The sequence below is a fragment of the Chenopodium album genome, chromosome 22 (genome assembly GCF_948465745.1).
Source record: "Chenopodium album chromosome 22, dcCheAlbu1.1, whole genome shotgun sequence".
NCBI classification, from domain to species: domain Eukaryota; kingdom Viridiplantae; phylum Streptophyta; class Magnoliopsida; order Caryophyllales; family Amaranthaceae; genus Chenopodium; species Chenopodium album.
Genome location: NC_137855.1, coordinates 29,138,638 through 29,210,291, shown reverse-complemented (window position 1 = coordinate 29,210,291; position 71,654 = coordinate 29,138,638). Strand labels below are relative to the sequence as shown.

At 37.1% G+C, this 71,654-nt stretch overlaps 7 protein-coding genes, 1 long non-coding RNA gene and 1 pseudogene across 8 annotated transcripts in view; 6 read left to right on the top strand and 3 right to left on the bottom strand.

Moving 5' to 3' along the window:
* Positions 1–14,658: 14,658 nt before the first annotated feature.
* LOC145604143 (secreted RxLR effector protein 161 pseudogene) lies at positions 14,659–14,994 on the bottom strand (annotated as a pseudogene).
* Positions 14,995–19,871: 4,877 nt separating this feature from the next.
* Positions 19,872–20,768, bottom strand: LOC145604142 (uncharacterized). The gene has a single exon (XM_081660093.1). It carries the CDS (start codon positions 20,766–20,768, stop codon positions 19,872–19,874), a length of 897 nt encoding a protein of 298 aa, XP_081516219.1.
* Positions 20,769–30,249: 9,481 nt separating this feature from the next.
* On the top strand, positions 30,250–31,363 carry LOC145606072 (uncharacterized). The gene is made up of 3 exons (XR_014105207.1): positions 30,250–30,589; positions 30,811–31,213; positions 31,296–31,363. It is a non-coding gene; the product is annotated as an uncharacterized LOC145606072 (long non-coding RNA).
* On the top strand, positions 31,361–32,492 carry LOC145606071 (uncharacterized). The gene is made up of 2 exons (XM_081662131.1): positions 31,361–31,450; positions 31,537–32,492. The coding sequence occupies exons 1-2, from the start codon at positions 31,361–31,363 to the stop codon at positions 32,290–32,292; spliced, it is 846 nt and encodes a 281-aa protein (XP_081518257.1). The 3' UTR covers positions 32,293–32,492.
* A 10,061-nt stretch (positions 32,493–42,553) lies between these two features.
* On the top strand, positions 42,554–59,816 carry LOC145604809 (ubiquitin carboxyl-terminal hydrolase 25-like). The gene is made up of 8 exons (XM_081660769.1): positions 42,554–43,091; positions 43,659–44,148; positions 44,230–44,305; positions 44,397–44,489; positions 48,913–48,999; positions 49,101–49,969; positions 50,741–50,866; positions 59,063–59,816. Exons 1-8 carry the CDS (start codon positions 42,914–42,916, stop codon positions 59,166–59,168), a joined length of 2,025 nt encoding a protein of 674 aa, XP_081516895.1. The 5' UTR covers positions 42,554–42,913; the 3' UTR covers positions 59,169–59,816.
* Positions 59,817–60,469: 653 nt separating this feature from the next.
* Positions 60,470–61,802, top strand: LOC145604910 (putative glutathione S-transferase parC). The gene is made up of 2 exons (XM_081660896.1): positions 60,470–60,956; positions 61,226–61,802. The coding sequence occupies exons 1-2, from the start codon at positions 60,642–60,644 to the stop codon at positions 61,577–61,579; spliced, it is 669 nt and encodes a 222-aa protein (XP_081517022.1). The 5' UTR covers positions 60,470–60,641; the 3' UTR covers positions 61,580–61,802.
* A 118-nt stretch (positions 61,803–61,920) lies between these two features.
* On the bottom strand, positions 61,921–64,000 carry LOC145604908 (putative glutathione S-transferase parC). Its single transcript, XM_081660894.1, has 2 exons — positions 63,621–64,000; positions 61,921–62,415 (listed from the first exon to the last, which is right to left on the bottom strand). The coding sequence occupies exons 1-2, from the start codon at positions 63,993–63,995 to the stop codon at positions 62,065–62,067; spliced, it is 726 nt and encodes a 241-aa protein (XP_081517020.1). The 5' UTR covers positions 63,996–64,000; the 3' UTR covers positions 61,921–62,064.
* Positions 64,001–65,771: 1,771 nt separating this feature from the next.
* LOC145604909 (putative glutathione S-transferase) lies at positions 65,772–67,447 on the top strand. The gene is made up of 2 exons (XM_081660895.1): positions 65,772–66,143; positions 67,072–67,447. The coding sequence occupies exons 1-2, from the start codon at positions 65,820–65,822 to the stop codon at positions 67,414–67,416; spliced, it is 669 nt and encodes a 222-aa protein (XP_081517021.1). The 5' UTR covers positions 65,772–65,819; the 3' UTR covers positions 67,417–67,447.
* A 3,912-nt stretch (positions 67,448–71,359) lies between these two features.
* Positions 71,360–71,654, top strand: part of LOC145604141 (putative glutathione S-transferase parC) — a 1,742-nt gene continuing 1,447 nt past the window's right edge. The window contains exon 1 of the mRNA XM_081660091.1: positions 71,360–71,654. This exon is cut by the window's right edge and continues 29 nt beyond it. Within this exon, the coding sequence (XP_081516217.1) occupies positions 71,360–71,654 (295 nt within the window).

The following is a 71,654-nucleotide window of genomic DNA, read 5'->3' as shown; positions in this document are numbered from 1 at the left end:
ATAATAGTAATCTAATTTCTGAGGGTGTTTATCTTATTCCTGACTAATAGTTTCTTATTGCTGACAAGTAGAACATAATTTCTGATGAAAAGAATTTAAATCCTGACAAACATATACTATAATCAAAATAAAATAATAGAATTAAGGATAATATTAGATAATGCTAATTTTTGATAGAAAGTATATAAAACCTGATAATATGATAGTAAATCATGACAATAATAATGTATTATCAAATTACAGCAATGTAAATAAATCAACAATAACCTTAATATATTAATTTCATTTCCTGACTAACATTTTCTTATTGCTGATAATAGTATTCTAATTTCTAACTGACAATATTAATGTTGATTATGATAAAAGCAAATTATACAAAATCTAAAAATATTATAAAAAGATGGAATTTTAAAATTACATCGATATCCATATTATCAATCTCAGCATCAGTAGGAAACTCTTTAGGATTCTTGTACATTACATATCTAGCTTTATCATCTATATCCTTCAATTCAAAGCTAGTAGATTGTACAACCTAATCTTCCTTCTTTTTTTCCTTCTTTTTTTCCTTCTTTTCAACTTGCCTTTCATCCAAATATTCATCTTCATCACTGTCTTCAATCTTAAATTCAATACTGTCCAACCTTAAAGTTTTTAGAAGAGCCTGTTCAGTTTTGCCAGCATATTGTTTTGGTATGGCAGCAGGGTACAGTTTCACAGTACCATAATCCATATTTTCTGCAACAAACTTAATCCTCTCATTCAAACTCTCACAACTCCAGTTCAAAATAAACGACTTGTCTTGTAAAGTTGTCCTAAACTCAAACTTTTTAAAAAATGCAATTACAAAGCAATTAGATAGCCATTTACTTGTTTAGATTTTGTTTTCAAGTCCTTTCCTTCCTTTTTTTTCAAAACAAAGGCTTGAAAATCTGCTATTAACCCACATAAGAAGTCCATAACATAACCAGCCCAGTTGAAGGACTTAATGAAACACACATCTTCTAAAGACTTGATGATAATAAAATTAGGAGACTTATCTCCAATTGGAGTTAGGAATGTAAACACAGCAAACATAACAAACAACTTTATAAATTCAGGACCACCATGTCTATATTTCTCAAACAACATCTTATAAGTAAGAATGTTGACATATATCTTCTTCTTCTTCCTACCCTAAACAACTTTTTCTTCTGTTTTCCCCTTCTTTTGCTTCTGTGCTTCAGCTTCATTTCCCTGTTCAGAGTCATCTTCTATATCCAAACCCAACAATCTCCTCCACTCTATCTTCAAATATTAATCAGGATTGATTGATTTTTTGTTTTCAGAAATCTCTTTCACAGGTATATCGGTAAAAAGAATACCCAACACATCAAAAATATCAGAACTATCAATACGAATTGCATGTTCCTTTTTACCAACAATAAGATTTCTAGCATGTTACTATATAGTTGTACAACTGATGACTGATATTTTCCTGCAAATTCATATGAAGCAATCCACCAAAACCAATCTCTATAACATCCTTCCACTAGGCGAAAAAACTAGTTGGCTACCAGTTCAAAACCCCCCTATGCCACCGGTTTTGAACCGGTGCTCAGTTGGGGGTGGCAAATCCTAGAACAAAAGGCCACCGGTTCAAAACCGGTGGCATTAATTGTTTTGGCCACCGGTTAACCGGTGGCAATATTAATTGGCGCTTTTTTTTTGGGTATGTATTAGTTTTTCCGCCGGTTAACCGGTGGCAATATGATGTATATTTTTTTTTTCACTTGAAAAATAGTCAGAGTTATGAGTTCATATTTTTGGTTTGCTTATTTCACTTGAAATATGAGTAACTCAACATCAAAATCAACTAAGCCTGTAAATGAAATATATAATAGGAAATAAATTTATCATTAAATTGTTATTGTACAATACCCAAAAAAAATTTACAACATCAATATAAAAAAAAAATTACAACGTCAATATCTTCTTGATTCTTCTATGTGGAGTCATAAACTAGTACCTGCATAATTAAAACACCAAAATTAATTAAACTTACAATATAGATGCGAAAAGAAGAAAAAAAAAACAGAAAACATGAACTTCAAAATAAAAAAAGAAAACCCAGAAAAATTAATAAAATCCCAAAGTAAATTATAATTCCAAAGTAAATTATAATTCTGAAACCCAAAAATATTATAGAACAAAAACAAACATGCTTCTTAACAGTCTTATTTAATTCTTAAAACTCAAAAAAAAACATCGAATTCCTCCAAAAAAAAAATCCGAAATCTAAAATCAATAAAAACAGTATAAACCGAAATACATAATTAATATTGATATTTGTTAAAAAAAACAATAATTAATTTTGATATTTAATTCTCAAAACTCAAAAACAGAAGAAAAAAAAAACCCAAATTAGATGTACAAGACATGCAACAATTTCGAGTTACAGATCTAATTTGTAACAACCCACCAGCAACCAGATTAAACCACAACCACCAACAACCAAATCAACCCACAAATTCCACCAAAAACAACAAAAAAACAAAATAAAAGTAAGAAAAGAGAGAAATTACCTCGAATTTCACCAAAACCCCCGAAATTATGTTGAATTTCGGTTATAAAGGTCAAAATCGACCATGAAAACTCTAGATCTAGAGCTTTCATGGTCGATTTTGACCAAAAAACCGTTGGAGGCAATAGTAGGTGTCGGCGGCGGCGGCGGCGGTCGAAAAAGGTGAAGAGGAGGGAGGGGGCAAGCGAGATAAGAGAGGGAGATCTTGCATGTCTTCGTGCATGTCTTCGTTGTTGTTGTTGCGGTGTTAAGGAGATCGAGAAGGAAATCGAGAAGGAGATCGAACAGGAAAGAGAAGGAAATCGAGATGGAGATCGAACAGGAAAGAGAAGGAGAGGAGAGGAGAGGAGAGGAGTGCATGAGAGAGAACGAGAAGGAAGGAGGAGGAGGAGAGAGAAAGGAGGAGAGGAGAAACGGTTGAGGGGCTAGGGTTTGGGAAAAGGGGGTGGGTTTTATAAGAAAAGGCCGTGTGTTTTTTTTTTTTGTTTTTTTAAATAGAAAAACCACCGGTTTGAACCGGTGGGATTAATATTTTTCCCACCGGTTCGAACCGAACCGGTGGCAATACTAATCCCTCAAAATCCCGCCCATTTTTTCCCCTATTTTTGCCATCGGTTTCCATTGAGCGATGCCTTTTTGCTTTTTTCGACTAGTGTTCTTTTGCTCATCACTAAAATCTTCCATAATTATACAAAGATAACTAGGACCAGATTTAGTACCAATTTCAAGGTCTGAAATATCATCTTCAGTAAGAGCACTGAAAAATAAAAAAGATGAATAAGACAAACTTATTCCTGATAATAATTATGTTATCCCTGATGATAGTAAACTTATTTCTTAGCATAATTATCTTTTTCCTGACAGGCATAATGTTAAACCTGATGAAAGCAATATGAAATGTAATGACACATATCTTAGGTCTAATTTTAATAATCTTATTTCTGAGCAGAATTATATTTTTTCTGACAATAATATCTTCATTTATGAATAAAATAATATTAATCCTGATAAAAGATAGAACTTAATTATTGCCGACAATAATATGTTATCCCTGATAAAAGCAATCTTATTTATGAGACTACTTATCTTTTTCCTGACAAAATTAACTTAAATTCTGACCAAAATAAGCTTAATACTGATTGAAGATACATTATTCATGAATGAAGTAATAAAATACTGACAACAAGAAGTTAATGTCTGATGGAAATCATCTAAATCCTGACTAACATAAACTATTATCAAAAATGACATAAATTATTCATTAATGAAGTAATTTCAATACAGACAACAAGAACTTAATTTCTGATGAAAATCATCTAAATCCTGAAAAACATATACTATTATCAAAATAAAATAATACAATTAAAGATGATGTGTGTCATAAATGGCACACATTTGACGAGCATTTAGGTCATTTCTATTCTCTTTTCATATCTTTCATGCTTAATAAGTGATTAGTTTTATGTTTTGTTGCTTAGTTTTACCTTTCTTCTCTTATTTTGTAGCTTTTGTGCATTTCGTTAGTTTTCTAGCCTTTTCTTCTTTATTTGCTCTATTTTCGTGGTTATAGGTATTGGACGAGGTTCGGGTCTTGATTTTGGTGATCCACTATGGTGGAAGAAGCTTTTGGATCAAGTTCATGGAATTTGGGAAGCTCAAGATGCAAAGAAGTGGAAGTTCCAAGTCTTGACTCTTCTCTTGTGCTCCCTTCAAAGGAAGTGTGTGCCCTCAATATTAAGCCTTAGCTATTGCCACTCCTAGTGCCCATCACCATCATAAATCATGTGTGCACCCCTTGAGCTTCAAGAGTTGAAGATTCGAAGAAACCCAACTGAGTGCGGCCGCACGCGCAGAAGGTGCGGGCGCACACGAAGGATGTGCGGCCGCACACCATGGTGGTGCGGGCGCACATCATGGTGGTGCGGGCGCACATCCTCTGTTGTGCGGCCGCACCGACGTGAGTCTTTTCCGATCGGATTTCGACGATTTTCTCTCTCTTCTTATACCTATTTGAACCCAATTTTTGTAAGAAGTTTCATAATAAAATTAGATCATATTCTAGCTTAGTTGAGAGCTTCTCTCTCTAGATTTAGGGGTTAGTTTTAGGAGTAGATTTTAGAGAGAGAAAGTGAAGAATTTCAATGGTGATTGAGAGATTGAAGATCCAATGGTGACAATTGTATTGGAGATCTACTCTATTATCAATGAGCATTTCTAAACTCTATCTCATATATTGTTTTGTTTAGTATTCATGTTTGGATTGTTGGATTTTGATTGGACTTTGATGATTTGATGATTGATGTTTGATTAGAGTAATTGTTCTTCTTTGATTGTTTATTCTTTGATTGTTGATTGTTGATTTCTTTGGTTATTAGTTGAATTGATGATGTTGCTAGAGTAGTTGTTTGGTTAGGGATTTGGTGAAGCTTGTATTATGTAATGGATTGATGTAGATTGGGGATTTTGATGGAGTTGATGATGTGATTAAATTGGTTAATTGATTATGTGCATGTGTGTGTTTGATTTAGGCTTGATCACCCTAGTTATTCACACTAGATTGCATTGTAAGTTCACATTGATACTGACCATTGATTTGTGGCTTGCATTTACACGATTGAGGTGTCTTGTGATGTTTCCTAGCTAGAGTTTATCGTAGTTGACACTAGTTAGACCTCTAGGAGAATAGCTTGTTATGCTCTTTTGGTTGCATAATTAATCTTCCCTCACATTGCTTGACTTAGTCAACTTCCTAAACCAATTTGCATTCTTCATTGCTACTATAAGTGAATCCTAATCCCTAGCATTTTATTTGTTTGATTTCTTTTTCTTAGTAGTTGTTAGTGTCCTCTTTTACCCTTTGTCTTCGACCTAGCTTAGGCACATAATTGGAAGCACTTAGACATTACCGTTCTTTTGGGTTCGACCCTTGACTTACCTCTATACTTGTATTTAGGTTTGTTGAGTGTTTATAAATTTTGTTTGGCTTAGGAGGATTAGTCCAACGACCTAATTTTCCCACGTCAAAAGATAATATCATAAAATGCTTATTTCTGATATAAAAAATATAATTCCTGACTATATAATAGTCAATCCTCAAAATAATCAAAATTACAACAAATGTAATTACATCAAAATTAATATAATCCTACACAAGAATATTCAAAGTAAAAACAACAATTTACATTTCATCGAACACCTGGTGTGCATCTGAATATACAAACCATATTTTTCTGAATTTAAAAGAATTTATTTCGAATATCACACCTCACAGATCGTCTTCGTTTAGAACCTTGTTTAGGACCACGCTTCTTCGGATGCTGTGAATCATCCCTACAAAACAAGAACAAGAACAAAAAAATAAATGACTGACAATTTTTTTTTAAAAAAGAATAACCTAAAAATAACTAAGAAATTTATTAACCTTTCAGCCATTTCAACTATCTTCGGAGGCTGTTTTGATGATCGTTTAGTTCGTTTCACATAAACTTTTAAAGGAGAAGAATCATCAACAGGGGGAAGGTCAGCCATTAATGTAGTTGAGGAAGACGAAAATTAGGGTTTATGTAAAAAATAAAATAAAAATTAAGTACATGCAAGTAAAGCATAAGCTAGAAAATGAAGGAGTGATGCGAAATTTTAGGGAAAATGTAGGTAAGTTGATAGTAATGGAGTGTAACTGTAGAAAACGTAGGGAAGAAGAAGAAGGAGAAAGGCGGAACGTTGGAAGAATTTTTTTTTTTTAAAAAAAATCAGTGATATTTATTAGTCGGGCCGCGCGAGGGCCGAACTATTAAAAAACGGGCCGCGCAAGGGCCGAACTATTAAAAAACGGGCCGCGCGCGGGCTTGTTAGTAAAACGGACTCACACAATATTTTTCACAAAGACATACATGACAATTAAATCAATTATAAACAACTCTTTCAGCAAAGCTACGATCATTGTTGCAAATCAAACATTCTTTATACCCTCTTCCATATCACTGTGATTTACAGCCTTCTTCGACGAGGGGGTCTATTGATCTGTTGTAGACGTGAAGAAGCCCTAATTCCCGACACCTCAGCCCCTACTCCCTCACGCACCAAGTCCGTAACATCAGCCAGCAATCGGGCAGTTTCCCATAACCGCCACACTGATGAACAACCAACCACCATCACACCAACCTGCAACCAGCATCGCCACACCGCCTCATGTAACACCCTAGAAATTCCTTTCCTTTAAAAATACCTATTTTACTTTTTTAAATACGATTTAGGAATATCTAAGACGTTACCGCCACCGTGAGAACGGCTAAGGCAATTATCAAAGACACACAGCGGAAGACTTAACTCAAAACCATTCAAAACGAGTCAACTTAAAAGTCAACGAAACGAAAGTAAAGTTAAAACCAAAGTAAAACGAAGTCAAATAAGATCAATCAACCTACAACTTGAAACCCTTGTAGGCCCTTATCAAAACCAATTAAAATACGAAAACCTTTGCGTTAGTCTCATAAGCATAACATAATATAATATTTGAAAGCAATAAACCACATCTCAACTAATAGAAACTAGCATGATTCGCTCTTCACTCATGCCCCGTCATGAATATGCTTCAACACCTGAAAAGATTATCTCCACTTGTCCCCACTACTCTCCATTAAAAATGGGTCATCATAGGGCCAAGATAAAGACATGGCCAAACACACAAACACACACAATCAGCAAAGTTGAGTACATAAGCGTAATTAAACACACTAACATGCTTTCACCTATCAACACACACTTACCTCGATGCACCTGTTTACAAGCACACACAACAATCAACAAGACACTTTAACTAGACACTAAATAATTCATTTAGCGTTGATTACGCATCGAACAGGTTTCCAACTATACCTCCCCCAAATAAATTGAGGTTAACTAACACGGGAGCTAACTGTGCCAGCGACAAACCTGTGCCACACATAGGTGGCGAAATTCCAGCGCATAATAATAATAATAAAAAGGAATATACAGCGTCCTGTACTCCGTTAGAAGTTAATATCAAATATAAAGTCACATAACTCCCCCCATATGTTCATACTCAAGGTATATACGTTCCAAGAGTTTTGGTGTAATTTCTTTCACTTTACGTTATTTACATATTATTAGACTTGGTGATGACCCTCAAAGCATAACAATTCAATCATCAATAATAATTCAATCACTCAAACATACCAATTTAATTCTTGAATATTTAGTGACCACATAATGTTTAATGTTGAACCCTTTTTAATTCTACCTCAGTGTCAAAGACACCTTAAACGCATAAAGCGCCAAAAATCCTATCCCTCGGTATTAAAAACACCTTAAGTGCACAAAGGCACCAACATACAATTTATTCCTTGTGTACATAGACACTTATATAGCTCCTTCCTCATGCTTAAAGCATCAATAAAAATTATATGAACCATAATAAAAATCCTTTTCAATATTTCAAACATAATTGAACAATTAGTTTGATTAAACATGCTCTATCAAGCCATAAATAAACATGTGGTTCATAAATAATATTCCAAACTATAAATTTCCATTCAATAACTCATCACAAGTAAATCATGCTCTCAATTCAATCACAAATAACATCCAAATCACAAATTTCCATTCCAAACCTAGCATGATACTATTTTTAATTAATCAAACACATTTAGCATGCTACTACATCAACATAACTATGCTAAGTACGCGAACGTACCTCAATAAAGCCCTTAAAGTGGCCGAAAGCACTACAACAATTCCCGAATCAAGTCTCCTACATAAAGGGACAATAATACTAAATTAATTACCCTTGTATACACAATTTCCAGCAACTTAAACTCACTTTAAACCATTTAAAATAATCTGAAAATTATTTAAAAACCCCTAATTAAACTATTTTTTAATAAGTAATCACACCCTTTTATAAAAATCACAATTATACTACTTTAAATAAAATTCCAGCATTTTAAACTAATCAAAAACCACTTCAAAACTTCATCAAAATACATCTTTATACTTAAATTATCCATAGAAATATTAAATTATCTATTACCCTTTAAACTCAAGGATAAATTTTTTTAAAAAAACTTTGTTAAAAACCAAAAACTGCCCGAAAATCATATTTAGAGGTTGAATTTGGCCACAAAAGGTTAAAACATTGTTTCTACATGGAAAACACTACTTTTTTTATCAAAATCGAATGAGTTTAGAACCTGGTCGGGATTAAAACGGGATTAATATTAACGAACAAAAATGTAAAAAATTTAAACACGAATTTACGTGTTCAAAATAATCTGGAATTAAGTTAAACTAATTAGTAGTTATAATCACCAAAATTTCAAAATATCATTACTATAAAAGCCCTAATTCAATTGTTCATAAAAACCCTAAAAATCAAGTCTTTAATAATTTTAAAACCCTAACTTATAATTTTATGAAATCTGAAAATAAAACACTTTATTATTTAAAATTTACAATCTTAAATCATCAAAACATAATTATGATACTAATCAAACATACTTTGAATAATTAAAACCAATACCCATAAATAAAATCATCAAAATAGGTAGAATGAAAAGAGGAGAGAAAAGGGAAGAAAATAAGACTAACCTTTTTGTGTGGGAAATTTTTGGGGATAAATGGAGTATTTATAGTGTAGAGTAGGTTAGGGTAGGTTTGGGCTTCATAAAAATAATGGACTTTAAATGATGAAATAGGTGGCCCAAAAGTAAAAATAGGATGATTGGGTTCATAAGAAAGACGGGCTACATTTGGATTAAATACTTGTTGACCCAAATATAAATACTTGCTTTATCTATAATCCAATAATTAAAATGGTTTGACCCAAAATATATTTTATAATTATATAAATTTATAAAATACATTAAAAATACGGGGTATTACACCTCACTACCGAGCAGCGCCGCTAGCCCATAATTTATAGTCGCACGCTTCAATTTTAGCCCAAATCAATTGATTCAATTAAGCCAACGACCAAGTTTTCTATTTATCTTGTTGATGATAATGCTAACTGATGGTGATGGTCAGTGAGGACAATTGATGATGGTTGATTGGTGAAGATAGTGAGCACTTGAGCAGCCAAATTAAAGAAAGGAAAGAAGAATGACTTTGGTTTTGGGGATTTAAATTTCATAGAAAATTAGAAAGAGGGAAAGTGTATTGGTGGTTGTGGTGGATTAGAAGGGCGACTGAGGGTTGGGGAAGGTTAGCCGGAGTAAGTAGGAGGGGCAGCCGGAGCAGCTCCGCCGAAAGCCCGAAAGTAGAGGGGGGAGAGGGGACTACGAGAGGGAAGTGGCTGGGCTTAGTGATTGGGTGGAGGAGGGATGTATTATAATTAAAATTATTTTTTATTTTTTATGAAACAAAAAAATATGAATTAAATATAATTCAGTTAAATTTAACACCCACTTGACAGTTTATAGTAATTAAGGTTACGGAAGTGAAAACGTTAAAACTATGAGGCTACCAAAGATAATTCATATTCGAAGTGGCTACCATTGAAAATACACAAAAGTACGAGGCTACCAATGAGAATTTCCCTTTTCTTTTTAAGTCTTTCTTTGGATTTAAAATTACAATACTTTTGTTTCATTCTATTTCTATATACTTTAAGCTATCTTAAGTATCTTTGCTTGTTCTGATTCTAATGTGTAATGACTTATGAATTAGGACTTAGGCCCTGTTTGATTCACCTTAGAAAAATAATATTAAGTAAAAATAATTTCAGTTCAGTAAAATTAATTTCAGTTCAGTAAAAATAATTTCAGTTCAGTTAAAATAAGTTCAGTTCAGTAAAATTCTGTTTTCTTAAAGAAGAATTATAATAGAAAATCAGTAAAAAATAATTTCAGTTCAGTAAAAATAATTTCAGTTCAGTAAAAATAAGTTCAGTTCAGTAAAAATAATTTCAGTTCAGCAAAATTAAGGTGAATCAAACAGGGCCTTAGCTCTTTATTATGTTTACTTTCTTACATAAAATTATACTTAATTTTCCACGGAGTATTTTTTTTTTTACTTCTATTATATCTTCTCTATGAATCAAATTACCAAAGTTTTTAGATACAACTTGCTCTAAATTTTTTTATGATAATGTCTTTTGCTATATTTTTGAATATTTATTCGAGACAATTGGCCTTGAAATTACTCGTGAAAATGTTATGGACTTATGGTTTTATTTCTGGTAATTTAATATTTACGAAGTATTATTACTGAAATCTCCTTTTGAATTATAAAAAAGGCGCCCGAAATTCTTTGGCCCACCCCTGCTCTGACTCTTTGAGGTCATATGAAGTCATATCACTTCATACCCTTTATAGAGCCCGTTATCAACAATCACCTGCATCACAAATTCAATTATTATAAGAAGTCATAAGGTAGACGGATAGAGTAGTACAAAGATCATGCCTACATTAATAAAGACCAAATATGATGTATATATATATATATATATATATATGTGTGTGTGTGTGTGTGTGTGTGTGTGTGTGTGTGTGTGTGTGTGTGTGTGTGTGTGTGTGTGTGTGTGTGTGTGTGTGTGTGTGTGTGTGTGTGTGTGTGTGTGTGTGTGTGTGTGTGGAAAAATTGCCCGCAATAATCCCACCTTTGGCCCGTCCGCTGAAAATAATCCCACCTTTCGATTATTTTTTAATAATCCCACCTTTATCCCCCGATCTTTTTTAATGGTCCCAACCGGTCACTTAACTTGCTGCAGCAAGTTATTTGACACGTGTTGGCACCCGATTAGTCTAAATAATAAAATAAATTTTTTTTTTTAAAAAAAAGTTAAAAAAAAACAATTAATTAAAATTAAAGCCACCACCAGCCAAAACCACCTCCCCAACCACCGATTCCGGAGCGGCGACCTCCCTAACGACCAACCCCGACCACCCAGCAACCCATCCCGGCACGACCACCCAGCAACCCATCCCGGCACGACAACCTCCCTAACGACCAACCCCGACCACCTCCTTCCCTGACCACCTAAATCCGCTCCTTCCCCGACCACCCAACACACCTAAACCACCTCCTTCCCCGACCACCCAACCCACCTATACTAGTAAACCACCTCCTTCCCCGACCAAAACGACACCCTATCTCCAGATCCACCGTCGAAATCGGCAAACCCCAAACCTCCATCACCTATACCGCCTCGCAACCACCCCCATCCCCCATTAAAAACCACAAACCCCCATTAAATCCTTGCCCCGATTCCCGAATTCCAGCCAACCCAATCCGTCGGGTTTGGTTTGGTGGGTTTTGTGGTCTTGAATTAAAGGGTTATTGGGGGTCTGTGGTAAGGTTGGCTGGGTGGGGTCGTCAGTGCGGCGGCTTCTAGGTGGCGGTGGTTTCAGGCATGGGTGGGATGGTGGTTCTAGGCTTTGAGTTTGGGTGGTGGTGGGAACGGTGGTGGCTGAATAGGGGTGACTGGTGGTTTTTGCTTTTGTTGTGTTGTGTTTTTTTTTTTTTTTTTTACTTTTTTTCTTTTAATTTTTGGCCAATCAAGTCATAACACGTTTAAATTAAACTTTAAAAAAAAAAAAAAACCTACTCAACCGGTTCCAGGTAAAATGGGACAATTAAAAAAGATCGGGGGGTAAAGGTGGGATTATTAAAAAATAATCGAAAGGTGGGATTATTTTCAACGGACGGGCAAAAGGTGGGATTATTCCGGGCAATTTTTCCTATTTTTTTTTTAAATATTGCATAACTGTTAAAAATTTATCGATAGAAAGTTTTATTTCAGAGAAATAAAGGAGTAAGAGAAGATAGAGAAACTGATTGATAAGTCTATTTTATATATATATTTACTCCCTGTCCCACGGTCATATTTGTGCTTATTTGAGCTCTACGGAGCTATTTTTATTACTAATATACGTTTTCTAGTGTTTTTGTAGAGTTGGTTTTATTTTGTAGGAATTTGCAGATTTATGATAATTCCCGAGCTTATGGAGCCACTACAAAGATATTGGAGTCGGATCGTATTTTATGACCGTATATTTTAAGCCCAAGATCGAGTTAATTAAATTTGGTTCGATGATTAAGGGCTCGATATATGAAGAGGTCCAAGATTTTACAAGTTATTATTACGGACCAAACAAGTGAAGAAACTTGGGCTAGTGAATTCTAAAAGACAAAGTCCAAGCATTGAAGCCCATCTCGCAACTCCAGTTGACCGGGCCCGATCGGGCGAGGCCTGGCCCGGTCAGATGGACATCTTCAGCGTTAAGATTGTTGAGTTGTTGGTTGCTTTTGGGCCTGCAAATTCCGAACTCCAACTTCCCGCAACTTTTATTGTTAGCTTTGTTAGGCTTTGTTTTATTAGTTTGAGTGGGGTTGGAATTCCTTTTTGTTTTTCTTTATATAAATAGGATAGTAGTATTACGTGAGGGAGGAGGTTAGTAGCTAGATTTAAGCTTTGTTAATTTCTTTAGATTTCCGTAACTTAATTTGTTTCAGTTAGGATTTTCACAGTCTTTGTTCGTTCGTCAATTTTGTTTTCATGCAAGTGTTAGTTGACTTCTTTTATTTCTGATTATATTATTATTTTCTTTAAGTTTTGTTATCATAATTTTCTTAATTTCATATTATTCTTTTTAATTACGCTTTGCTTTTATTTTGTTAGTTGAGTATTCATACGTAATTCTTGTTTACATCATTATTATTTTATTGTTATGATTTGTTTAATTGCTTTGATTAGTTTAGTTTTAATTATGCACGAATAGTTTTCTTTCTAGGGTTTGTGGGGATCCATAAATAATATGAAGGGGTAATTTATTATTGTTGATTGTCAATGCTTGATTAATTTCCTATTGATTGGTTTAATACTATGCAATTAGATTAGCGCTGGTTTAATTGTATGAGCTACGCAATATTGATTCGAGATTCGAGAGATGAGAATTAATATAAAGGCCTAGTTTCAATAGGCAGTTTAATTTATAAATGGTTAAGTCAAGATTCGAGAGATGAGATTTAATACCGGTAAATTAACTCTGTGATTGTAATACGTAGCGAAAGCCCTTTATGATCTAATTAATTGATACATTGATGATTGATTAATATGTTTTACCCTGGAGTATTATTTATTGGTGAACCTATGCCCTAGGCCTTTTAATATTTGTTTTCTCCCCTACTTTATTTTCCTCACTCATATTCTTCGTAGTATAATTCCTTTAAATAACAACAACATTCGTTACCTTGATAATTTAGATTAAAATAATTAATTAGGAGTAGAAAGACTTGTTTCCCTGTGGATTCGACCCTACTTCCCTATCTACTTTATTTAGAGGACTTAGGTAATTCTTTTGATTAGGGGATACGACTTTACCCTGTCACTGATAAGTATTGCTCCGTAAATTTTCTCTTGTATGACACTCTTTATATAGCATGAGTGTTCAACTAGGAGTACAATAATTTCATACATATAGACAATATGAGTTCACAAGGGTTGGACTCATATGTGCATTGCAACATCAAATCAATTATTGGCATTCACATTGCCTTCTAACACTCCCCCTTGAATGCCTATACTTATACATAAAAGGTATTTGTTGCCTCATTAAAAACCTTGCTAGGTAAAACCCTTATAGGGTAAAAACCATAGCTAGGGAAAAAGAGTACGTACAACGATATAGTATTATATGCTTTGGTATACTGCCTCGTTAAAAACCTTGTCAGGAAAAACCTAGTGGGATAAAAACCTGATCAAAGGGAAAAAGAGTGCAGTACATATAATACTCCCCCTGATCTCAGCATAGTTCACGAAGATGTCGCATTTCGATTTTGTGAACTAACTGCTCAAATTTCTTCGAAGGAAGTGATTTGGTGAAAAGGTCGGCAAGATTTTCACAAGACTGAATTTGCTAGATATTTATTTCCTCATCCTTTTGCAGATCATGTGTGAAGAACAGTTTGGGGCAATATGTTTCGTTTTATCTCCCTTAATATATCTATCCTTCAGTTACTTAAGCGATACATGATGTATTGTCTTCAAAGATGATGGTTGGGTCTTCTGTTATTGCGTTCATAACACTCTCCTTTTGGATATTACTGATCATCGACCTCAGCCACACACATTCCCGTCATGCTTCATAGAGGGCTATCAACTCTGCATGATTTGATGATGTCGCGGTCAATGTCTGCTTTGTTGATTTCGAAGATATTGCAGTGCCGCCATAAGTAAACACATATCCATTTTGTGACTTTGCATTTTGAGGATCTGATAAGTATCCAGCGTCTGCAATGAGAGCAGCATCTTGTTTTGGTTGGTAATATAAACCAAGGTCTTGTGTCCCTCGTAGGTACCGGAGTAAGTGTCGAACTCCCTTCCAATGCCTATATGTTGGTGCATTGATGTGCCTGGCTAACAAATTCACAGAGAAAGCTATGTCAGGTCTAGTATTATTAGCTAAGTACATTAAGGCTCCAATTGCACTTAAGTATGGTACTTCTAGACCCAGAATCTCTTCATTTTCTTCTCGGGGTCTAAATGGATCATTTTTCATATTCAAAGAACGAACAACCATTGGGAAGTTGGTTGGGGTTGCTTTGTCCATGAAGAAATGTTTCAAAACTCTTTCTGTATTGTTTGATTGATGTACAAAAATACCATGACTCAAGTGCTCAATTTGCAGCCCAAGGCAAAATTTAGTTTTCCCAAGGTCTTTCATCTCAAATTCTTTCATCAAGTATTTTGCAGTTTTCTCGAGTTCATTCGGGGTTCCGATGATATTTAAATCATCAACATAAACTGCAATGATAGCGAATCCTGATTGTGATCGCTTTATGAAAACACAGGGACTAACTTGGTTGTTTTTGAATCCTTCTCTCATAAGGTATTCACTCAGACGGTTGTACCACATCCTTCCAGATTGTTTCAATCTATAAAGTGACCTTTTTAGTTTTATGGAAAGCAATTGTCTAGGCTTGTGGTTTTCTGGTAGTTTTAGTCCTTCGGGGACTTTCATGTAAATGTCCGTATCGAGTGACCCATACAAATACGCAGTAACTACATCCATTAATCGCATTTGCAGTCCTTTTGTGACAGTCAAACTTACCAGAAATCTTAATGTAGTTGCATCAACCACTGGAGAATATGTTTCTTCATAATCAATCCCTGGAATTTGAGAAAATCCTTGGGCTACAAGTCTTGCCTTGTATCTAACTATCTTATTTTTCTCATTACGTTTTCTCACAAATACCCATTTGTATCCAACGGGTTTTACACCTACTGGTGTGATAAGTCTATTATATATATATATATATATATATATATATATATATATATATATATATATATATATATATATATATATATATATATATATATATTTACTCCCTGTCCCACGGTCATATTTGTGCTTATTTGGGCTCTGCGGAGCTATTTTTATTACTAATATACGTTTTCTAGTGTTTTTGTAGAGTTGGCATTATTTTGTAGGAATTTGCAGGATTATAATAATTCCCGAGCTTATTAAACCACTACGAAGATATTGGAATTTGATCGTATTTCAGGACCGTATATTTGAAGCCCAAGACTGAATTAAAGGAATTTATTTGGTGATTAAGGGCTCGATTAATGAGAAGTTCAAATACATATTACGAACCAACCAAGAGTATGATTGGGCCAAAGGTTGAAAGGGGCCCAGCTTGTAGTTTCAAGCAGAGAAGAGCTGAGCGTAATTTGTGGACCAGCTCGATTAATGAAGAAAGGAATGGGCTTATATTCCTTGGGCCTAACTCTTATTATTTTGCTGAAGTCGGTTTCGTGACGAGGGAATCTTGGGTTTATAAATACCCAAGATTCACGCAGCTTGAGGGGGATTATTAGGTAGGCTTTTCTTTAATTTTAGCTCTAGTGGAATTTGAGAGTTTATGTTAAGGAGTTGACTTTAGTTTTTTTTAGTTTCCAGTATTTACGCAACTTTTGGTATTTGTTTTTTATTTTTTATTTTTTTTTTTTGTGGAGATGAGGGGCAAGCCCCTAAAACAAAGACAAAGCTAAAACTAGAAAGCAAAAGCAACAACCGAAAGAAAAAACAAAACAAAAACAAAAAAAAAAAATAAAACTAAGCATCCGATTGCACTCTCCTAGGAAAGGCCACTCCCCTTAGGTCCTCCAATAAAACAGCACGAAGATCCTCCGGGATCGCCTCAAAAAAGACCATTTTCTGCTCCATTGAAACTCCAAAGTTCGCAAGCCAATCCGCGACCCTATTCGCTTCTCTGTAGCAGTGACCGATAGTGACCTTCCAACCCTGTCTCTCTAACAAGGCCTTGCACTTTCGGATGATATGAATATAAGGAGAGTTAGTAGGAGTAGGATCTACTAACATACGAACAACTACTTCCAAATCCACCTTGAGTTGGACCTTACGGTGCCCTCCATTCCACGCCACAGCCAAACCACGCATCACAGCCAGAAGTTCTGCCTTAGTACACGAGCAAGTCCCACAATTAAGAGCAAAAACCTCCCTGGAAACTCCTAGATGATCACGAACAACCCCACCAGCCCCAGCCGCACCTGGGTTTCCCTTAGATGCTCCATCAGTTTGTAAACAAACCCAGCCCATAGGAGGAGCCTCCCAAGTCACAAAGATTTCCTCCCTCTTGCGCTTTCCTCTTCTCGCATCAGCAACTCTATCATATGCCCTTTGAATATCACCAACACGAGCCATAATGAAACAAGCTTGGTCAATAGGGATATCAACATTTCTATCAAAACTACGCGTATTTCTCCAACGCCACAACCACCAACAAGCTACTGTGAAAATCAAATTCCAATCCTCCTTATCATAAAAACCTCGAACTCGCAAATTCTTCATAATCCATTCTCGAAAAGGGATGTTAAAATCAGGACTATCAACATTAACATCAAGCTTACGCCACACTGCCTTAGCTGAATGACAACCTCTCAGAATGTGCTCCGCATTTTCCTCTATAAAACCACAAACTAGGCATCGAGGGTCCGCGGTCATGTGTCGAATGAACCTAGCAGCATTTGTCATCAGTTTATCCTTATAAGCAAGCCAAAAGAAGAAGCGCATCCTTTGAGGTGCTTTTATCTTCCAGATAAGATGCCAAGGAGTGTCATCTTGTCCTACATTATTGCTTCCCCGAATAATCTCCATTGCAGACTTAAGAGAGAAATCTCCTGAAGGTGAACCATTCCAAAAATAGTATCAATCGCATCCTCATCTTCCACAAGTTCGAAAGATTGGATAATCTTTAAGATATCACCAGGGAGATAATCAGCAAACAACTCAAATTTCCAACCCCTTTGATTATCCCACATGTCCCACACCTTGAAACCAAGAGATTCAGCAGGAAGGTCATGGATTACCTTCTCGATTAATGGGCCTTTGATAGCCCAATTATGATGCCAAAAGTCAGTCCCTTTGTCATTTCCTACTGCCGATCTTAACCCCTTCTTCAAAACATCAATGTTTTCAACAATTCCCTTCCATGCATTCGAAGAGTCAGCTTTATACTTGAACATCTCAACGTCACATCTACCACCACAATACTTGTGTCTAATAACTCTTGACCACAAAGAATCCTTCTCTGCCAATATCCTCCATCCCAGTTTTGAAAGAAAGGCCGCATTGGATTGACGCATTGATCGGAATCCTAACCCACCTTCACTCTTTGGTTTAATCACCGTATCTCAAGCTACCAAGTGAGGTTTCTTATGCTCCTCATTGCTGCCCCACAAAAAAGCCCTTGTCTTCTTATCGATAGCATCACAAATACCTTTTGGGACACGGGCTGATTGCATTGTGTAGCCTGGAATTGACGAGAGAGAAGCTTGAGCTAATGTAGCCTTGCCAGCCATCGATAACACCTTAGATTGCCAACCACCTAGCTTCGCATTGACTTTATCAACAAGGAACTGATAAGTGCTTTTGGTGACTCTACCATTAATGGTAGGTACCCCTAAGTACTTTCCAAAATCATCCGTGCTCTCCATGTTCAACTCATAACAGATCTCATCACGAACATTCAAGTTGGTATTTAGCGAAAAATATATTCGAGATTTGTCGAGACTCACCTTACTACCTGACACTAGGCAAAACGAATCAAGGCAGCCTTTCATCACTTGAGCTTGCTCTTTGCTAGCCTCGGCAAACAATATCAAGTCATCAGCGAACGCTAAGTTGGTAATTGGAGGACCTCCCTGACTTGCATAAGCCGGTTTCCAACAGCCAAAATTCACCTCCCTATCAATTACGTGGGTCAAACGCTCCATACATATGACATATAGATACGGAGAAAGCGGGTCGCCTTGTCTTATCCCTCTCGATGGAGAAAAATAAGGAGTAGGTTCACCATTCCAAAGAACACTTAACTTAGCCGACGAAATACACATCATCACAATGTCAACCATTTGTTGCGGGAGTCTCAACTCTAGCAGTGAATCTCTAATAAAAGACCATCGTAGGCGATCATACGCCTTCTCAAAATCAATTTTAACCGCCATGTACCCAACCCTTCCTTGTTTCTTTCTCATCGAGTGGAGCATTTCCTGAACTATCACCACATTATCAGTGATTTGACGATTAGGCACAAAAGAACATTGGGTCGGAGAGATCAAACTAGGGAGTACGGGTTTAAGCCGATTCACCACAATTTTGGTCACAAGTTTATCTGTAATATTGCATAGACCAATTGGACGAAAGTGTTTGGCTGTCTCAGGGGTGTCTATCTTTGGAATAAGCACCAAAAAAGCATCGTTAATCCCTTCAGGGAAGCATCTACCTTCAAGGATATCAAACACCACTTTAATCAAATTCGGCTTCACCACCTCCCAAAAATGTTGATAAAACAAGGGTTGGAAACCGTCGGGACCAGGTGGCTTATAAGGATGCATACTACGAAGAGCTTTATAAATCTCACACACCGCAAAAGGTCTAGTCAAAATCTCCCAGTCATCCGCACCTATACGAGGGAAATAGTCTCGAAGAAGCTCAAGATTCGAATTACACTGCCCCCCTTCTCTAAACAATCCTTTCCAATAACCTCAAACTTCTTCTTGAACTTGGTCTGGATCAGTCAGCCACACTCCCTGAGCATTTCTCAAAGTCTCAATGCGATTCCTCTTTCGTCTAATTATAGTCGAAAGATGAAAATACTTAGTGTTCCTGTCTCTGTCACAAATAGCATCCGCCCTTGACTTTTGAAACCAAAGGGTCTCCTCTTGATCTAAGACTTGAATCATCTCTCGTCTCAATTTTTCCTCTAACTTTAACAAGTATCGAGGGCCACCATTAGAAAGAGATCGCTGAATCCCTTCAAGTCAAGCCATTAATTCGGCCTTCTTCCTAAAAATATTATGGAAAATTTCCTTATTCCACTCCGACAATTTGTCCGCAAAAACCTTTAGATAAGGCACCAGATCTTCTCTGTTATTCCAATTCGCACATACAAACTCTTCAAATTTATCATGCTGCAACCAAGCCGCTTGGAATCTGAAAGGCTTAAGAGACGAAGGAATTGGTGTAAACCCTGTAGTACTTATTAAAATAGGACAATGATCGGAGGTAAATTTAGGCAAATTTCGCACAGCACCCTCCGGAAACATCAACCTCCAATCCTCATTAGCCAAACCACGATCCAACCTTGCTGATTTGAAAGTGGCAGGTGACAAACCTCTAAACCACGTATGAGCAGGCCCCGAGCATCCCAAATCGATCAAACCCATTGAATTCACCCACTCACAAAATTCACGGCATCTTCTTTGCATTTCCAAGCCACCAACACCTGATCTCTCAGACAAGAACATAGTGTCATTAAAGTCCCCAGCAGCTAGCCAAGGACCTCGATAGTTATTCTTGATATTCTCAAGCTGACTCCACAGCTCCTTTCTCAAAGCATTCTCAGGACTTGCATATATGGCAGAGAACAGCCACGGTTCTTCCCCTCTCTTTTCAATCTCCACCGTAACATGTTGAGAACTATTATCAATCACAGTAGCAGAAACTTCATCATCCTTCCAAAACACCCAAATACCCTCACTAAAGCCCTGCGCCTCCACCCTAGTTTGGCCCGAAAAACCAATCCTATCACACACTTTCTGAGCTTGCTCCCCACTCAAATGCGTCTCAACCAAAGCCAACACAGTAGGATTATTTACTCTAATTAACTCCCTAATGGCAGCTAATTTATTACCTGCCCCTTGAACGTTCCAAATCATGATTTTAATCAGCATATTAAACTCTTGGAAAACAGGGTGGCGATCAACAATGTTCAAAGGAACATTAGCAAGAAGTCCTAGGTACGCTTCCGACAGCGCATCCATAGGACCCCTGGTTCTCAGTGGAATTTCCACCGTAAACAGCATCTCCGTTGGGTTGTGGCGAGGTGGGAGAAACGTGTTCCATTGTAGCGAAGCCTTGTTCGAAGTCGGGTGAACTTTGACCATAGTAGGTCCCTCCATTGGATAGTCTGCGAAGGCCGTGTAAGTCGGAGGAACACATACTTTGAGGGTAATCGGGATCCGGGGGCTTGTTCTTGTTTCCCACTGCTCCATCATAATTCTGAGAATCTATGTCCAGAGGTGCAGTAGAAAAATTGTTCGATTGAGAATTGTTATTGATTTTACTCTGATTAGCAATCTTTTCACTCTCAATATTCGGATCTAGATTTTCCTTTTGTAAAGGGAATCTTTTTTGAGATAAAATATTTCCTTCAATCCTATTATTTCCACAGATATCTTTTTCCTTAAAATTTAAACTTTGATTATCTTTTCCAGCATTCGAAAATTCATCTAAGTCAATAGTTGATCCACCTTCCAAATCTATTTCCATCCCAATATGCGATTTTTCCAAATTTCTCAAACTACTCCGAATAGCTCCACTATTCTCTCCTAGATTTGCAACTTCTTCCATATCCTTATCAGTTTCCAAGGAACCACTTTCCTTATTTCCTTCCTGGATTCTCAGTTTCCTTATCTTGAGCATTAACCAATTCTGTCATATCCAAATCTTGATCCTGATCCAATATAGAAAACCTGGATCCTTTATTCCGACCCGCATTAGAAATCGGGTTATCCACCTTCTTCCAGAATTGATTCTTGTCCTGTTTTGCTCTGTTCTCTTCTCTGTTTTCAGCATTGCCAGTAGTCTGGACTACTTGTTTCACATTAATACCTTGTTTATCACCAGCACCCTACTTCATTGTAGATTGACCTTTAGGCTTAATCACACTCTTCCTATTAGTCCTTTGGACTAACATCCAAGAACCGAACTAGTCATGCTCCTCTGGTCTTGATTTCGGAGCGTGGTCCTTGACTGAATCGGTCTTTCTCCTAACAATCCTGTTTCCATTATCATCCTGGACTACTTCAAATTCACAGCCAATCTCCTTATGCCCCAATTTTCCACATCTAAAGAAAATCTGCTTTAAGCCCTCATACTGAACCCTCCAAACTTTCCCATTAAGTCTGAATTTGGATAACAGAGGTTTGGATAAATCCACCTCGATGCTGAATCGAATGTACTGCCCCCTGCTCATGGATTCAGTATTTCTATCAATACTTACAACCTTCCCAATCTTGGAACCAATCGAATGTAAGAATTGATTATCAAAGTATTCAAGAGATAACTGAGGAATTCTCACCCAAGCAGTGAGGAATTTGATAGGAGCTTCATCAGCTACGAAATTAGGAACCCACTTACGGATTGTCAAATAGCTGTCTCCAATTAGCCAAGGCCCTTGAGTTAATACAAAATGGTAATCCTCCATATTGGTAAATCTCACCACATAATAGGCAAAACCAACATCTGTGAGGTAAATGTCACCTTTAAGGCTCCATTTAATCCTTAATCTCTTAATTAAGACTTCATAGCTTAATTTCTTATCAAATAACTTGATAATCAACGCATTTTGCCATGGCTTCCTTAATCTTCTCTTCTCCTCTTTAGAAAGGAGAATATTAGGGCACATTTCATCGTCAGAATCACAATCCAAAGGTTGGTCATCCTTAGTTTCAAATCCATCATCATCAAAACCCATATTGCCAGAACCAAACTGCTCATTTGTATGCCCTTTCGTCATACTACTGTATGAAACCCTCGATTGAGATTGTGGAGTATTCTCCACATAGGTTTCCATGACCACATCGTTATCCAGATGAGTCCTCTCAGGGTTACCAACCGGAGAATTCTCCGGTGTATATTTGAATTTTTTATTAGATCTTTGTAGCAGATCTTCCTCTTCACTCGATTTCTCTTTCGCTTTCGCTTTCACGCTTTCGCTCTCCATACTTTGTTTTTTATAGTTTAGCTTATTTTAGTTTCCTCCCGTTTTCTTCCAGTTTTATTGCTTTTCGTGACGATTGTTTTCATTATTTGTATTTTTGATTTTTGCTTCTTTGTTTTTATTATAGTTTAACTTGTTTGCTTTCATGTTAGTTTTTATATTATTATTTTCTTTAATCTCTTGTTCTTGCTTTTAATCATGCTTTCTTTACTTGCTTTGATTAGTTTAGATTTAATTATGCGTGAGTAGTTTTCTTTCTAGGGTTTATGGGGATCCATAAATAATATGAAAGGGTAATTTATTATTGTTAATTGTCAATGTTTAATTAATTTCCTATTGATTGATTTAATATTATGCAATTAGATTACCGCTGATTTAATTATATGAGTTACGCAATATTGATTCGAGATTCGAGAGATGAGAATTAATATTAAGGCCTAGTTTCAATAGCCAGTTTAATTTATAAATGGTTAAGTCGAGATTCGAGAGATGAGATTTAATACCGGTAAATTAACCCTGTGATTGTAATACGTAGCGAAAGCCCTTTATTATCTGATTAATTGATACATTGATGATTGATTTATATGTTTTACCCTGGAGTATTATTTATTGGTGAACCTATGCCCTAGGTCCTTTATTCATTGATTTTCCCCTACTTTTATTTATCCCTACTCATATTCTTCGTAGTATAATTCCTTTAATCACAACAACATTGGTTACCTGATAATTTAGATTATAATAATTAATTAGGAGTAGAAAGACTTGTTTCCGTGTGGACTCGACCTGCTTCCCTATCTGCATTAGTTAGAGGACTTAGGTAATTCTTTTGATTTGGGGATACGACTTTACCCTGTCATGGTGTAAGGGTTATTTTTCCAAAAATTTCTCGTTTTTCAAGTGACTTTAACTCAGCCAGCATTGCCTCCTTCCACTTTGGCCAATCACTCCTACGTCGACATCCTTCTACAGGTCTTGGTTCAACATCATTTTCATCAGACACAATGTCGATTGCGATGGAATTTGCAAATATTTCATCCACAATAACATCTTTCCTATTCCACTGAGTCTTTGTAGAGACGTAATTAATTGAAATTTCATTGTTATCGATGTTTTGAACATCTTGTTCATTCCCCGTAGGGTTGTCTTCTTGTTCGTGCCCTTTTAGATTATCATCATTTTCTTTACTTTCATCAACATTTGTTCTTTCTTGACCTTTTGACGGGGGAACATCATTAGTCTCATTTTCTATTCCATCCAATCTTTTCAATTTCCTTGGCTTAGAATCTTTTGAACTAAGTGGTCTTCCACGCTTTCTGCGTGCCTGAGATTCATTTTCTATGGCCTTATTACCAGTTGGGATTTCAATACGTGCAGGGGGATTTGCTGCTGGTATATGTGATTTTGTCACCTTCTTTGTGTCCACAAATGCATCAGGCAATTGATTTGCAACACTTTGTAAATGAACAATTTTCTTAACTTCTTGTTCACACATATTTGTTCGTGGGTCTAACATCAACAGTTGTGTTGCATTCCAAATGAGTTTAATTTCTTTCTTACGTGGGTCCACTTTCTCTCCCCCGGCCCTAAGGCTGGGAATATTGTTTCATTAAAGTGACAGTTCGCAAATCTAGCCGTAAATAAGTCACCAGTCAATGGTTCAAGATATTTAATTATAGAGGGGGATTCAAACCCGACATAAATTCCCAGCCTTCTTTGTGGACCCATTTTTGTTCGTTGGGGTGGAGCAATGGGAAGATATACAGCACAACCAAAGATTTTTAGATGTGAGATACTTGGTTCTCGACCACAAACAAGTTGTAGTGGTGAGAATTTATGATAAGTTGTAGGTCTCAATCTAATTAGCGCTGCTGCATGTATTATAGCATGTCCCCAAGCAGATGATGGCAATTTTGACCTCATTAATAATGGTCTTGCAATCAATTCTAATCTCTTAATTAGTGATTCAGCTAGACCATTTTTTGTATGAACATGAGCTACTTGGTGTTCAACATCAATTCCAATTGACATACAATAATCATTAAATGTTTGGGATGTAAATTCCCGCATTGTCAAGTCTCATTTTCTTTATTATATGATATGGGAATTGTGCTCTTAATTTGATGATTTGGGCAAGTAATTTTGCAAAGGCAACATTTCTACTTGAAAGTAAACTAACATGTGACCATCGTGTAGAAGCATCAATTAAAACCATGAAATATCCAAATGGTCCACATGTTGGATTAATTGGCCTACACATATCTCCCTGAATTCTTTCCAAGAATTTTGGAGATTCAGTAGCAATTTTGTTCATAGATGGCCTTATTATTAATTTGCCAAGTGAGCATGCAGAGCATGTTAATTCATTTGATCGGGGAATTTTGACATATCTTATTGTATGTCCAACTGAATGTGCTATTATTCTATGCATCATCCCAGTTGCTGGATGTCCCAAAACGATCATGCCATAAAATAATCAAATGTTTGTCATCTAACTTCTGGTTAGATACCATATTGATTTTCACGGGTCGTATGTTTATACGATATAACCCCGTAGAGTATGCTGGCAATTTCTCATATATATGTTTCTTGGCATGTTTTTCTGCCGTGAGGCATATATACTCTTTTTGATATGTTGTCATTGTTTCTAGATGATAGCCATTTTGGCGTACATCTTTAAAGCTTATGAGATTTCTTCGAGATTTACTTGAATATAAAGCATTATTGATTCTTAATTTTGTTCCATTTGGAAGCATTATACAAGCCTTTCCAGATCCTTCAATTAATTTAGCTGACCCGGAAATAGTGTTCACATTTGCTTGAAACAACTTTAGTTGTGAAAAATAATTTTTATCCTTTAAGATAGTGTGCGTTGTTCTACTGTCCAAAAGGCATTGATATTTGGAACTAACTTCAGGTAGATCCATATCTTTATAAAATAAGTTTGAGATTAGTTTAGAATAATATTATACAAACTTTTATTGATGATAAAGATTAAAAGTACATGACTAGAAATTTAAAATACAGAATATAAAGAAAATACATTAAAACATAGCATACGTTACATTAGTAGATGAAAAACCTAAGCATTGTTGTTTTCTCCAAGAATGAAATCATTTCCAATTTCAGCATTATCCATGAAATAATCAGATACATCAAGGCTGGGACAAGGAGCATTTTCCTCATTAACATAATTTGCTTCTGCATTTTTCTCTTTGCCTTTTACAGAAGCCTGGTAAAGATCTACCAAATGTTTTGCCGTACGACAAGTACGTCCCCAATGTCCTGTCATGCCACATCTGTAACATGTGTCTTTTCCTTTCGAAGGAGTTTGTTTGTGGCTTCCAGATGACTGCCCCTTCTGTTTTTCAAAATTTTTGAAATTACTGTTTCTTTGAAAATTGTTTCTACCACGACCACGGCCACGTGCGCGATAATTTCCACGGCCTCTTCCACGGCCATTGTAATTTCCACGTCCACCTCTTTGTGTAGCATTTGACTCGAGTGGATAAGAATTTATTGCATTTGCCTCATGATGAGTGGCCAAAGACCCAGTTGGTCTCAAGTTATGATTTTTCAACAAAAGTTCACTATTTTGTTCCGCAACAAGCAATACACTCATTAATTCATTGAACTTTTTAAAACCTCTTTCACGATACTGCTCTTGCAACAGTATGTTGCTTGCATGAAAGGTAGTGAGTGTTTTTTCAATCATCTGTTAATCCGTAACTGGATGATCACAATATCTCAATATAGACACTATCTCATGTATGGTTGAATTATAATCAATTACAGATTTGAAATCCTGGAACCGTAAATTTGTCCAGTCAAATAATGCCTTAGGAAGGAGCACCCTTTTGTGGTGTCCAAATCTTTCATTAAGGCAATCCCATAATTCTTTGGGATCTTCAACCATCATGTACTCAGTTTTAAGACCTTCATGTAAATGATGCCTTAACAACACTAAGACTTTTGCCTTATCTTGTTCAGTAATAGGTTTTACAACAGTCATTGCAGAAGTGGTAGTATCAGTTGTTTGACCAGAGGGACTTTTATTTTCTTTAATAGTGTGCTCCAAGCTGTTTCGGGGTTTTTTGTGATTCCCTCGGATACTGGTCGCGCTCTGCAAACAAAGACTCGGACACCTGCAAAATAACGAATATTCCGGTGATCGGAATATTCGCCTCCGACGCTCAAGTTAGTGAACGGAAACGGAAAAGGGTAGAGAGAGAAAGTAGAGAGAATTTGGAGCATTTTAGTGCTCTTGTATTAATGTCACATCAAAATCCACCCTTCCCATCATAAATGATTGGGGTATATATAGGGGTGGGAGCATGTGCCCCCTAGGGTTTATGCCATAAAATCTCGTGACATGATTGGCTGCGCAATCAGAGGTCGCCACGTGTCGTGGGGGGCGCCGTTTTACGGCTTTCAAGGCTTTCTCGGGATTTGGGCCTGAGGTCATCAGAGCCCTTTTCTCTTTTTGATTGTAGCTTTAGGGTATTTAGATATGGCTGACAGGTGTCACCATAACAGGGGGACACGTGTCTCGCTCTCATAGGGCCACGTGTTGCCTCTTTATTGGGCCACGTACCTGGGGTATTTTTACCCTAAACATTTGCCCCTCAGAGGGCGTGGCTCGTACACTTACTGGTCGCCTCCTCTGATCTTGCATTCTGGACGTCCTGGTACTCTGGGTTGGGTTTGCTTCCCATCTGCCCTGGACGTCCATACACTTTTGATTCAAGGCTCTTTTTGCTACGTGGACGTCCATATATTTTGCCCTGGACGTTCTCGTAGTCTGGAATGAGCTTGGATTTTTGCTTATCTGGACGTCCATACTTTGTACTGGACGCTCTCGTACTTTGAGAGAGGCTTAACCTCTGAATTCATGTGGTCGTCCACTTATTTCAGGCTGGACGCCCTCATACTCTAGGAGGAGTTGATCTTCTAACTACCCAGAACGGCCATAGAAATGAGACTGGACGTTCTGATACTCTGGGAGGAGCTTATCTCCTAACTACCCAAAACGGCCATAGAAATGAGACTGGACGTTCTGATACTCTGGGAGGAGCTTATCTCCTAACTACCCAGAACGGCCATAGAAATGAGACTGGACGTTCTGATACTCTGGGAGGAGCTTATCTCCTAACTACCCAGAACGGCCATAGAAATGAGACTGGACGTTCTGATACTCTGGGAGGAGCTTATCTCCTAACTACCCAGAACGGCCATAGAAATGAGACTGGACGTTCTGATACTCTGGGAGGAGCTTATCTCCTAACTACCCAGAACGACCACCTATTTTCTTTGGGGTAATCTGGGCTTCCATGATTTCAGACGTACTTCCTGGCTTTCTAATCATGCTTCGTACGTCTGAATTCCTGTTTTAGACTAAACGTCTGAGAACTGGGCGGACGTTTTTCCTCTTAGATTTTCTCAAGTTTTGGAGACTAAGTGTTGAAGGTGTAAAATTCTTGAATTTTCCACTTAACTCATTTCAACTCACTTTAACGTGCCGTTAATTGTTCGTCTGGTCTTTTTCACAAGTTAACAGAACCCTAACGTCGTCCTGGCCCTTTCTTCGAGTAATTTCTCAAGAAATTACCGTTTGAATGTTTAGGCGAAAAAATGATTTTACCATTTTGCCACCATGAATTCACACTATAAATATGGGGAGTGAATTCTCATTTTCACACTTTACCCAATTGTGAATTCTAGAGAGAAGGCAGAGCATTCTAGTGAGAGAAAGTTACTTTTCCCTTAATCTTCAAGAGCGCCGCCGTGAGTTTGAGTTTTCTGTTGAGTTTTTCGGGCATATTTGAGTTTTCCGGTCAACCTTCAAGAGCTTCACCACCACCTTCAAAGTTTTCAGAACGTACAGAGGTAGGCCGTCTACATTTCCTCTTTTATTTTTTCCTTGTTTTATTTTTCTTTAACTTCAATTCTGGATCCATACTCGGCTTCGTCCGACTCTTCTCATGAGGCCGGCCGTTCGCCTGGGACTGAGGAATCTAGAGTGGACGGAGAAGAGTTGTCTCCTCCTTGGAGTGAGTCTATGTCTAATGTGTACATACTCACCCCCACTTATTCTTCTCTGTCCCAACAGGCAATGGCAAGAACCATGCGAACGCGTGAGCGTCATGCGGCCAGGAACCTAGACGGCAGTCTGGTTCATCCTAGGGTCCCCTATGACCCTAGTAACCCAAGCACTATGGTGGAGACTAACTCCACCACTCAGACAACGACCACCTCCACTGGCTCCCATCATTTGGCCGTGGAGGTCACTTCTTCTTTCGAGGAACGCCTTCAAGCTGAAGGCACCTCGTCCGCTCCTGCCCCGGAACTTAGGTTCCCTCATTTCGCCAGCTCAGTCATGGATGGGGCCGAGCTGGTAACTTGCAAAGACAACCCTTCCAATCCTGGGGCGGACGCTTCTGGTTCGTCCGTCCCCACTTCTTCTCAACCTCGACCTCAACTGGGCGGGGCGGACAGACCCTTAACCGGAATCTCAATCCGAGAACCGTCCGACCTGCCTATTCGCAACGCCCCTCCTTCGGGAAATGAGGCGGTCGCTGCCAAGGATAAAGGCAAGCGTCCGATGGTCGAGGAGGACGTTCCTTCTTCAATGGGCGTTCCAAGCTCAAGGGGCCGAAGCTCGGCCGAAGCAGCAGATTTGGACAGAGTGTTGTCTTCAGAATTTGGGAGTGCCCCTTCTCACCAAGTGGAAGAAGAAGAAGTTGAGAAAGAGGCCGTGGGTGAGACGGCCGAAGGCGAGGCGGCGGCCGAAGAAACTGTCGCCAACATAGATAACTTCAGGGACCCGTACGCCTGTACAGTTGGGGAGACAGCCCTGAAGTTTTTAAGGAAGGATTTTGAGAAGTACAAGGAGTCCCTCCATTTGGGAGAGGGATTCGAAATTCAAGTCCCCAGGAAGGCCATTGCTGTGGCTACCTGGGATGAGGAGAAGCCGCGCAAACGAGCGTTTTGCGTCTACAGGGCCGCCTTGGATGTGGGGCTCCGCTTCCCTCTTCAACCATTCATCCGGAATGTCCTGGACGAGTACGACATCGGCCTCTTCCAACTGACGCCAAACAGTTGGTTGAACATTTTTGGGTACTTAGTGACGTGCATCGCTAAGAAATTTACGCCAGACTTTGCGGTCTTTTGTGAGATGCACTCACTCACTCGGCTGGAAAAGGATGTGGATGGTTGGCTCATCTTGAGCGCAACCAGGGATTACATGGTCGTGGTCGACCGTGTCAGTAAGTGGAGGGACTGGAAGCACCACTTCTACCGTGTCAAAACTCAGGACGCGGAGTTAAACCTCCGCATGAACAGGTGCCGTCCAGAGCCTATTCAACTCGGACGCGGAGACCACAAGCCTGACAAGCCGCCCATCCACCCAAGCCACGAACACCAGCTCGAGTACTTCAAAGTTAATCGAGTCAAGCGGGGCAACTAAACTGAACGGGTCCCTAGCCATTGGGTTCCTCTTGCCATTGGCTTAGGGACCCTATCTTCATGTCTGCGTACGGCCTGTACCAGAACATGCCCCAAGGTGGACACTTAGATATATAAACTTTTTTGTACGCACATAGAGTTTTTTAGAAAAATATTCTAACACTTTTGCTTTTTGTTTTTGCAGCGGAGGCGTACGCTATGCTTGACTCGGCCCAAAAAGCAGAGGTTGAGATGTCCGAGGTGGACTTGGCCAGATACAAGGCTCGTTTCAAGATGTACGAGCAACTCAAAGAGGTAAACACTTAGTTTATTTTTTGAATTTCTCATTCCTTACTGTGTCCGTTCTGCTATATTGGGAGGAACCTACTTCCTGAGTTTGCACGGACGCTTTATGTCCGTTCACGCATGCTGGAAAGGAGCTCCTTTCCCAAATCGCACGGACGCCATCATGTACTTTGTATTTTTTTTTTTTTTTTTAAAAAAAAAAAAAAATTTCTAACTTTGTATTTTTGCAGACCTCCTCTTCTACCCCGAAGGCCAGGCGGAAGCAGCCGGCCACGTCCACTCCTGATGCGAACGCATCCAAAAGGAGAAAGACGGTTGCTTCCAAGCCGTCTTCTAAGGCAGCGACAACGGCAAAGTCGCAGACTGCTACAACGCAGTCTAAAGGAGAACAACCCCGACTGACACAAAGCGGGGCCTCCAAGCCCATGGAACCTATTGCTGATCAGGTCCATGAAGAGTCCGTCCCTTCGGACGGTGGGGATAAGTCAACCCCAGAAAAAACGACCGGTCGCTGGATCGGGACGATGCTGGTCAACCAGCCGTCCAGCGATGCTGATGAGGGTCGTCCGGATGAGGGGGAGGCTCCTTTGCCGCCTCCTCCCACCAATCTTTCTCCTCCAAGCTTCTCCACTGGTTAGCCTTCTTCTTTCTTACTTTTTTACATCTTTATTTACTTGTGAATTTTAGCTAACTCTTCTTACACGGTCGTCCGCAGATATATCAGAGGAGATGCAGCTGAGGGTGCCCGGCCAGTCACTGACTGGTGCGGATAAAAAGGCCATGGTACACGCGGTCCCCCAAGCGCAGCGTGACAAGCTGCGAGGGATCAATGAAGGCTTCCTCGGCCCCATGCTAAATTGTAGCGCCGAGGTATATTTCTGTCTCCTTATGCTTTTTCTTTCCAACACTTAGCAAATTTTTCTATATTTGACTAAGTTTCTTTTTTCTGTCCGCAGCTCTTCCTCCGTCTGAACGCCTTCCTAGATTGGAAGGACAAGGAGAACGAACCGTTGAAGAATGCTTGGCTCGAAATCAGAAAAGTCGAGGATGTTGTAACTGGGACGGCCGCCGTCCAAAGGGTACACTTTGAGACCCAAATAACCGCGCTGTCCGACAAAGCGGCGCGGCAAACAGAGGACCTGGTCAAACTGGGCAAGGCACTCGAACAGGAGTCCTTGGCCAGGGAGGCCATGAGGGTTGAAAGGGACGAGGCCGTCCTGGAAAAGGAGAAGTGGAAGTTGGGCTTCGAGGCGTCCGAAGCCTTGAAAAGTGAGCTGAAGTTAGCCCAAGCCAACCTTAAGTCTGCTCTAGATGAAGCGGACGCGCTGAAGGTCGAGGTGGAGACCTTAAAGAAGTCCATTGCGGACTATGAGGAGCAACTTAAAACTCCTCGGCCGATCAGCGTGGAAGAAGTCATCCGCATCGAGCAAAATGCTGAAGACAGGCTTAAGGCATACTTCTTTGATGCCTTCGACTTGATGGTGGACGAAGGTGAAGCCGCCTATTACGAGGAACGCTTCAAGAAGCGGCTTCAATATGTCTGCCTTAGAGAAGAGGCAAGGAAGGCCGGCATGCCTCCTCCAGAACTAGTAGTTACTTCCCCCGAATCCGGAGAGGACGGGGATGAGGAGGAGGAGGCGGACAACAAGGCTGCCCCGGCCAAGGACGCCAAGACAGCGGAGGAGCCTGCCAAAGATAACACGGCTAAGTAGAGCTCAGGTCCTCCAGCAGCCGTCTGCTCAGCTTTCCTTCTTATTTCAGCTTACTGTGTACTTAGCTTATTTTGTACTTCGTTTTTTTTTTTGTTCTTATTTTGAGGCCGCCTGTTCGAGCGGTTTTGTAAAAATTTCGACCGCCTTTGTGCGGTCTTATTAATGAGAATTTTGTCCGCCTTTTGAGCGGTTTTTACTTCTGTTTCATACTTAGCAAATTTTTGCAATTTTTCGCTTTTTGCAAGTTTTTCGTACGTCTTAATATTATGCCTTTTCGTACGCTCCTAGGGGTATGCCCCTTTATTCGGTGCTCGCCTAGTCCATTTTCTAAGTGGTTTGATTAACTTGGTAGTTTTTATGCCTTAAAAGGGTATGACGACTAGCAAGTTAATCAAATCATAGTAATGATTGCCCTTGGACTAGGTGAAGCACCGAATCAATTTAATCGGCCGTTCGGCTATCATTGTACGAGTAGTCCATTGAATCTATCGCTCGGACGCACCCTAGAAATCCTAAGTATTATCTCAACTTAGAGATTCCTTGATCGGCCGGGCCAAACGCCTAGGTATGCCCTTGCCCTATTTGTAAAGGACACTTGCTTTCTACAGAAGTTTGGAATACCTTGCCTCAATCGTCCGCCTAGAATTGGACGAACGCATTATTCTCTGAATTTAATCAGTTTTTTTTTTTTTTTTTTTTTTTACATGGCCGAATTGCTATATTGGGAGCAACCTTGCTTCCTTTTTACCTCGGCCATTCAAAAAGAATGATAAGCCGTGTTACTATATTGGAAGCAACTCAGTAAATCGTTTCATTCGGCCTTTAATCATAAATATTAACAAGCAAATAAATACAAGTAAAACCACAAATAATTCAACAATGCCTGACTTTTCATTAATTATTGTCAAAAGTACATTGTTGTGGTCGTATGGCTTTAATTACAAGGCTCGGTCAGTACACCTAGCTGTATAAACAGCTTTTTGGCTAAGTATTTAAAGAAACAAAACTCAAACATGATACTTCTTCAAGTTATCAGTGTTCCATGTCCGTGGGATCTGACGGCCATCAATTGCCTCAAGGCGATACGTGCCGTCTCTGACTTCTTCCCTGATTCTGTACGGCCCCTCCCAGTTTGGAGTCAACTTGTCATCCTCATTGGCACGGCCAACAGCTTCCATTTTTCTCAACACTAGATCCCCCATTTTGAGCGGCTGCTTAGACACTCGGCGGTTATATGCCCTTGTCATCCTTAAGCGATAAATTTCATGCCTAAGCGCCGCATTGCCCCTAGCTTCTGGAAGGAAATCTAGGGCGGTCTTCATGGCCTCCCAATTGGCCGATTCATCATAAAGCATTACCCGCAAAGTAGGCTCATACATTTCAATTGGGAGTACATCCTCAGCTCCATAGACCAAAAAGAATGGAGTCTCACCTGTAAAACTTTTTGCTGTTGTCCGTATGGACCATAGCACATTGACCAACTCGTCTGCACATAGGCCGCCTGCTTTTTCAAGCTTGTGTTTGATCCCATTTGAAATCAACTTGTTATAGGCCTCAACTTGACCATTGGCTTGTGGTCGGCCGACTGAGGCAAAGCAATGAGTAATGCCTTGGTCCTCCAACCACTCTTTGAGTTGACGCGTCTCAAACTGGGGTCCATTGTCGAACACCATTGACTGAGGTACCCCATACCGAGTGATTATGCTTTTCCAAATGAAGGCTGACACATCCGTCCATTTAATGCCCCAGACGGCCTCAGCTTCAACCCATTTAGTGAAGTAGTCTACTGCCACTAGTACATATCGTCTCTGGCCGGATGCAGGAGTATACGGCCCCAAAATGTCCATGCCCCATTTGGCAAAGGGAAGCGGACTACTGATGGCTGATAGACTATTTGCTGGACGATGAATAAGGGTTGAAAATCTCTGGCACTTGTCACATTTTTTCACCATTTTCATGGCGTCCGAATTCAGGCTCGGCCAGTAATATCCCAAATGTGTCGCCTTTTCAGCTAAGGCTCGTCCTCCAATATGCGAACCACAATGCCCCTGATGAAGGTCATCCAACACATCATGGCCTCTTTCAGGAGTTATACATTTAAGGTAAGGCTTGACAAAGGCTCTTTTGAATAGCTCCCCATCCTTCATCTCAAACCACGCCGCCTTCCTCTTCAATAGCCAACTCTCTTTCGGATCGTCCGGAAGTATTCCATCCCTTAAGTAGAAAATAATTCCTTCCATCCAGGTTGAACTTCTATCTATTATCTGAACGGGCGCAGCATCAATGCTCCTTTTTTCCTTTACTTCCCAAAACACTGATCTTGGAGTATCACATGATGCCGAGGAAGCCAATTTGGAGAGGGCGTCCGCTTGATGATTCTCTGAACGGGGAACTTGCTTGAGAGAAAAAAGCTCTAGGCCTTCGGCCTCATTCTTAACTAGCTGCATGTACTTCATCATGGCCGGCTCCCTGGCCTCGAAGCCACCATTGACTTGGTGGACTATTAGCCGGGAGTCCGAGCATACTTCAATTTTGGTTGCCCCGGCCGCTTTACACATCCTTAGGCCTGCCAACAATGCTTCGTACTCAGCTTCATTGTTTGACGCTTGGAACTGAAACCTCAACGCGTACTCATACTTGTCTCCCTCAGGAGATTCACATATAATACCAGCGCCACACCCAGTCGCTGTTGCACTACCATCCACAAACACTTTCCAGACTTGGTCCCCGGCCGGCTGAAGATCAGGCCGTGTCATTTCAGCCAAAAAATCCGCAAAGGCTTGCCCCTTGATTGCCTTCCTTGGTTCAAACACAAGATCAAAACCTTTGAGCTCTAAGGCCCACTTGAGCATGCGGCCACTTGCCTCTAATGTTGAGAACGGCTTCTTCAAGGGTTGGTCTGTATAGACCACAATTGAATGTGCTAAGAAGTATGGCCGCAGCTTCTTTGATGCCATGTACAAGGCGAGGCCAAATTTTTCAATTGTGGGGTACTTCAGCTCAGCATTGTGAAGTACATGACTGATAAAATACACCGGGACCTGATGGACGTCCCTTTCAGCAAGAAAGACGGCACTTAGAGAGTGTTCGGAGATGGCAAGATAGATATATAGCTTCTCATTCTTGAGCGGACTGACGAGGCGAGGCAATGTATGCAAGTGATTTTTCAACTGTATGAATGCTTCCTCGGCCTCCTCTGTCCACTCAAACATGGCTTTCTTCTTGATAGTTTGAAAAAAGTAACGGCACTTATCCCCTGATCTTGACAAAAATCTTCCAAGAGCTGCTAAACAGCCGGTCAGTCTTTGCACCTCCTTGATTGTTCTTGGAGACTTCATGTCAAGGACGGCTTGAATTTTTTCAGGGTTGGCCTCAATTCCACGTTGATCAATCAAAAATCCGAGAAACTTGTCGAACTCAACACCAAATACACACTTCTTTGGATTTAACATCATCTTATGCCGCCTGAGTTCGGTGAACGTTTCTCGTAGATCCTTGAGATGGTCGGCCGGCTCTTTTGACTTGACAATCATGTCATCAATATATGCCTCCATGTTCCCGCCGAGCTGATCTCCAAAGACCGTATTAACAAGCCTCTGAAACGTAGCAGGGGCATTCTTGAGGCCGAATAGCATAACCTTGTAACAATACAACCCCTGCTCGGTCACAAACACTATTTTCTCTTGATCTTCTTCCCACAAAGGAATTTGATGGAATCCGAAGTATGCGTCCATGAAACTCATAAGGGCGTGTCCGGCCGTAGAATCAACCAAACGGTCAATCTTAGGCAAGGGGAAGCTGTCCTTAGGACACGCTTTGTTCAAGTCTGTGTAATCCACGCACATCCTCCAAGTCCCATTCGACTTTTTCACAAGAACTACATTGGCCACCCAATCTGGGTAAAAGCATTGCCGAATGAAACCGGCGTCCAGCAGCTTTTTTACCTCTGCTGTGGCCGCCTGATTCCTTTCTTCTCCGTGATTCCTCTTTTTCTGGCGGACAGGCTTTATCAAAGGATTCACGGCCAACTTGTGCACGGCCAGGTCAGGACTTATTCTTGGCATTTCACCAACTTCAAATGCAAACACATCTTTGAATTCCCTTAACAGCTGAACCAACTCATCCCCAAGCAATTCCAAGGCTATAGTGCCGACACTGACTGTCCGTTCTGAGTGGTTGGAGTCAAGCACTATATCCTGGTGGCTGCCGGCCGGCTGGGGCCTCAACTCATCTGGCCGGCCGACAGTCATTAGTTGCTAGGCTTCTTCTGCCCTGGTCGCCTTACGCTTCTGGCCGACCTGGTATGCTGGGAGTGAGGTTCCTTCTTCCTTAATCTCGGATAATTTTGGACCTCGTGCTGTTGGCTTCACGGCTAGCTGATTACATTCCTTAGCCATTTTCTGACTTCCTTGAATTGTTCCAATTTTTTCGTCCGACCTTTCAAACTTCAGCAACATCAGATGGGGCACTATGACCGCCTTGGCTGCATTGAGAGTAGGGCGGCCAAGGATTACATTGTACCCAGTCAACTCTTTTACCACAAGGAAACGGACGACCATGTCTCTTCCTTCACCCTTCTGCCCGAAACGGATAGGAAGGTCAATCCGTCCGACTGGATGAATGATATTCCCCTCAGATCCTACTAAGGGGTGAGTTATGTCTTGGAGAGCATCTTCTGGGAAGCTTAAATTCCTCAAGGCAGAGAGACTTATGATATCGGTCGAACTGCCCGTATCAATCAATATCCGTCCCACCTTCAAATTTGCTATTTTCATTACAAAGACCATGGGATCATTGTGCAAAGCTCTGACCTCTCCACGGCCAGCCTCACTGATGATCACTTCAGGAAATGGCTCGGCCTTAACAACGTCCGTCTGCATCACATTTGACAAATTTCGAGCGTCCTGCTTGATTCCTTTCATGGTAGCTAGGGCCGCCTGAAGCGAAGCCTCCTGATATGACGGCCACAAAACCTGAATCAGTGCTATTCCCATCATCTTCCTTGTCATTCTTCTTTTCACTTTGTTGCTTTTTCTCGGACGTGTTGTCTGTCCGCTTGAAGGTGAATTTGGACTTGGTCACATAGGGTTTCAGCAGACCCTTGTCGGCCAACTTATCCAACAGTCTCTTCAAGTTGATACACTCATTCGTGTCATGACCCACATCTTTGAGGTAATGACAATACTTGTTCTTGTTTCTGTACTGGGCCGAGCCTCTCAAAGGCTGAGGCTTCTCAAACTCAAACTTGTCTTTTATCTCCATCAAAATGGAGTAACCATCCTTGTTGAACTCATACTAAGGCTCATACGTCTTGCTTTTCTTTGACTTGGGTTGTTTGTCATCAGGTACCCAGATTTCTTTTCTTTTGTTTCCTTCTTTCTTTCGACCGGCCGAGTCTTGCTGAGAAGATTGCTTCTTCTCAGCCCCCTTGGCCGGCTGTTCTGATTTGGTGAGCGAACAAAAGTCCGCGGCCTCAATATAGGCTTCGGCTTCCCGCAATACACCTGCGTATGACCGAATCTTTTTTCTTACCAAATCAAACTTAAAACCATTATGCCTTAATCCCCGGAGAAATTCTGAGTAAGCCATTTCGTCCGGAAGATTATGAATTTGAGCTTTTTCTTGGTTAAACCTTTGGACGTACGAGCGTAGTCCTTCATTCTTTCCTTGGACAATTGTAGCCAAGTTTAGACTTGTCTTTCTTGGTGGGATATTGTATGAGAAGTTTCCCTCAAACAACAAACTGAGGGTGGTAAAGCAATTGATGCATCCGGCTGGAAGGCTGTTAAACCAGTCTTGGGCCACCCCTTTGAGAGTGGCCGGGAAGCATCTACACCATGTAGCATCATCTACACTTTGCAAGTACATCAAATTCCTGTACGAGGTAACATGCTCTTCTGGGTTGCCCGTACCATCATAGGCACCCACTAGTACACTCTTCACTTTTGCTGGTTGAGGGGACGCTAGTATGTCTTGCGAGAACGGAGGCGGCTTATCTCCCAAATTCAACAAACGCATTTGCCAATCAATAGGCTGAGGCTGAGCGGACGTTCCAGCCAGGTAGGGAGCCTGGCCGAACATCTGACCATACGACCCATATTGCTCAAAAACTTGGGGAGTTTGTTGTATCAACCCATTGAGTACTTGAGGGGGCTGATATTGCAATGGCTGAATTGGACGGGGAGTAATGGTATGGCTCTTGCTGGAAGCAGCCGTGTTGGTGTATTGGGAGAAAGATTGGTTGGAGGCCTCATCCAACATGGTTGGGGTAGAGGCCGTGTCAGAGTATGCGGCCCTCTCCCTTTGCTTGTGCCGAATGTAGTCACTGGCGTCCTTGAAGCGTTGTGACGGCTCAGTCTCAACTCTTTTTGGCTGTCGGCCCCTCCCCCCAGCCGACTGTGTTTTCGCCAGTAGGCTAGAGAAGTTGGTCCGTGGGACTCGGGGAGACCTTCCGTGCGGACGACGGAATGGGGTGTTACCAGCATCAGTTGCATTGGTCTTGTTGTTGGCTTTCTTAGAGGTGCCTCCTCCCCCCTTTTGCTGGGTAGCCGCCAACTCCTTGCGGAGCTTAATTAGCTCGGCCATTAAAGCAGCTGGAGTAACAGGAGGTTGTTCGGCCTCTTCAAATGAGGCAGTCAAAGGATTGCTTGAGTGTATGGTAGTACGTATGTCCTCTCCATATCCATCCTCGCCTGGACGAGGTCCAGAATTAGGTGTCTGACCATCTATTGCCATAACAGACGAGTATCCCCACAGACGGCGCCAAATGTTTCGGGGTTTTTTGTGATTCCCTCGGATACTGGTCGCGCTCTGCAGACAAAGACTCGGACACCTGCAAAATAACGAATATTCCGGTGATCGGAATATTCGCCTCCGACGCTCAAGTTAGTGAACGGAAACGGAAAAGGCTAGAGAGAGAAAGTAGAGAGAAGTTGGAGCGTTTTAGTGCTCTTGTATTAATGTCACATCAAAATCCACCCCTCCCATCATAAATGATTGGGGTATATATAGGGGTGGGAGCATGTTCCCCCTAGGGTTTATGCCCTAAAATCTCGTGACATGATTGGCTGCGCAATCAGAGGTCGCCACGTGTCGTGGGGGGCACCGTTTTACGGCTTTCAAGGCTTTCTCGGGATTTGGGCCTGAGGTCATCAGAGCCCTTTTCTCTTTCTGATTGTAGCTTTAGGGTATTTAGATATGGCTGATAGGTGTCACCATAACAGAGGGACACGTGTCTCGCTCTCATAGGGCCACGTGTCGCCTCTTTATTGGGCCACGTGTCACTATGAGATTGGGCCACGTACCTGGGGTATTTTTACCCTAAACACAAGCCTTGAGCTTTCAAATTCATCATTGCATCCACTTTCCATTCCAGAAATTTCTTTCCAGATAAATCTAAGATGCTGTCTTTTCATAAGGTCTCCCATTTTAGCTACAACAAATTACGTGACAATTAGTTTATAATAACAAATTATATGTACAACTCACATGTTTAGTTCTTCCATATTTATAATTAAGTTAATAAAATACGTGATAATTAAATTTAATAATAATAAACCATAAATTATATCGTCTTTTCTCCCCCTTGGTTTATTATTGTGAGTAATTATATGATTAGACAAAATTAATCATGGTAGTTGCAAAAAAAAAAAAAAAAAAGCAAAATGACAACAATAACAGTAGTAACAATAATTATAATGATAACGGTAATATTATAATAACAACAAACAAACATAATAAAACAAAAACAAGCTTTTAATATACTAAAACGACAAAATAAGTGAGTTTTACTTATACATAATGACAAAAATTAATATTGCTACTAATAGAACTACAAGAGCCGTAATTAGAAGGAAATATTGTTTTATCTTCCTTAAATCTTCCTCAAAAGTGAAGTTGTGAGTGTTTTGGTTGTCGTCGTTGGGGATCATATCGGAGAAGGGGGTGATAAAATTTTTTTTTTTTGGATGATTTTTTTGGATAAAAAGTGGGAAGGGATAAGAGATTTGTGGTGAAACCGGGGAGAAAATCCGCCTTTTATAGAGGTAGGTTTATCCGTTACAATTCTGTACAACTGTAAAAATATCATATAATAGTCTAATGTACTGGCATAAAATTATGATATATATATATATATATATATATATATATATATATATAAATATATATATATATATATATATATATATTTTATATATATATATATATATTTTATATATATAATTGTAAAAGGTTATCACACTGGGAATGCAAGCCATAGTGGTCCGAGAGCCCTAATATCTATAAAAGATCATGAGTTCGAAAACGGAAAGAAACACAAAAAGTATCTAAAAGTAAGAAATATAAAAAGTATAAAAAGGCTTCATCTTTTTGTTAATCTAGTTAATAATAATATGCATGCAAAGTTACTACTTAGCAATTATAATAACTAAGATCAAAATTTAGGTAAAATGAGTATGTAATATCAACATGGATCAAACAAAGAAACATCGACATGAATAAACAAAAGATGATAGTAATGAATTTACAAGTAAGAGAACTTTCACCGTTGTTTTTGAGGTATATATAATACATCAAATGTTTGAGTTTCTGGTATAGAGGATCTCAAATATGGGCAACTATAGAGCATACTCCTCGAAACATTTAGAAATAGATAGTATTATTTGTTATAAATTTTTAGAAGTAGGTATAAATATACCTGACTGGAAACTGGTGCTGAAAACGTGTTAAAAATTTACCGATAGAAAGTTTTATTTCGGAGAAATAAAGGAGTAAGAGAAGAAAGAGAAACTGATAAGTATTGCTCCGTAAATTTTCTCTTGTATGACACTCTTTATATATCATGAGTGTTCAACTAGGAGTACAATAATTTCATACATATAGACAATATGAGTTCACAAGGGTTGGACTCATATGTGCATTGCAACATCAAATCAATTATTGACATTCACATTGCCTTCTAACAATAATCTCTTTTTTTCTCCAATTCTCTTTGTATATTTTACTTTTGATGTAATTATGTGTATAATTGTTTTGCTTTTTCAAGGTGGTTTTGAGGGGTTGGTTGACTAGTTGCCGACGAGGTTAGGAGGTGGGAGAAGGTGGCTGAAATTATGGGTTTTTATGTTTTTTTTTTTAGAATTTTTAAATATTTTGAATCAATCACGTGTTGACACACATCATGGTCACTTGTTATAACAGATCATTAGCCCGTCATTCACCGGTTAAGACCATTGGAGGCAAATTAACCTCATAATTAAGATTACTAGATGTAAGCCCGTGCGATGCACGGTTTTTAAATATTTCATTTTGTATATTTTTTTGTAATTTCTTAATATTTTTTGTTTTTATTTTCTATTCTATTATTTTAACATTAATTTAAGGTAAAAAATTTTGTTAAGTTATAAATTATTCTTATTTAAATTTTACGTATATATAACTTGAATTTATAAATTGAAATAAATATTATCTCATTCATCAGATAGTTAGATAAAATCATTAAATCAAAATCTATTTTTTAATTTCTAATTATTTGTTAAAATAATATAAATACTAATGTAAAGATAATATAAAAGATAATTTTTTTTTTCATAATTTAAATCTTAAATTACTACTTTTTGTTTTCAATTCTCAAATTTCATTTATTAATTTTTTTTAATGGCGAATGAAAATTTAAATTCTAAATTAATATATAAATCTAATTTTTCATTGGTCGAAATATTACTTTTGCTTATGTGGCGTGCAATGCACGAATTTTTGTATACATTTTGTATATAAATATTTTTTTTTGGTGATCTCTTAATTTTTTTCTTGCATTTTAAGTTTTAAAATTTTGTATGAAAATATCATATCATCATATATAATATAATTTTTAGTTTTTAAATAATATAAATCATAATATCTAAAGATAATTTTTAGTTTTTTAAATAATATAAATCCTGATATCTAAAGATAATTTTTAGTTCTGTAACAAACAAAAATGATAAAATTTAGTGTTTATAAATAATTAAAATCTGGCAAAAATTTAAAATTTCATTCGTCACTTTTGTTTAGGTGGCGAGCGATTTTTTTAATTCTAAAATAAAATAGAAATCTAATTTTTAATTGGTCGAAAATATACCTTTTCTTATGTGGCGCTCCCAATGCTCTCCAAAAATGCCTACTTTATTTATATATATTAGATTAAAAAAAAACCTTATTAAGATTATTAAAAGTAAATCAAGTCGTCAAACTACCCACATATTCGCGAACACATTCTTAAAAAAAAAAGAAAAAAAAAAAACTACACATATAAACACAACCTCAACAACAAAACAGAGAGAGGAAAAAAAGAGGGGGAGAGACGAAGACGAAGAGTCTATAACGGCAGAAGCTACTGCTGTATTCTACCACAACCACAACCACCACTGCACGGCCAACCCCACACAATCACACGGCCTTATCAACCCAACACGGCCTTACCTTATTTGAATTCTGATGCGCACGGGCGAATCTACGGCGAAAGTAAAAATTGAAGATCAATGAGGGGCGGGGAAACCACGACAACGAAGATTAAAACAAGGAAGAGTTTGAGTTTATTTCTCTTCGATGGTGGTTGTATTCATATTCATATTGTTATTAAATGGCTGGCTTGCAAATGAGTTGGCAGCCAAGTCTTGTTCACCATAAACGCAAAAATGGCGGCCCTTTAGGGTTGAAGAATCTCGGCAATTCCTGTTATCTTAATTCTGTTCTTCAGTGTCTTACTTATACTCCTCCTCTTGCCAATTTTTGCCTCAACAATCAACATTCTTTGAATTGTATGTCTTTCTTTTTTTCTCGATTTTCGACTTTTGTTGTGGTTGGTTCTTGAATTTGTTGTATTTTTGTTTGTGATTGTTTCCGTTGATTTTGAGTAATTGTTGAATGTGCTATGGTTGCATCAGTTAATTGATTGTATTAATATGATATGAATTTATTAGGTTTATTGGATTTGGTTTATGCTTGAGTTAAATTTCTCTGTTAAATGTCTAATTGAGCTTATGTAGAGTATTATTTGGCAAATTCCTGTACTTGAACACAATTCAAAATCGATTGTTCAAGCTATTAGGTAATTCGGATTTGTTGATTTGTAATTTAGCTAATTATAATTTGAATTTTTGAATGTTTTACTGTGATAATTTCAATATAAGCTTTCGCAAGGGTTAAAGTTGCTACAATTTATTGTTTAGTTCATTGGGTTTTATTGTTTAGAATTCTTTATGGAATTGTTCGATTTACTTTTCCAGAGTTTGGAAAATTACTTTTTAAAATTATTAATTTTATATAAATGCGATTTGAATTTGATTTTTAAGTTTTAAATTATGGGTTACATATCGTATGTGCAGGCGATTTTTCATCTGAGCCTGATAGAAAACGAGACTGCCCGTTCTGTATATTAGAGAAAAGGATTGTTCGGTCATTGAGCCTTGATTTAGCACTTGACACACCATCAAAGATTGTGAGCTGCCTGCGGTTGTTTGCTGAGCACTTTAAGTGCGGGAGGCAGGAAGATGCTCATGAGTTCCTCCGCTATGTCATTGATGCTTGCCACAACACGTGCCTTCGCTTGAAGAAATTGCAACAGCAGCGTGCTAGGAAAGTTTCCAATGGAAGCGGAGGAGAGAGTTTTGTTGGTGCTTCCATTGTGAAGGAGATATTTGGGGGTTCTCTGCAAAGTCAAGTGAAATGCCTTTCTTGTGGAACTGAGTCAAACAAAGTCGATGAGATCATGGATATTTGCCTTGAAATATCCAACTGCAGTTCACTTAAAGAAGCCATGAAAAGATTTTTTCAGGCTGAAATTTTAGATGGTAATAATAAATACAAATGCGAGAGGTGAGCTATTTCCTTCACTTAACTTATATTCATAAATCTCATCCACTTCTCTGTTTTTGTGATTAACTTTTGCCTGTTTAGATGCAAGAAACTAGTGGCTGCTAAGAAACAAATGTCCATTCTTCAAGCACCAAATGTACTTGTAGTCCAGCTTAAGGTGGGTTGATGGTGCTTCATTTCCCCTTTCACTTGAAATGTTTATTTGGATAGTAAATGAGAATGAGTTGTGCTGTGTTTTTAATGCGCAGAGATTTGAGGGAATTTTTGGCGGGAAGATAGATAGGGTGATTGCATTTGAAGAAGTTTTGGTTCTTTCAAGCTTCATGTGCAAAGCAAGTCAGGTGAGCTTATATCCTTTGCTTTTCCTACTAAATACGACTTAGTTTTGTCACCTCTTTTGTAGAATAGGTTAGTAAAGGTATAAAATTCTTGTCACCTACATGCGTATTACTCAGAGTTTGGAGATTGGTTTGGTGTTAATTAATTTCAGATTAGGTCAATGATTTGGAATGAGAAAGATGTTTGTCCATACAAAATTTGGAGTATACAAATACATATTTTGGTTGCTATTGTGGAAACAATTATGGTGTCACGGGAGATGTGTTGATCATGTCATCGTTGACGTGATGCTATTTTCATTTCAATGTCTTTAAGATTTTATAGTAGTTGTATGTTGTTAGATAGAGTAGAATAGTAGAGGATTAGAGCCATTTGTGGGGAGACATGGGGAATCACTTACTATATCAGAAGTAACTTTTGAGGTAAACATGGTATGTAGCATTCAATGCAGGGTGATTAGGGTCCGGCAAGTGGGAGACGAGTCACATATTTCTTTTTAAGTTTCTCTATTTCTCCCTATAATAATAAAACAAAAGGTAGCCCATGGCGGCATGGCGCACACTTTGTGTCTCCCCAAAAGTGACTAGAGTACTGCTCACAAGTCACAACACCTTTTGTAGGTCGCTTGGCCTGGTTACTTTAAAGCGTTTTTCCTTTCTCACCTTGGGAACACTTTTTAAATGTAATGATGCATAAAATTAAAAGATGGAACAGGTTTTATAAGAGTCAAACTTAAGAGTAGGCCAGATTAGCTATTATTGAAAACAAAGGGCCTCCCCATACCAGGCAAGTTAGTTATAGTTAGATGCAACAAATACTTAATAAATGTTTTAAGTTTGCTTGCCCATAATCCACTCATGGACATGGAGTGGACATGGAGGAGCTAATTAGAAGTCTTACAATCTTAGCTATCCTTTTTTTAGTCCACACAAATATATCTAAGTAGGAATTGGTGAGTGTTTATTTTGAACGAATATAGTTCAATATGAATATTTCTCATCTTCTTTGCTAAATGCTAATTACCACTAGGTATTAATTGCAAGACATTTTTAATTTGTTTATCAATTAGCTTTGGCAACTTAGTCGTTTCTAATAAATATTCTTAAAGCACACAACCCATGAGCCAAGATAAATTACATATAGAATTATATGATGATTGTAACATAATAATTAAATAGCCAAATACTATAGTACAATGTTTATAATGACCATCGGGATATTGCTAGGCCATATATTAAGCCATTTCTTGAAAACATGAGCTGTAGCATTTATTATGTCTTATAGCTTATTAATATTGAGAATTGCAAGTGCATGAACTCTCCAAGTATTCCTTACTTATATATATATTTTTAATTTTAAGTATTTAACTATCATCATTTTTCAAGTTGTTGTTATCTTTAAATACCTAAATTCATACAATTTAGTAAATTAACCCCCAACCATGCTGTTTTCGGCACTTACACTCAATGTTCATCTTCTCCGACCCTTCATTATCATGCTCATGTTGTCCAACCTTCCATTTGAACTTCAACCTAAACAGAGAATGGAAAAAAAAATAAATCAGGCAACCATCTATATCATCTCTACTTGAACCTCTCTTTCCTATCCCCTCTTTTATAGCATCACAACAATAATGTCGAAAGAAGTAGGGGGAGCAAAATTCAAGGTTCCAGGAAGGAACCGAAACCATCGAACTTGGTTATGACCCTTATGGGTAACGAAATGGGGAATGTGTTGCAACAGGTTTAGGCTTGGTCGAGTACCCAAAAATTGGATTCACTGCTGAAACATTGTTATTTAACCCAAGTCATAAATTAACGCAAGCCCATTCCTAATATTAACAAAAGACTTATGGGTAACGAAATGGGGAATGTGTTGCAACAGGTTTAGGCTTGGTCGAGTACCCAAAAATTGGATTCACTGCTGAAACATTGTTATTTAACCCAAGTCATAAATTAACGCAAGCCCATTCCTAATATTAACAAAAGATAATATAACAATATAGGCTCAAATCATAAAGTAATATATACTACCTCCGTTTTTTATTACTTGACTCTTTTTGACTTTAGCACTATTCACAAATCTCCCTTTGACCATGTTTTGTGATTTATATGTGAAGAAAAATATAGTCGAGTGGGATCTTGTTAGATTTGTCACAATAAATAATTTCAAATTATTAACTTTTTATAATTTTTGCTTATTTGTTATTAAAGATATTAATGATTAAATTTGTGCATCGGCAAACGTGACTAAAGAAACGTGTCAACTAAAAAGAAACGGAGGAAGTATATTCAACTATACAGTACATTGTTTTAATTTATTGACTATTCAAGTTTGTGAAAATGACATGGTATCTTAAATCTTAATCTATATAGGTGGTTCCAATTCTGTTTCTGCTTTTGAGGAACCCGTTGCAACAATTTCAGATTTAGGAAACTTTTGACTGTGCTAATCACCCATAGAAATAAGAACATCTATCACAATGGCACCTGATTATGTTAAAGGTAAGATAAAATGACAACTTATCCCGGAAAGGGTAGACATAATTAATTGACTATTGGGCAAAACATGGCCACCAGAAAATTAACATGCTCCCAATCACTCTTTCCCCTCTCAATTATCTAGCTCTCCCTTGTCACTCAATTTTTGTTCAATTTGCTACACACACACACTTACTTGAACCATGGGGGGGGGGGTGGTTGTAGGGGTTATGGAGGGTTTTGATGGGGTGGTAGTGAGTACCAGTGGTGATAATGTGATATTGGTGGAGGCAATGGGTTGGCGGTGGAATTTGGTGGGTGTGTAAGTGGTGCAATAGGTGATGTGATGGTGGGGTTGATGAGGGTTTGTTTGTGTTGGGGCATTGGTGACGGTGGTGGTTGGTGGTGGGATGTCTGTTGGAGGTGCTACTGGGGCAATGGGTCGTGGTTTGATTGTGGCGGTGAAGTGGGGTGGGCTGCCAGACTGCCTTTCTTCTAATCACATGGACGATAAAGTAATTAAATCCTTGCATATAACCCCTTGCAATTTCTATGTGTTTCATCTAATAAATGAAGTACAAATTGTGTAAGCAATCAATTTCAATTTATGGTGCTCAGGGTAATTCTGTTTAAAGGTTTACTACTTTATAATTTCAATTTGTGTAATATAGATAGATTCACTACTTAATTACTTTTAGACTTTCTGTTTAAAGGTTTATATGTCATGAAGAAGAGTACTAGCACTCAAGGAAGCCTAACTATCTCATAATCTTCAGTTGTAAGAGCCTTTTTTTTTTTTTTTTTTACCAGATCAACCTTATTCTATCACCCCATCTTATTATTTGCACAACAATTAACCTTATTTTTATGTGTAAATATCTCAATATGTGGTCCCTGTTCCTTAATCGATATAGGTAGGAATGAAGATATTAGTAGGGAAGTTGGAGTTTGATTTGGGTATGTGAGACAAAGATTAGAAGATGTGCTGGTGAGGAAAGTAGAGGGTTTAGGTCATAGGGGTCTTAGAAGAAGATGAGGGAGACAAAGGCGACTTCGATGGAAGGATTTAGAAATTATACTAAGAGTTTAGGTTATAATTGGTATACGAACTTGATAGGAAGGAATGGAGGGAGATGATCATAGCAGGTCACTATAGGAGAATAAGGAGATACAATATTGTTTCATATAGCCGACCCCATCATTTAGGTTAAGGCTTTTAATGCTGTTGTGGGGTTAATATTTTTGTATTATAAATATATTTTGTACTTCTTTGTAACTGCCGTATTTCAAAGTGGCTGTTTGGGTCTTTTTTGTGTGTTCTTCTCTCTAATATAACACCTGTTTTATATGCTATACTCACTCTCCATTTAGCCGACCCCACTTATGGGATTAAGGCTGTGATTGATTGATTGATTGATATTCACTCTCCATTCAAGGTTTTTTATTCTGTTTATACACTTTATTCCATTTTTGGCATACTATGTTAACCACCATACTACCCTGCAATCTTTACACCTTCCACAACCTCCTTACCATATCTTACACTTATCCTCCTTTTGGCACTCTCTCTCTTACTTTATCTTACATTCACCTGCTTTCTGACACCCAATCTGAACATTTTCTTACACCCAATCTACTTTTTCTTACACCCAATCACAACTTTTTCTTACACCCGCTCATCTTTTTCTTAAATTACGTATATACAGTGCGTCGATAAAAAAATACGGAGGTAGTATATATACAATTGTTGAATTGTATAAATTGTTAGTCAATCATGGGGGTCTTGCTTTTGGTGCTTGTTTAGTGGTTGATGTCAATTTTTTTGTATGTTTAATGAATTGTTACTTTTTGGTTTAGTTGGGGGACAGGAGATTGCATCAAAATAGATCGTGTAACTTATACTGTCTCTGTTATTTGTTGTATAATCTGTATGTAATTTTTGCAGGATCCTCAGCCTGAATATAGTCTTTTTGCTACCATTGTGCATTCAGGATTTTCACCTGAGTCTGGACATTATTATTCATACATTAAGGTTCACTTTTGACCTTGTACATACATAATTTGCAGACTTAATGAATAGATTGGTTGCTTATTATCTTTTTTTTTTTCCCATTCTTTTTATAATATATGCAGGATGTGATGGGTCGTTGGTATTGCTGCAATGATTCTTATGTGACATTATCAACTTTGCAAGAAGCACTTTCTGAGAAAGCTTATATTCTTTTTTTCACCCGGAATGGCCATAGACCTGTTGCTGTTGATAATATTACTGTGTTAAATGGAGTGAAGCCTAATGGGATTAATGGCAGCAACATGCCTAAGTCTCCGAGGAGCTCTATTCCTGCAAAAGCAATGAACATGAAATTATCTAATGCACCTTCTCTTGTTAAAAGCATTCCACTTGCTAGTAAAAATGTTGATGCTTCTGCTATTCTACAAAATAAGTTCAGTGGCCTCACAAATTCACTTGCTAAAAGAGTATCTGGTAGTGATAATGGGACAGTTGATGTTCAAAAAAAGGACGCTGTGAGAAGTAATGGAAAACCGAGCCATTCTGTTTGTAAGCAGATGAATGGAAACAATGTGCATTCAATGCAAGATAACAATGGAAACTGTAGGAATGGTGAACAAAATGCCGTTGCAAGTAGCCAGGTTTTGATAAATGGTGTTACTCATCTCAAGAATGGGAATCTCGGTCCTATAAAAGGAAGTCTCTCTGAAGACAATGGCTTAAAAAACAAAGAGTTTTCCGGGAAGGTGATTGATAATGGCGTCATCCATAATGGTCAAAGAAATGAGCGCAGTGATTTCTCTGGCCCGAGAAAGCTGGAAAACGCAGAGAGTGCAGGGAAGAAGCTGGACAATGGTGCCCTTCATAATGGTCAGAGCTATAAGTGGATTGATTTCCCTGGCTCCAAGAGAAATTTGGAAGACAGAGACTCATGCATTTTATTAGCCAAAGATGCCAAATCCCGGGCTAAAGTTGAAGAATTTAAGGAACTGTATGTATTTTTATTCAAAATGCACTCCTCTTTTCCCATCCCAAACTCATTAATAGGATGTGTAAACAAACAAAGGAGAGTCAAGTTTTCCTTCAGCCCCCACCCCCCCTCACTCCTCACAACACAATATAAGAAGTGGATTTATGCTCCCCCGCCCCCCTATTCAGGAAATTCTTACGTCACAGAACATGTGGAATAATTTTAGTAACCAACACATTCCATTTTATATTATATAGTAGCTACTTTTGAGTTATGAAACAACACTCTTAAAAACAGAAATATATGAATATTAATTAGTGATTAATAAGAAGAAAAGGATGATATGCTTATGTACAACTGATATTGTAGCAAGTCTATGCTTGCTGCACTCTTTGTTACTGGTTTATGTGTTTTGACATGAAGTCTTTTTGAATTTATTCAGGTTCTTTTATTTATTTATTTATTTTATTTTTGTTTATTTGAATTGAATTTATTTAAGTTAGAGCTGAATATAATAGAGTATGATGATAACTGATAAGATCGAAGTATAAATAAAATTCGTTTAGCTGATTATTATATGATAGCCATATCATATGATGCTTATTCAGATTTACTTCTAAGTCGAGTAGAGTAATGTTTTCTTGTCCATGTCATTTAAGAGATTGCTAGTACTAGTTCTAGCTGCATAGCATATGCTTTCGTGCACCAGTTTCCTTAAGTGACCAGTTTACTTAAATGCTGAATTTTTTTCTCGAGAGTTTTTCTTATGTTGATATTTTATTGAATATCCAGTCTTCAAAAGGAGGCTGCATTAGCTCTACAAACATGTGGCTGGTCTGATAAGGTTTATGAATACATGAGATCAAAGAAGAGGGCGTGTGTGGATGCTTGCAGCTCAACAGACAACAAAGAGCCAAAGTAAGTCTTTCAATTTTAAAACAAGTTCAGTGTTGGTCAATAAAGTGAAGTTACTTTATATTAATGTTAGAGGATCACAGTATAATAAATAAAAAGTAGTATAAAATAGGGGGAAAAAACAAAGAATTTGTTGAGTGAAATGCTGATTATTTACTTTTACATTGATTAATAGTGCTTTTTTTTATTTTTTTTTTTTTTTTTGACATAACTTGAACAAAGCTGTTTGCTCTGCAGTCAAAGTTTTGCATCTCACATTATTTTTAACTGGAATGAAAGTACTACTCTCTATTGGGCAGAGTTAAGTTGTTAGGTTTGACTCTTATAGTAGGGGAGGGCATGGTGATGAATATTGCAGTGTAATTAGAAGAAGAAAGGAGGCTAAATAGATAAGCAACGGGGAGGAAAGAGCTCAAATATTGACAGTTAGTTGCAGTAGTTCTTAGATTGTGAACAATTCTCTTTAGTGATTTACTAAGAGGATTGCATATGCTTCTGGTCCTTCTTCTAGAGAACCAATGTTCACTAGAAACCCCGATATTGTTACACTGATATATTTTGTGTTTATATTTGACAAACACCTGGATACAGTGGTATGCTATAATTCTACCTTTGACGCGTCCGAGACATTGGATTTTCCCCCTAATGTTCTGCCGCTAGTATATTGAAATGATATTTTCTTCATAGAAGAATCATCTTCACCTTTGCGGCTGGAACCTTGTGCTTCCTTACTCTTTTTTTGGGATAAAATAGCCTGGTAAATTTTAGTATATGTTATTACCATATTAAATATTTCATGTGCACTTTTCTTTCAAGCAAGTGCACCTAATTGGAAGAAAGAATAATGCTAAGATATTAAATTTGGTATGGATTATGAAGATTATTACAATAAAATATGCACTCTCTTGTCTTTTATCTATCCTCCTTTTCATTTTTTTTTTGTCTAAATATTATCTCCTATACCCCCCCCCCCCCAAACTTTTATTCTCTTGTCTCCTCTTCAATGCTTCTAGTTTCATTATTACTATCTCCAGCCATTATTTTTTCCATTGACAATAAGCCCTCACCCACTAATACATTTTCTTTCTAGCTGACTAAGGCCTAATTTGTAGAGTTGATGTGTATGAGTATCACCATAGATCTTTTAGGATATACTGGCTGGCAAAGACATTAATAGATGGTGAAGAACTCAATTGGAGTTCTGAAGATAGAGGAAAGTTAGTCTACAAATTTTCTTCTAATGCTGATCTATTTATATCTTCCATAGACGGGATGTATAGGCTCCCTACCCAAGTTGTGACTCACTGACAAGGGTACAAAAACGTTGACTACATAATTATACATGCTTTAGTGAGCATAGCACAATGTCTGTGATTTCCCAAGGCGCTTTATAGCTTTAGTATCATATTCATCTTTATAAGATAGACAGGAAGAAATATCTGCTTTTCAACAGCTTGTTTCTGAGTTCCTTTAATGGTGAACTTAATAATAATAATGGTATCCTAAGAGGCCTTCAACTAGGAGATCCAGTATCACCAACTTTCTTTGTGTTACTTAAGCTGTTCTCAGAAGTGTAGGCTGACTAATTGAATGCTACCTGTGAGTGGCTCTTAAACAATTCATTCTGTTTCTACCTGATTAGAGAGTAATGTTAAGGTCTTAAGTATGTTACCTGTTTAGACTTTACTCACTTTAGAGAGTATTGTTAATATACTCCTTTTTTTTTTTTAAATAATAAACATAGATTGTATACTTCTACTGTGTTTATCGTCAGTGGTAAATGGTGTCAATAAAGTCAGAGTGCTCCTTAATATTGGTAAACTTTGTTGTGTTTAATATGTTTATTAGTCTTGATTTTTTCTCGGGCTATAAATCCAGTTTGTTGCTTGAAAAGTTGATGACATTGGTTTAAAAACCTTGTGCTTTGACAATTTCATTCTAAAGGGGAGATCGGCTCTATGAGACCATTGGAGAGTAGGCCCGTTGTCTACTTGAATGTCTATGAGACCATATGGACTCACAGAGACCACTTATCTTCTTGAATCTATTTGTTTGTCGTCTCCTATGATTGCATTAAAAAAAGCTTGTAATTATTGAAAAGTTATTGGTAGAATTTTCAAGTGGCTCCATGAATATTACAAATACTAATTTGTACTAGGAGCCTTGGTAAAGGGTGCCCTTGTTATTTGCATCTTTCAAAATTTAATAAATTCAACTAACTTAGTCCCTTGTGTAGCAAATTTCTTCATTTTGGAAGTTTTGTGGCTTGTGAGGCTCTTTGTAATAAATTGGTTCTTGAGGTTGAGGTCTGTATGTAGGGATATATGTTCCAATTTATCATCAATTTATGGTCCTTCATATTCTCTCTTTTTTTGCCTTTTGGGTTATTGGGATATCAGAATCACCACATTTTAAGAAGGACTTTTGACCATCTGCTGCATGTGTGTCAATACGCCACATAAGAATGAGGATTTATAAGTGGAATATGTACTTAAGAACTTGACCTTTAAATTGGACACTTGTGCTGCTATGAACCACAAATAAAAAAAGGTGGTGAGGTTGAGATGATAAATAAAACTAGAAAAGGCAATCTCTCTCTCATCTTGAGGAACTATAAGTGGAATATGTACCTAAGCACTTGATTTGGAATTGGACACAATTGTGCTGCTATGAACCACAAATAAAAAAAGGTGGTGAGGTTGAGATGATAAATGAAACTGGAAAAGGCAATCTCTCTCTCATCTTGAGGAACAATAAGTGGAATATGTACCTAAGCACTTGACTTGGAATTGGACACTTGTGCTGCTATGAATCACAAATAAAAGATGGTAGGGAGGTTGAGATCATAAAGAAGACTAGAAGAAGTAATCTCTTTCTCATCTTGGCCTCTAGGTTATAAGGTTATTGTTCTTGTAAGTTTGAGTGGTTTTATTGTAATTATATGTGTGGGTCAAATAAGGCTTCAATTAAAGTAGCTGACACTGATTAAAAATATAATTGTTTGGATTTTGTGATTTAAGTTTCCTTGGAAGATTCTCTTTGGTTCCCGTTTCCTTCAATCCAGTTGCATGTTTACATGATCATTTTTGATAAAAATTGTTTTGTAGAATGTTGTGCCTTACTTTTTGTGCCCTGATTGACAAGAGTGCCTTCCTGTTTTGATTTTGCGCCATGCTATTTTAAATGTACTTCCTCAATTTTTTTTTTACTTGCAACAATTTGACTTTTACACTATTCATATGTTCCACTATGACCTGATTTGATGTTTTATAACTAAGAAAAAATATAATCATGTGGGATCTTGTTAGATTTGTCTCGATTTTACTATTTTAATATCATATGCCTATATTTTTTTACATTTTGGTAATTAAAAACATTAATGATTGAATAATGCATCAACAAGTGTGAAAGGAGAAGTGTTGCAAGTATTAAAAAAACAGAGGAAGCAGTTTTTTTCACCCATATTTGACATCAATGCCAAATCTTTATAATATAGTATTTGACAATGGGAACCTTGATTTTTTTAATTTTTATGGTCTATTTGAATTGATAGGTCATAGGTTTGGTATTTTGCTTCAAGGTTTTATTAGCTCTTGTGTCTGGTCCGTCTCCTTGAAGCTGGGCTTTTTAGTGATGTGAGAGTTACATATATTGTACAGTCTATGCTTTTAGCTCCCTTGTAGGTTGAGATCTTCCCTTTTACACGAGTTGTACAGTATACACTTGAAATTTATTTTTGCCAATTGTGCTAATGAGTCATTAAGGACACGCTGGAGGGATTCTTTATCAGAGATGTGGGTGGTGGGATAGCCGAGATCCCTTCCGTGTTTGCCATTTCATATGTTGAATTATAGTGTCCAATAAATCATGGTCGTGCTATGTAATACCTCATGTCCTCGTGTTATCTGAATTTCCTATGATGGCTCTTAGGATGTACCTATCACTGAAACTATCACCCTAATGTGATCTCTACGGATGATGTCCCCATGAAGTTATGTGATTATGGTTATGGGGTGATGTAACACTTGTCTTGAGCCCTTGCTAAAGGGGTGATGGGTACCTGGCACTATGTTGTGACAGCTTATGGTAGATTCTATTTTAAGGCTCCCAGGTAATGTTCGGCTAGTTGCCTAGTCCAGTTACAGTTTCTGATTTTATTTCGTGAATTGTTGGAGCACAAGGGACATTAATGTTTGTGGTACTTCTGGGATATATATATGAGTTTGTTTGAACTAAATGAAAGGATTTATTGGATTGGGTGGTCTAGTCTTATGTTCTTTTGTTTCTCCTCTTCAGCTCGCCCTATTCTTTTATTCTTTTCTAGTTTGGTTTTTAGGAGTGAAGGAACTAATATTTTAGCTTCTAGTTTGCCTGACGCTCACTGAGCATTCCCTAATTTATTTCAAATAGATTTAACATGTGATTGGAACTTTTTTCTTCCCCCAAATTTTTGTAATTTTGCTGGAATATTGATTCTTTCTAGTTCTAAATCCCAACGTTGCACGGAACGTGGAACGTTTTGGAACGTGGTACGGGGACGGGAACGCGGAACGTGAGGTCTAAAGTTCCTGGAACGTTGGGCTATTTTTGGGGAACTATTTTAGGTAGATTATTTCAGCATGAATGTACGATGTTTGGTATTCGACTATTCAATAGTACAAGTTACAATACTAAAGCATAGACTACTCCGTAAACTCTTAAAAAAAGTAGTACCACTTGCTGTCAAAAAATAAAATAAAATAAAATAAAGTAGTACCACTACTACCATTACATAACATTAAACAATTAAAAATAACAAGAAAAGATAATAAGGTGGTTTCAAAAAAAAAGAAAAGATTATAAGGTAGGGTCCATAACTTTTTAACAGTGCATGTGACTTTTCAGCTACATCTTCTTCCTTCTACCCTTTCTTATCTTCTTCCATTAATGTAAATCTTAAAAGCTCCGATTAAACCTGAAATTTTAGACAAAATACAGTTGCTAGTCCTTGCTACTCAAGAAAATTGAAGGTTCTTGCACCCACAAATGGGTACTCCATCAACGACGTTCCAAATCGCGCACCACAACGAACCGGGACGAGTCCGTACCGCGTTTTGGGACATACGACCCAGTACGGGGAACGCGCTGCCGTCCCGCGTTCCGTGCAACGTTGCTAAATCCATCCCTTAATGGCACTAATCTTTTTCAGGATAGGGCTGTGTTTTTTGGTTTGATATCTTATTCTTTGCTGTTTGATTGAAGTTATAATTATGTATACAATCTAAATATGTTGTGGAATTTGTTATTTGGACAATTTTCAATGAAAGGTGATAAACTCTTTCATCTAGAAGTGGTGGACAATGAAAAATGATGGTTATGTTATACTGGATGATTTATCAGTGCTTCATGAGTTGGATTAGGGAAGTGGGTAAAATAACTGAGCTCTCTGCTACATTTATACTATGCTGTGTGTTTCCTTCTGAGTTAGCTCGTATATAAGAGTACCATAGGTTGGTCAAAGGCCTGTCAAAAGATAATTTAGATTAGTAAAATTGCTGGAGAACAGCATTTTTCCCTTATTTCTTTTTGCCGTTGTATCTTTCAGTGGACATGACTAAGAATATCCATTAATTTACCTTGTGATTTAGAATTGGGCAAATAGGACTCGTAGGAAGGAAACTTCTGAGCTGAGGTTTGGTCTTGACGTCTTGTGCACCAGAAGAGTTCCATGTTTAAAAGTGTGTCACTTGAAAACATTTCTATGATTGTGAAACATGTTGGTTTTTAGAATTTTCATCCATTCCTCTTTGGAACCCATTTACAGTGTGTTCGGATAAAGAAAGGAGAAGGAAAAGAAGGGGAGGGAGGAGAAGAAGAGGGGAGGGAAAAATGGTGAGTTTTACTTCCAAATCTCTCCATTGTTGGAGGGATCAATTTCCTGCAAATTTATCCCTCCCTTTCTCTCCCCTCCAATTCCCTTCCTTCCTCATTTGTTATCCAAATGAAAGATACCCCATCTCTCCATTTCCCTTCCCTTCCCTTCATTTCCTTCAATCCAAACACACCGTTAGTGCAACACCAGGGGGTTGAGACTTGAGATCATCTGCAGCCTGTACTCCTTAGAATAGGGATTAGCTGTTTTGGAATATTGCTTCTCAGTGGAGGCTTCCTGTGTACCTTAATTCCTTCGTCAAAGTGTACTAGGAATGAGATCAATAGTATTCTTGTGGGAGGATTTTGAACGTCTTTCTAACTTCACTTAGCTTCGTGCACCTACCTCCATTTAAGCTTAAAACTGCCATGCCGGCCAATTTGGGTGTTAATTTTTGGTTTTGGATTTATGAACATGCACATACAATTAGGATCTTGTTCAATCTGGGTGAAATAACTGGTCACATGTGTGTGTGTGTGTGTGTGTGTGTGTTTTTCCTTAATCCTCTATAGGGATGTTATTTCAGGATTGGGTGAGTTTATGCTAGGAATTAGTATGAGAACAGTAAGATCACAAGCTAAAAAAGATAGAAATGGCAGCTAAATGGAGTAGTTATATCATTAAACAGAGTACAGGGCCTTCATTCGAGAGGAAGGTGCTCTCCCAAAACAAAGTTTAATTTCTTCATGCCTTCCCCTTGACCCCAAAGTCCAAACTCCTATTAATACCCAAAAATGAAGCAAGCTAACAAACTCTAGAAGCAATTAGCCAAAGGAATCAAAATAACAAACTCAGTAACTAACTTATTCATGAAATACTACTTTACCCTCTCCCCAAAACTGATTTCTTAACACCTTCCCTCTCATCAATTGTTAGTACTCTTGGGCCTTCTTGCATAAGTGAAACGGATACTAGGCTTGGGCTGATTCCTTGCAGTTTAATTTGGTTTCAGGTATAGGTCTGGTCTTTTTATGGTTCATGTCGGCTTTCAAAGTTATCACATTTGGGTTGAGATATGATCAGTTCTCATCTCCTCAAGCTTTATTAAATTTTGGGTCATGTTCATATTGACTCATCTCTGGTTTGGGTAATCTTATAGCAGTTGCATATCACTTGTTTTGAAGTCAAGTTGTTATTTATTCCTTTATTTAGAAACCCTGGGGCTTGTGAGTTGTAAAGATTTAATTTAGGCAGCAAGTTTATATAAAGAAGACAATACTACGCTAGGTTGCAATTATGGGGAACAATTAAACACATAATTCTAATATGTTTGTAAATTGTACTTGGTATTTAAAATGTGGGCACATGAATTGTTTTCTGCATCTTCCTGCAAACTATATCTAATCCTGCCTGTTTTGACAAATCTACTTATAGCTTAGTAGCGTGCAAAATGAGTAAGCTAAAGTTAAGAGATCCGAGATGTCTATCAATTACTGTGCTTGTTGGCATATTGCTGAATAGAGATTATATGATTAGTCTTTGGCTAGTATATTGCTGGCTATTTGTTTGGAATTTGGGGGTAAGTAATTTTCCTTGGTTACTTTAGGGTACTGAACAGGTTGGTTTTGTTTGGGTTCTTTAAAGGCACCCGCTGTTGAAGCACTCTGTAGTATCTCTAAGTTGAAAACCAAAGCCTCAGTTGACCTTTGTGAACCTTAGATATAAGTGTTACAATGAAACTAAATGTTGCTTGTAAGGTGGCATCTTATCTGTGAAGATGCAGAGTTGTTAGTGAAAGGCGAACATAGGTCTTGATGTCTTGTGTAGGCCAATTTTTGGGGCGTGTTTACATGTAAAATCACATTGGTTTTAGGAAAAACAAGGAGCTAGGGTTCTACAAAAATTTGTGAACAATAACGTCCAAGCCCATGCTTCTTTCCCATGGAGAATAAAGTGGTGGTTCTATCTTAATGCCCTGCTGTGGGTCTTTTTAGAGGACTGGTTTACTGTATAATTTCCTCAATGCTCTGCTGTGGCAGATGTGGCTTTACTGAAAAAAATTGAGTGCATGCTAGGAGCATGAGTTCTTGGTTTCTTGCTAAAAGGGCTTTATGTTTGAAGCATGTTCTTCTGTGTTAATCAAAAATGGGTTTCAGTGATGCTTGAACATCTAGTAAATTGTTTTCAGTGATAGTTGAACACCTGATGCTAAATTCATGCTTGGATGCCCTCACCTATATCCATTTTCTCTGTCATGACCTACTATTAGCATCAGAGTATAATTTTCAACTTTGTGACTAAGGTGCTTTGGTTTTCAAACTAATTTTTCTATTGGTGCTGCATTACAGGGACATGTTAATTGCTGATGCCAGATCAACATTTATTTCACAAATTCCTGGATCTTTGAAAGGAAGCCTAATTGAACACATTAGATCATTCAGCAGCCAGAAGTAGTTCATAGTTATTACTCTCGAATCACATGGCAGAGGAAGAAGGTATCCGGCACTTTCAGAATTTCATCAGCAGAATCCCATTTATCTAGGAATGGGTTGTAAACTTATTTGTAATATTTGGGGATGCGTACTATGCGGCCTACCCCCTATACATGTTATACGGTTGCCAGTGGATGCATATCGATTATCGAGTAGACAACTATTTTCTGCCTATTCTTCTGCTGAAAGTGATTGCTACTAGTCAAATGGTAATGTTCAGGCTGAGATGTTGGGCTTTGATGTACAAATCAGGACGTAGGTTTTGCAGTTGATTTGATGGAGAAACTCGGAAATTTGATGTATTTCGGCTACATGTATAATATCCTTTTTGTTCTTTACTTATCCCATTTTATGGATGTGCAACAATTTTTATCCGTAAAATGTGGCCGGAGATAGATGAAATTATACCCCAGCTTTGAGGTTTTGTATTTGCATTCATTAATGTTTCTTGTCTACAATGCTTCTACTCAAGTACCTGAGGCCTATTTTTATCATAACCTCCAGTAATTAAGGATATTATAGGAAAATCGTTAAATAATACACTTGAAAATGAATATACAAGCATGAGCAATGGTGGGTAACTCACCACCATTACAACTCATCTCATTTATTTCTGTCTCTTCCAAATCATCTTATTATGAGTCATCTTATTTTTTTTATCTGTAATGATAAGGTTACTCACCACTGTCTCTCCTAATTCAAGAATTCAAATATTACTTTGTAGGGGACACTTGTTATGTTTCTAGTCGATAGAAGCAAAAACAAAATTAAAAGTAACTTGCGGGCCACTTACTCATCAATTACTCATTAGTGTGGTGTTCTCCTTACTATGGGTAACTTGTGAGTTACTTTCCACAATGGTGAGTTAAGTCACAAAGGGGAGAGAGAGTGTTGTGAGTAGGGTACTAACTCACCAATGCAAATGCTCTAAATAATTTAATAGTCTATGTTGCCGTAGATCAGTACGTTCAAGCAATCACATCGGCTCAGTCTAGAGCCTCCTTTGGGCTCTCAGTACTGCGGCTACAAGGTCGTTCTCCTGTATTCCAATCGTTTAAAAATAACCACAACATTTGAATATTATAAGATTCACGAGGATAAGAAACATTTACAACGTTGTACAAGTATGTTGGTAGGAAAATAAACAAAAAACTATGCAAATGATATTACTGAGAGATGAGTAATAAACAAATTATCTTATAAGTTATTTAATTATATAGCTCCTGTTTTACAAAGCTTCTGGATAAACTAATACAACATCCTAGAAGTAGCCAGGTTGAAGAAAGTAAGAGATGAGAATAAAGGAAAGTTCTAGTGCTTTAACAACTCAAATACCAAACTCTAGGATCTTCTTTGTTCTTCATTCATCCCTTTAAAATAGCAACAACATATTATAACACAAACCACTACACTAAGTAAGAAAAAAGCAAGAAAAATGGGAGAAGAAGTGATATTGTTGGACTACTGGTCAAGTCCATTTGGGATGAGAGTTAGGATTGCATTAGCTGAAAAAGATGTAGAGTATGAAGAAAGAGAAGAAAATCTTAACAACAAAAGTCCACTTCTTTTGAAGATGAATCCTGTTCACAAGCAAATCCCTGTTTTAATTCACAAAGGGAAGCCTGTGTGTGAATCTATGATCATTGTTCAATATATTGATGAAGTTTGGGCACATAAGGCTCCCCTATTGCCCTCTAATCCTTATCAGAGGGCGAATGCTCGGTTTTGGGCTGACTACATTGACAAGAAAGTAAGTTTTTTCGTCTGTAGTTTGTTACATTGTCTTCACCCTTCATAATTAATGGTATTAATCACTCATAACGGAGTTGTTCCACGTTAGGAAATCTAATCATGTACAGATACCAGTAATATCTGATAATTGTGTTTTTTTTCCGAACATTGTAAGTATATGTGACCTTTGAATCCGAAGAAAGGACTACAATAGTAAAAACACAACAAAGTTATGTAGTACAATGTTAAGTATATGTGACTGATGACTGAATTTCGGAATTGTTACAGATATACAACATAGGGAAGTTAGTGTGGGCTTCTGAAGGTGAAGTGCAAGAGGCAGCAAAGAGGGAACTAGTGGTGTGTTTCAAATTGTTGGAGGCAGAGCTTGGTAACAACCGTTTCTTTGGAGGTGAAAATCTAAACATTGTTGATATAGCTCTTATACCATTTTACAGTTGGTTTTATGCCCTCGAAACGTGCGGCAACTTCAGCCTTGTGGAAGAATGTCCACACTTGGTGGCGTGGGCTAAGAGGTGCATGGAAAGAGAGAGCGTTTCCAAGTCTCTTCCCGATCAATACAAAGTTTATACTCACCTTTTGGAGCTAAGGAAGCAACATCTTGCTGAACTCAAAGGCTAATGAAACATACTGTATCATGTATTTTAGGGTGCTTTTTGTTTTATTTTGTTTGTTTGTTTTTTTTTTTTCTCTTCTAATGTTTTTGTTAGTGTTTACAGTTTACCAATTATCATCAAAACTTTCTAGGTTTGAAAATTATGATATTCTACCAATGTTTATGTAGACACCTAAATCGCGAAACATGTACCTCTTATTAAGAGTAATGAGTATGCAAGCCTTGTAAATGTGTTTCTTCAGTATTAGTATAGTTTACCTTGTTTTATTCAATAAACCACCAAGTAATTTTACTCTTCTATGTTTACTCATAATTGGCTCGAATACTCTATTATAGACAAGCAAAAAACTAAAAACAAAAGATGTTTATTCATACTATTGTAATACATGGTCTTGTTGATTACTACATTCATTATTTTGTTGGTACATTAATCAAAGCTGTGCCTTTTTAAGTAAGAATGTAAAATTCTTACAAATTTCAGCACTTTCAGTTATTCAATTCCCAAATATTGTTTCCTTGCCCCCAAAATCATTTCAGAAACTTTGTGCATTTCAGGAAGAGAGTTCTTCACAGCATCTCTTTGTTCACAACGTTTCGCCCACGCAATAATCTTAGGACACTCTGCTTCAATACTAAAATTACCACAACTTTCATATGTATGAAACCAAGAGTAAAATGGAATGAGAGCGATGTCCACGAACCCGAAGTGATCACCTCCGAAGTAGCATTTATCTCCGAGTTCTTCCTCTAACAACTTCAGATTTTCAATGAACTCTGATTTAGCTGCCTCTCTTTCAGCGCTTTCCTTTGTTCTCCACAATGTTCTACTTGCTGGATAAAACTGCGTAAAAAAGCAAACGTGGTGAATTAATCACGGGTTTGTTATTCGAGGGACAACCAGGCAATAAGTCTACCCCCAATTTATTAGATGCAATGACTATAATTATGTTACTTAGACTCTTCATTTTACCTCAAATACCTGTGTTGGACTCTCGACACTTGGACATAGGTATGGTACTTAAACACTTCATTTTAGTTCAAAATCATAGAATTTTTTCACAAATAGCCGAGTCGGACACTTGGACACATACCCGTGTCGAACATGGGTACCTGAGTCCAAGTAACATAGGACTACACAATTCCTTCATTTACAAATTTATATCAATCAGACTTATTAAATTAACTTTATTTTTCTCGGTTATTCACTTAAATTAAACAATGGATGGAGTATCTAATGAAAAAACCCAATTAGGAATATCCATTAAAAAGTATAACCACTAATTGATCTGAATTAGCAAACTATCTCATTATCATTGTTTTTTTTGGGCTAACAGAGGTTCTAGAATTAGTATTGAAACAATAAGGCATCTCAACATTAGTAGCAAAACAATTTTTTGTACCCTAATTCAATTATTGCACCATTTTAAATTTCACGTTTGTCGATGCATAATTTTACATATTTGATATTTGTTTTCTACTGTTCCTTAATATTGAGATAGTATTGTTCACTCACTCTCTTTTTACCAATACATCTATATCTATATAAATCTAACAACATCATACAATCAAAATTTAGGGTCTGTTTTCATTGACTGAACTGAACTTATTAGAGTTCAACTGAACTGAAGTGAAAAGAATATTTTATAAGAGAAGAAAATTAGAAGAAAAGAATCGTATGAGAACATACCCTTAGTAAGATGATTTAGAAATAGAGGGAATAATCAACAATTTAATATTACAAATTATTATTATAAATACTCCATAATTATCTTATTTTAAAAATAAACATGTATTATTTCATAGAGCTCAATTTCTGAAGATCTACATAAGCATCTTTCAAAACTTATTAGTAGCAAACATAGGTCAAATTGTATATATAATGATTAATTTTTTTTTTTTTTTTTTGAAGACTCAAACATTATCATTAAGCTAAAACAACACAAACTTATTAAAAAGGAAAAAACATAATTATACAAACTTCTGAAAATTAAACCACAGTCAATACTGAAAAAAGACTAAAATTAACATAATTGATAAAAGATATACCTTTTTGTCAACAAAGTCAGCCCAAAATTTAGACTGAGATTTCTGGTAAGGATCAGAGGGCAATAAAGGAATTTCACCTTTCCAAACTTTATCAATGTACTCAACAATTATCAATGACTCACAAATGGGTTTTTCATTGTGGATTAGAACTGGGATTAATTTGTGAACAGGGTTCATTTCTAACAACAATGAGCTTTTTTTGTCACCCATAAGATCTTCCACTCTGCAATCATAATCAGTGATGTTTTTTTCAGCTAATGCTATTTTGGGTCTCATACTAAACATGCTTGCCCAGAAATCAATTAATATTAGCTGCTCATTTGCCATGGTTGAAGTTTTTTGAGTGTGTTTGTGAGAAAAGTATGACTTACTCATATGTGGGTTACATATATATATATATATATATACACAAATACTAGTATACAATATACATATATGTCGCACAATTAATTTTTCTACAAGTAAGTACGAAGTACTAAATACGGGAATTTACAAGTTTATCATCATGACGGGAAAAAAAAAAAAATTAATTAAATATAGGCTTCAAAACTGTTGATTTATTTACAAAAATGTTATACAAACTAAATTTTTTTATTGATTTGTTTAAAGAAATCTCATTAGATATTGTTTCAAAAAAAAAGGAAAAAAAAAAAAAAAAAGAAATCTCGTTAGATAAATCCTTTTTATTTTATCTTAATAATAAACTAGAGCTTTCCATTATTTTATTTTTTTTTGAAAAGGTAAGATAAATAAACATTAAACATTAGGAATCCTTCCTAACTAAAGAAATTCCTAATGTATCAAAAAGAAAATACAGTTTGGTTCAAGATATTTTCAATTCAAGTATTTTCGATCGGGTTTAAATCGGCTTGGGTCACTTCGGGTATCAGGTAAATTTAGGATTGGGTAAATTCGAATCGAGTCATCACTTCGGGTATCAGGTCAAAAGTCCAATTTTGATTAGTGTTTGCGTTGTTGTTTAAGGTCGAGATAGATCAGGTCTCTATTTTACCAGATCCAAAGTGGAGTTGACTTGCTTTTGACCCAATACTCAAAGTCACTCTACCTATTGTACCCGGCCCGAAATTACCTAATACCAAAAGTCATCTGACCCGATTTTTGTTCGAATTAGACTCGAATAGAAAATAACCTTAACCAAACTGGCTTGATTATTTTTATATATATATTTTTAATTTTTTGTAAAGTGCAATGGATCCAAGCTTGACCTATAGTCTGGATCCAGTTTTGAACTTGCCTAAAAATTTTAAAAAGCACCATGGTGCACCTAGAAATAAGTGCACCACCCCTATACTTTTGAACATTTAGTAAAAGAATCTGAACAATTGCAAATTTTGAACATGTAGTAAACACGTCTGAACATCGCAAATTTTGAACATTTAGTTAAAAAAACTAAACAATAACAATGCATTACGCCTATACTTTTCAACATTTAGTAAAACAATATGAACAATCGCAAATTTTGAACATTTAGTAAAAAGATGTGAACAATCGCAATACACCACGCCTATAGCCCTATACTTTTGAACATTTAGTAAAAATAATATGAACAATAATAAATTTTGAACATTTGGTAAAAAAATCTTAACAATCTCAAACTTTATATGATAACATGTCACACAAATTTTGAAAGAAGTTTGTCTGACTCGTAATAATTCAATAGGTTTGTAATATAAACTGAACATTTATTGTATACAAAATGAATATTTATTTATAAAATATGAACATAAAAATTGCATGTTTATGTTTAGTTTTGTGACGTGTTCATATTTTTTATACTAATTATTCATTTTATTGTAACATGTTCAATTTTTAAACTAAATGTTCAAAAGTATAGATGTGGTGCACATAATACTAATTGCCAATACACCTAAAACCCGAAATGACGCGACCCAAATAATTTGAGTTCTTGATGTAGTTACTCGTACCTACCCAAAATAAAAAATATTCTTATATTCCCACCGTTTTAGACTACTCAGTATAAAATTTTGTCCATAAATTACATGCCTAAATGTTACGAAAGCGATGACATCACAGATCAATAACTTAACCACTATCACCCTAAATCCCATCTTTTCTTTTCACCTATATAAAATAAACTAACTAAACCCATTGCTATAAACCAAGTTCAATAACATAAATCATTCCAAAAACAGACCCCACTAAATAAAATCCATAAACATGTCAAACAATAATCTGTTGTTACTAGAATTCTGGTATAGCCCTTATTCTGCAAGAGTCAAGATTGCGCTACAAGAAAAGGGTGTTGTAGACTATGAATGTCAACATGAAGATTTCAATGCTAAAAGCTCACTTCTTTTGGAGATGAACCCGGTTCACAAGAAAATCCCGGTTTTAATTCATAATGGAAAACCGGTTTGCGAGTCACTTGTAATTTTGGAGTACATTGATGAAGTTTGGAATGACAAGTCTCATAATTTACTGCCTGTTGATCCTTATGAGAGGGCTCGAGCTCGATTTTGGGCTGATTATAATGACAAGATGGTATGTGTTTTTCCCTACATAAGTTTTGAAGTTTATCATGATGCATAAGTTAAGATAGAGGTGTTTAGAACTAACACAATCTAACCCAACCCGTCCGAAATTAAAGTAATCCGATTTAGATTTTAACATGTATGAGTGCAATGATTTACCATAACTTATATTTGAAATAAGCCGAATCCGACTTAGTTGAACCTAATCTAGTTACCCGAATTGACACTTATAATTTAAGGTGCAGTGGTAAGTTATTGTTTGATTATCAATTGTTAGCTTATTGATAGACTAGATTTGCTTTAACCCAATGTTGTTTAATTTAAAGGAATTAAAATGAGGTAAAAGGATGGAAATTTGTCGGTAGGCACCACGGAAGATATTTGGTGTTAAAGATTGAAATGATTCAAGTAAAGGTATCAAAAGTGCATGTTTAAACTATAAATTTTATTCCTTTTTATTTAGAAAGTCATAAGGGTAAATGATATAGACGGGATTCACTCTCGAGCTTTGAGGGTTTGAGTAGCACTCCTTAAGACTTTAACAAACAACAAATTAAGTTTGTTGATCATTGACATTTTAAAATATATTAAACTTTTTTTTTTCACGATAAACATAAGGGGTGTCCCTCCTATCTCATGAGGGGTAGGGTGAGGATCAAACCCAGGTCACTCATGGGGGAGATGGAGGGATTAACCGTCCCTCTACCCCTTGAATCCTTGATCCTCTTTAGAGTTTATTTAACTACAAATAATTTGGACTCTTTTTATTCAAATCATTAAGAATCATGGCCATTTTATTTTTCATCTTTTGACTAGACGTGCATTAGTACATATATATACATAAATACATTTATATATGGTACATTATTTTTCATCTTTCATGTTATTCCTTTTGTTATATATGATGATAATCTCTCTTAAAATCTATCATGGATCAGTTCTTCAATTTTCTCCGCAAGATATGGAGACAAAAAGACGAAATTCAGCAAGATGAAAAGAAGGATTTCATAAGTTTCCTAAAGTTGTTCGAAGATGAGCTTGGAGAAAAGCCTTATTTTGGAGGAAACAATTTTGGATATTTAGACATTGCACTTATTCCAAATTATAGTTGGTTTTACTCCTATGAGAAATTCACTGAATTGAACCTAGAGGCCGAGTGTCCAAAACTTATTGCTTGGGCTAAGAGATGTATGGAGAGGGATAGTGTGCACAAGTCTCTTCCTAATGAGCTTAAAATCTATGAGTACATTTTTGAATTGAAGAAGAGGTTTGGAACAGATTAAAATCGCGGTGTTTTTAAAGATCGAATGTGAATGTGCTAGCTCTCGGGCTCTCCGATGAACGAATTGTAGGGATATAATGGTTTAACAATCGAGAGCTAACCAAAGAAGGGGTTACTTTTTATACTTCCTCCGTTAATGGTTATTTGTAACTAAGGAATATTTTATATCTCACAAATAATACCCTTTTGTTGCAAATAACCATTAACGGAGGAAGTAGTGTTTTATCTAGTTTTTGTTTAAGAACTACAAAATCTTGATGTTGTGGTTGTATAATAAATCTAGTTCTATGTTGTGATTTTATGGAGTTTATGTGAGTTTCATATATGATGTAAGAATATTAAGTGAGTAATTAAAACCAAAAAAAAAAGTGTCTGTTATTTTGAGACATAAATGAAGTATTTATACATTTTTCTGGTCCTTATATCTTTGCTGAACTTAAAAGGCATAATTGGCTAGAACAACACAAATTATTTATTCGAGTGTGTTCAATAGCATGATCTATAAGCTACGGATTAAGAGTAGTAAAGGTTCAATATGTTAAAGGCAAAATTAGCCTCAACATTCTGAACTATGGCTTGGGTGCACCCAGCACCCCATACTTTGTGTAGTAGCCAAAACACCACAAACTAATAGCTTGGGTGTAAAGCGCATCTTTATTGAGTTTTTCGGCCATCATTCTCGTCGGAGGCAAAGAATTTAATTTTTATTTTTCGATTTGCGTGTTGAAAAATCATCCGTATAGGTTTTGGGGGTCATTTTGATCCATAAGAGTCCAAATTAAGCTTGGAATCGAAAATTACCGTTAATGTATAAGGGATAATATAGTCATCTTGGATCTTGATAGAGTCATCTCATAGTATATTTTATTGATATCACGCTTTTTATAATGTTAAAGTGTATGAAAATAAAGATATATACTCCCTTCGTTTTTAAATACTTGCTCCATTTCTCCATGCGCGCAGTTTTAGGAGAAATTAGATAAAGTAATAAAATATGGAGGTAGTTTTCACCAAAATAAAGTAAAATAAAATTTGGAGGTAGTGGGGTGGGTGGAAGAATAAAAAATTGTACTACCTCCGTTTGCAGTTATTTGCAACAAAGGGGGTCTGCGTGGACTCTTAGGCAAAAGATTCTAAGCAAGATTAATGAAAAATAAGGGCATATGCTTAAGGGCTTAACTATTAATCCTAATAATTAAAAAAAATGAAAAAAAAAAAAAAGTTACACAAAAAACCCAGAACCACCAAACCCAAAACCACCAGAAATCACTGAAACCACCAAAACCACCGAAAACCACCACCAAAACCATCGGAATCCAACCACACGAACCCAGCAAAACCATCGATGAACCGCCAAAACCACCCCCACCAAAACCCTTCGACGAACAACCTAACCTAACCACGATTCAGCAAGTTAAACCCACCCACGAGCTAGAAACGACCCAGAAACGAGGACCCTTCGACGAACAACCTAGAAACCACCCACGAAAGAACCCAGCAAACCCACCCACGAATGAACCCAGAAAACCCCAACCATGATTCAGCAAATTTAACCCACCCACGAGCTAGAAACCACCCGGAAACGAGGACCCTTCGACGAACAACCTAGAAACCCACCCACGAAAGAACCCAGCAAACCCACCCACGAACGAACCCAGCAAACTCCAACCACAATTCAGTTAATTAAACCCACCCACGAGCTAGAAACCACCCAGAAACGAGGGAATTTGATGGGAGATGAACCATCAACGAACAATCAGATCTGGAATTTGATGGGAGATGTAGTAGATGAAATGAGAGATGAAGAGGAGAGAGAAGGATAATGGGGAGATGAATTGAAATTAACTAGCCTTCTGGCCCGTGCAACGCACGGTTTATTTATAGGTATACTATATAAATAATTATTTTTTAATATATTTATATTGGCAAATGAATAGTTTATAGAGGAGAAGAAGAGGTGAAAATTGAATGTAATTGTAGTAGAAATTAAACTGGAGGAAAGTGAACCAAACAACATTCAATCATTCATATATGTATTGAATTAAAGTTTTTTTTTTTCATATGAGAAAAGATATTAAAAAAAAAAAGATTAAATAAGGTGACATGTGGCATTGGAGAAAAAAAAATAAAATGTACATGTGGCATTATAAGGTTGATGGTTTTTGTTTTTAAATAGTAGTATAGATAGATTTGATTATTAGGGTGGGAAGGCTTAGATAATTAATTTAGATTAAAGTTAGAATGATTTGTAATTATGTGTAGTTTTTTGTGTTAATAATTTTTAAATGAGGGTATTTTGGTCATTTTGACAGAAAAAAGTTACTAAAATAGGAAAGAAGTAAGTTTGTTGCAAATAATATGTAGCACCCTCTTTTAGTAAATGTTGCAAATTACTGTTAACGGAGGTAGTATAAAGTAAAAGTAGTGGAGAGTATTAGAGGAGAGAGAATTTGAAATTAATAAAATATGATTTATGTTGGATCCACTAAGTGAGAGAAATTAATTAAATAATGTGAAACATTTCCAAGTAAGGGAATGAAACAAGTATTTAAAAACGAACGGAAAAGGAAAGTGAAGCAAGTATTTAAAAACGGAAGGAGTACGTTTTAAGACACGTCTTAGTGATCGTTAAAAGTAAAATGGAGAAAAAAAATTGAACAAAACGAGTACTCCCTCCGTATTATATATTGTTTGCCCCACTTTTTTTACCGTCGTATTTGATTACTTGTTCCATTTCGTTTTTAAGAAACATTTCACAATATTTTACTAATTTTTTCTCTCTTATCAAACTTCAATAAGATTCTCTTTCCTCCTAACTATCACTCATGGAGTACTTTATTTTCCCACCAACTTCAATTCCTTTATATTTTATTACATTTATATTATATCTTCTAAAACTACACATAAAAAAATAGAGCAATTAATAAAATATGAGGAGAGTATATACTTCCTCTGTTCTTTTTTACATGACCTGTTTCTTTTATCGAACAATAACTTTAATTCTCTATAAGTAAAAATTATAAAATATACATATTATGATAGTACTTATTGAGACGAATTCAAAAAGATTTTACATGAATATGTTTTTCCTTATATAATATTCACAAAAGACGGTCAAAGGAGGGGTGATGAATAGTGTAAAAGTCAAAGCGGGTCAAGTAAAAAAGAACGGAGGAAGTATTATATTATGCACTTGCCACTTTGCTAGGACGCACCACCAAGTGTCACGCCATTCGCTTGTGAGTTGTGGCGGCGCTCTAACAGATCTAGAGTAACAGATGTATTCCAACCTCAGCAGTGACGTCATGGATCATTAGTATAAGTGTATAATCAAGTTTCAAGTAATCAACAACGAATAAAATAATAAACAAAACAAAAAATCTTATGTATTCCCTCCATGTTTTTTTAAGTGTTACAGTTTGATCGATACGTAGTTTTAGACAATTTAATTGATCAAAATAGAATAAAAGGTAAGTGGGGTAGTTGGAGTATTAAAAATTTGTAAAAAAAAATAGTGGGGTTAATAGTTTATTGAAAAGTAATGAATGTGAGAGGAAATATATAATTAAAAAAGTAGTAGTGGATTTGGGTGAGGACCATGAGAAGAGAGAGATAAACTATTTTAATGTAACTTTTTGCCAAAAAAAAATAAAGTTTAACCCTTATTAAAACACGGTCGGATTTGATAAGTGTAACACTTATTAAAACACGAATTGAGTATTTTTTTTACATATACAACAAAAGTAAGAAAAGTCATCACCTACTCTATAATTTTTCCATATAAAATTACTAACGATGCTAGGTCCATTGAATAAAATCATTCAAATAGTCCAACTCCATAAAATTACATCAAAAACACCATCTTAGACTAATTAACTAACGCTTAATACTTTAATTAAATTTGAGCATTTACATAAACTAAATCTATATCATCATATATAGCAATGCCAGACGAATTGAAGCTATTGGATTACTGGGCAAGTCCTTATGCTGTAAGAGTCATAATTGCACTAAAAGAAAAGGGTATTACAAACTATGAATGCCAACAAGAGGATTTGCTCAATGCCAAAAGTCCACTTCTTTTCGAGATGAACCCGGTTTACAAGAGGATTCCGGTTTTGATGCACAATGGTAAACCGGTTTGCGAGTCGTTGTTGATTGTGGAGTACATAGACGAGATTTGGAAGGAAAACTCACCAAGTTTGATGCCTGTTGATCCATATCAAAGGGCTCGAGCTC

Coding starts and splice junctions, on each gene's coding strand:
- LOC145604142 (XM_081660093.1), bottom strand. CDS start 20,768: ATGATTTGGAACGTTCAAGGGGCAGGTAATAAATTAGCTGCCATTAGG.
- LOC145604809 (XM_081660769.1), top strand. CDS start 42,914: ATGGCTGGCTTGCAAATGAGTTGGCAGCCAAGTCTTGTTCACCATAAA. Junction 44,306..44,396: donor TACTTGTAGTCCAGCTTAAG/GTGGGTTGATGG, acceptor TTTAATGCGCAG/AGATTTGAGGGAATTTTTGG. Junction 49,970..50,740: donor GTTGAAGAATTTAAGGAACT/GTATGTATTTTT, acceptor TTGAATATCCAG/TCTTCAAAAGGAGGCTGCAT.
- LOC145604909 (XM_081660895.1), top strand. CDS start 65,820: ATGTCAAACAATAATCTGTTGTTACTAGAATTCTGGTATAGCCCTTAT. Junction 66,144..67,071: donor CTGATTATAATGACAAGATG/GTATGTGTTTTT, acceptor ATCATGGATCAG/TTCTTCAATTTTCTCCGCAA.
- LOC145604910 (XM_081660896.1), top strand. CDS start 60,642: ATGGGAGAAGAAGTGATATTGTTGGACTACTGGTCAAGTCCATTTGGG. Junction 60,957..61,225: donor CTGACTACATTGACAAGAAA/GTAAGTTTTTTC, acceptor GAATTGTTACAG/ATATACAACATAGGGAAGTT.
- LOC145606071 (XM_081662131.1), top strand. CDS start 31,361: ATGGTACACGCGGTCCCCCAAGCGCAGCGTGACAAGCTGCGAGGGATC. Junction 31,451..31,536: donor TGCTAAATTGTAGCGCCGAG/GTATATTTCTGT, acceptor TTCTGTCCGCAG/CTCTTCCTCCGTCTGAACGC.
- LOC145604908 (XM_081660894.1), bottom strand. CDS start 63,995: ATGAGTAAGTCATACTTTTCTCACAAACACACTCAAAAAACTTCAACC. Junction 62,416..63,620: donor CTGACTTTGTTGACAAAAAG/GTATATCTTTTA, acceptor TTTTTTACGCAG/TTTTATCCAGCAAGTAGAAC.